Here is a 60,768-nt window from a genome sequence, read left to right on the forward strand (position 1 = left end):
ATGACTGAGTAGTTTCTAAATTCTGAATTGATTCATCAAATGAAGATACTCAGAATTGTCAAAAATTTTGTATTGCAATTTGGCAGACTTTATAAATGTCTCTAACTACTTACAAGTACATAAAAAAGCAATTTTACAGGGATAAGTATGTCTCTTGAGAATGTTCTCTAAAACAGGAACTAATGTGGTCCTGTTGAGATTTGTAGTGTGTAAGAGTAGAATGTATAAGGGGAAAGGTGCCTGAAGCAGCTTACTGAAGCTTTAAAAGACTGTCGGCCTCCTGTTTTAATGCAATTCATGTATTGGTGTTTGTCATGTTAGATAATTTTTAATGATGCAGGGTATGCCATTTTAATTGCTAATTTATTTTAAAATTCAAGAAGCATCTTGAAAACTTGAGTGTTTAGTTCTTTTGCTTTTTACATATAAATTTTTCTGGAGGGATTTTATTTTCTCAGCTGTCCAGCTCAAAGCATTTAAAAACAAGTCTTCCTCTGAAGTGTCAGTGGTAATCTTTCCAGTAGATAACAGTGTTCATAGCTCTTGTATGATCTTTTGGATATTCCACATTTCTGCAAGTTAGTACTTTGTTCATCTGTGATCTTTGACTTTCAGGTTTTAAATAATTTATTTGGTTTGTTTCACTTCCAAAATATACAAAGTTTTAAAATCCTTGCCTTATACAGCTCTCTCAGAACACTGCTACCTAGTGTCAGGTATGTAGCCATTTGCTTGATGGATTGATCCTCAAGGCACATGCTCTCAAAACTCAGCTTCACTATAGAATCTTCCAGGTAAAGTTTTCTACCTCTTAAGCCTTCTAAAGATCAGGGATGCGAAGTTACCATTTGTTATGTATTCTGTCATACGATGTAAAGAAGCATACTGTTGTGAAGTTTTGTTATCTTGATCTTACTTATTAAATATCTCAGACAACCATTGGTGTATTTTAAAGCACTTACATCTTTCCATGATTCTTCTTAGCAAATGTTTTAAAATCAAAGTCAACCCTTACTCAGCCTTTTACATGGTAATGGTGACCATGTCAAATTAAGGACTGTTAAAGTGAACAATTTAGAAAGTTCCTTTAAGGACAGTTGAACAATTCACAAAGTATGCTTCAATCATCAGATGACATTCTTTCTGGGTTGAGACAGGGTCTCCCTATGTGTTTCTTGCTGGCCTGGAATTCTCTATATAAACCAGGCTCCTCCAACTCAAAGTGATCCTCCTGCCTCTGCCTTTTGAGTGTTGAGATTGCAAGTGGGGGCCACCATACCTGGCCAGATGACTTGAGTACCCTTTGTGCACATAGCCAGCCAGGCAATGGTGTTATTATAGTCATATAAATTGAAATCTTTTAATTTTCTTTTTTTAACGGAGCCTTAAAGATAGTTTTAGTGAGCTTAGGATGCTGAGCATTCGTCATTCATGACATATAAATGACTGTCACAAAAGTCTCTTTGTACCTGTCATCTGATTCAGATTGTTTTAAATCTTTTATTTCCTTTAAAAATGTTTAATTTAAAGCTGTACATTAGAAATGTAACAATGGGTTATGCATGATATTTATAAAGGTTGCCTTCCTTTACCACTTGAGCATCCAAATTCAGTATTCTAAAATGTTGGATCCAGAAGTTTGTTCATACAACAAGTATTTATTGAATAACTTATAATGTGTCAGGAATGTTCTGTTTTTTGAAAATAAATTCCTGTCACTTTAAAATTGAGTCTATATGATGTACAGAGGATTCGTTTAGTGAGTGTAAAAAAGCAGAGTGAGCACTGGTGTCCTAAAGTCACAACCTTGTTCTAGTGCTCTTTGTGTGTCCTGGTTAGTATTTATTTAGGGGACCATTTCTTATTTTATTTTATCTTCTGCTTGATTTGTTCGGTTGCCAGGTAGAGACGTGATAGTAAAATGGCTTTCAGAAAGACATTTTAGTCATTTGCTGACATGAGAACTGGTTTTAGAGTAGTGTTTTTATTGTGAACCATTCCAGGGGAAGCATTATATGCAGATTACTTGTTAATTTCTGTGCATTCCAAATACAAGCTGTTAAGCCTCATAGCATTGAAAAGTTTTGTTTTATATTTTTCCTGTATTTATTAAGCTCTTGAAATTATTGTGAAACTCATTTTTAGAATTTTGAAAAATCTATGAATTTAGTTGCAGCAAAGCTAAAAGAAACTTTGTCCTAATGGAACCCTTTGTGTTCAGTTTTTGCCTGTCCTACGAGAATTTTTTTTAACTAAAATGATACTAGTTACATTAGTGGTAAAATAAAAATTATGCTTTGCCCCCACTTCTTCAGTGTTCCCCCACTCTTTTTTGGATTAACAATTCAGTGTGTTTTTAATAAAGATACCCTAATCACAGCAGTAGTCCAAATTAATGTCCCTGGGAATTTTGTGATATGACACCATATAAAGGCATTCGGATGTTAGCACATCTTCTGCTAGTGATTCATGGTTGATTCTTAAAGCTCTCCATGAATGTGAAGTCATAATCAAGTGATTACTGGCCAATCTAACCCCACTGTTAGGAATTAATACCATTAATGCCATTTGAATTCTCTGTTGAGTTCAAGTCTCGGAAAAATCAGAATTCCAAATTAACATTGTTTCCCTACCCAGGTATGCCCCTAACTGTGCCTGCCTAACTTACTTGTCTGTCTAGCTTCTTCCCTTCAAACTGTCCTAGTTGAATTTTCTGTCTTTGAAAAATGTACAGTAGGATGTATGTGAAATCAAGCAACAATGATCCGTACATGCATGTTATATATTAAAAAATCAGGTGGCCTTCTTAAATTTACATATATTAAAAATTACACTTTTCATGTGTTGAAACATCATTTGCAGCACTTTAAAAATTAGAGAATAAAAGTTTACAAAGCTCTCGAAGATCTTGAGGGCAATGAAGATAGAACCCTGAGCTGCTAGCCAACCGCTCTCATGCGCTGTTGCCATCAGTATTCGCTGTATCTTATGACACAGTCTAATTTCACTCACTGTTAGGAGCATGGCCTATGCCCTAACGTAAGGAATGTTACTTCTGTAATGTGATTGTTATAGAGCAGAGTCATCAAACCTTTCATTCATTCTAAGCAAGCTTATTTTGGAGAAATAGATTTTTGAGTAAGATATGCAAGCAGTGTTTGTAAACCTAAGGAAACACTTTATTTGAATAAACTAGTTTGTTTCTCATAGTGCTAAGCGTCAAACCAGGGCTTTTTGCTGCTAGGGTAAGTACTTATTGATCAGCATGCCTGCCCAGGATGTTTTCTTCATATGTATCGTAATGTGTCAGCACATCCAACTCAAGAAATGTAAGACTGCCTTAGTTGTGGGAAAGGTTTGGTATTTTTGTTGTTTTGTTTTGTTTTTCTTTCTTCAAAAATTAGCTAACATTTTGTTTACAGTGCTTTGACTATTTTATTTGGAAAACAAAGTATTATGTTTACTGAATTATGAGGTGTTTGTGTCTTACTTCATTTGATATAAGAGAGGGTGTTAGCCTTTCCATGGCATTTGAAAGTGAAAAAGATGAGTACTACTAAAGAAGAAATGTGTAAGGCTGTGAATACAAGCAGCGTTCATGGTACACTTTTCACTTTTGTTTTGAAATACAAGAACCTGTATATAGGAGTTTAAGTTTAGTGAATGTATGATTTGGTTAAGTTATAGGTGAGGAGGCTGAGAATTTCTACCGAAATGATGTGGCTTGGATCCAAAATGCGAATAGAATGTTTAGTTGAGTGTAAACCATCCCTAACTTAAAGGACAAGGTTGCCCCTTCATATCTATGCCATTCCAGGTGCCACAGGAAATGCATTTGTACCAAATTGTTTTCTTTAAGAATGCATAATAAGTACATATAGCTTGTCAAAGGGATAAGAATGAAAATAGTCTCATTGAGGCAGAGTTCCTTAAATAAGAAAAAAATGACCAATAAATACTGAAATACTGAGCTCAGAACATAATTTCAAAGGTATAAAAGGGGACCAAATAGAAAGAGTTGTTTTCTTGGCATATGAAAATGTGTTTTTAGTGTTGCTTTCAAAATGTTCTCTTGTTGTTTGCCAGCAAGTTCCAAGGTCGATGCACTGCTGCTCTCTGGGAGATGTCTAACTTCATTTTATATAACTCATGATTTTGCCTTTGTTATTAAGATGCATTCGTTTTATTTATGATATGTGATTTTCAATATCTAAATGTATGAAGTGACTTGTTTTAAAGGAATAAATGAAGTGAAAACATTGTTGTGCAATCATATTTTGGGATCAGGGCAAAGGGCCAGTAAAGAATACTACACTCAAGTTACATATTACCAACTGACCACAGCATGGATTTGTGTGACTGATTCCCACGCCCTTCCAGTAGTTAAGCATTTCTCTTTACTGATGTCAGAAAGCACTCAGAATTTCCCTTCACTGACTAAATACCTTTCTAAATCTCCTGAAGTTTAATCCAATAACCTTTGCTGACGGATTGTTTAAGTGGAAAGGTTGGGTGTTCCTGGTTCTAGTAGAGGAGGATCTGGATGGATTTAGATGTGTTTGAAGATGGTGGCTTCTCTGACACTGGATACTGTTTAAGTGCCAGCAGTTAAACATTAGAAACATGGAGTTGTTAGAATTGGCCAGAGTTTTCTAATTGTCTTAAGTCCATACATACCCAGCACACATGACACTAACAAGCGTAGAAAGAGATGGATGCTTTAATATTTTTAAAAACTCAAGTCCTGTGTTATGTTTCCTGCATTATGAGTGGTATAAGAAGTCAGTTTGTCTCTGCCATCTTGGAAAATATTTTAATATTATCTATAAAATAATTACAAAACAACTTTTTCTTTTCCAATGGTATTACGGTATCACACGCACACACAGAGAATTGGAGTTTTTTTCCACTTACTCTGTTAAAGTTTGGGAAAGAGAATCTTAGATATGGTAGAGGCTGCAAAGCAGGACATCCATTTGTGTCAAATGTATACTTTTCGAGTTGGTAATGATTTTACGTCTCCAAGCCTGAAATCCAGCAATTAAAAACAGGAGAATCCACAAATACGGCTCAATTGAAATTGTGTTCTGATCTGTGCCTTTTTGTCTATTGCAGAGGCAACACAGGTTGCAGAGAGTAACTAAATGTGACAGTAACTATCAAACGAGTCCCCGCTCCGATCAGAGTGTAGTGCACTGGGGTGCCAACCTACACTGGGTATATATAGTCCTTGTTCAGTTCAGCCGTCAAAAGTACCTTTCAGCTGTTTGTCATCTCTGCTATCCAGTCTGGAATGGAGAGATTTCTCCGGAAGAAATGTGGCCCCAGATGTTAGGCATACCACACCATGCCCACCCTTTCCCTGCTCCAGACCTAGTAATTTACCAAATTCAAAATTTTTATTGTCTTTTTTGCTCATTATTGCAACAGAAGACTTGTCTGGATTTCCTGGTTCAACATTTCTAGAAATGAATGTCTGTGACATTTACCTTTCTTGTGATTATCAAACAGACTACCACCATGAAATTTACGGGGGGAGGGGGGATAACTCGGAAGTGCAGACAAAGGAGGAGGAATGCTGAAGCAGGTAACTTGAACATTTCTGTTGGTGCCCTTCCTCCTGGCAGGTACTGTACTGAAATATCCACCTAAATTGTAGGCCGAACTGGAGAGTTAATAGAGTTCCATCTTTTGTTTTATGACTGAAATTACTTCCTACTGAGGCTAGGAAGTTAGTGTTCCTTATGGTCTTTATTGATTACTTCTCCTAGAGCATGACTATTACAGGAGAAACTGATCAAGTTCTTAAACCTCCAAACAATGGGATAGACTGAAGTCTGACCTCATGCAAAGGTGGCCCTCCCACTACATTCATTTAATTTCAGAACATCCGGTTTGGGGACTCGTTTGTATGGGATTAGTTTTGTTTTGTTCTTCAGTAGAGTCTCAGTAATCTAGGTAGGCTCCAGTTTGAGATCAGGATTGAGACGTTCCTCCAGATATTTTCCAAGTGCCAAGATTATAGGCATGCATGCACTGTGGTGCCCACCTCCAGTTTTGTTTTTCTTACTCTAAAAGTGAAAAATGAGAAAGACTTTTTACTTTGTCTAGGAGAAGATAAACTATTTCAGGTAAGCTGTTAGTCCTTTCCTAAGATGTACTTGTAGGGTGTGCTGTCACCTATCTCACAGTGACAAAACTACAGATCCCTTCAATGAGCAGTTTTTTGAATGGTGCCATTGTGTCAGGAACTGCCCTGGATGTTGTGTGCACTGAGAGAAAGAATGCATACACTGCAGTAAAGAAGTTAGAACGATATGGGTCCCATGAAGAGAACAGTGGGGGTGGGGAGGAAAGCAGCAAGTTAAAATTGGTGAGTCTGGGAGAGCCTTTTAGGAAAAAATGGCATGCAAGTATTGGAGAAAGCCAGGGTGGGGAGGTGGGAGGGAGGGGGTGTGTGGGGTAGGGGAGCATCCACATAGAAGCAGGGGAAGTGGGGATGAGATAGGGGATTTCTGGAGGGGAAACCTGGAAAGGGGATAACATTTGAAATATCCAATTTTTAAAAAAATGGCATGTAGAATAAAGGCTAAACTGTGGAGGAATTAGTCCTTTAAAGAATAAGAAGAGCATCCCAACCAGCAAAGGCGGCATCTGTAAACTCAGTACTATGGGAAGTATCTTCTCAACCAGTCTGGTCTAGTACAAATGAGGGAAGAGAAAAATTTAGAAGTGGGCAGGGGCCCAGGTTTGTGCTATCTTTGACTACTTTAAGCCCTTATTATGTATGGACTTATATGTATGCAGATGTGTACATATGCATTTATCTTAAATTTATTCTGTGTATCCTGAGCCAATTTTTGTATTAGAATGTTCTCAGCTCCAAGTAAAATGTTGGGCAAGTAACAAGCATCTACATATAAATAGATGAATATGAATAAATAAAATCAGAGTAGACGGAACTAGACATTGACCTTGATGTTTGTTGTAGAGTCAGTGAAAAGACATAAAAGCATTCCAATGAGTTCTCAGATCTTTGTCTCAAAGGAATTTTATTAGCTTTTACTGGGAAGTCCAAGAGTTTTTGATATGACTAGAACCAGAGCTTCAAATAAAGTCTTTGACTCTTAAAAACATATCATCATTGTTGTGTAAATTTCTAAATCCTAGAAACAGAAAAGGGCCTAAAATTTAGAATCAGAAATACTTTGGAGGCTTTTCAACAGCAGTATTTGAAGCTAAAAGATGGTGACTTAAAACTCAACCAAACACAAGGATAAAAATAAAGGTATTTCAGACACAGGATTTTAAGCATTTGTCCTTAGGAAATTAGTAGAGACTACTCTGCCAAAAGAAGAGAGCTAACACAAGAAGGAAGGTCTATGCTCCAGATAACCCAACATAAAGGCGATTTGGCCCAGTTATTGTTGAAGATACCAAAATGAGAGCCATTGAGCAACTCACGGAACAGTCGGCCCACCTGCGACAGGTCTGAAGTCTAGGGGAAATTTTCCTTCAGAACGAAGTTGACAGAAAACACGAGGTATATGTTGGTGTAGTGAGGGGGATTTACATAATGGGTGTGAGTGAAGGGTGCAGAGATACATAGAAAAAGAGGAGTGATGACATTCTACCAAATAGCCCAACTGTCAACATTTGTATAATAGGAAATGGGGGACTTTAAGAGTACTTAGCAATTAAATAGTGTCAAAAACTAAAGTAGTTTAGTGTATGGCTTGGTCTCCTTTATATTTGGCTTCAGGCTCATATACTTTGATGAAAGCTCGGTTTATACAATTACTCTCTTGAAGCTGTTGCTAACTACACTTTGTTGAAGATCAGCAACTTCATCCCCCAGCCTCTACTTGATGTGTGAAACGTTTCTGTCTGCCAGTATCTTAGAGGTCTCCATACTTAGAGCCTCAGCACATATTAACGTGAAGAGAGAGGGCACCGTTTCCCGAGAGTAAAGCCAACATGTTTCCTTTCGGAGAAAGTGTGATGTGTGTCGAGCAAGAAGAGTTTGGATGGAGGACCACAGCTGTTTTACAGTCTGACGTTCAACTTTGTAAGGTACCCTAAGGAGCCAGTGTTGGTTATTTTAATTTAGAGTGGGTGTGGATGTGCTTTCAGGCACACCTGCCCATGTGGGTCACCTAACTGACAGCCTCACTCACTGACTGAGGAAGGAAATGGTAAACTAGCCTTTAACTTGAAGGTGTTAACCACACCACAGCAGTGTACCACCAGGAATGAGGACTGAAAACAGAGGAGGCATGGAAGCTGATCTGTAATTGGTTTTCAGAATCCAATCATCAAACAGCTCACTTCCAGCTATCAGCAAGACTTCTCCCCCAAAAACGGACCTACCTTGGCCATCAAGCCTTATTCCTGACTTGGGAAGCCTTCCTTGTCTATAGTCCAGGCCACCTTCGTAATTCAAAGGCTCATATTTTTCCAAAGTGAAGCAAAGCATACCATGCTCAATTGAAGGGAAACCAAGGAAATGGAGGGCAGGAAATAGAATAGTGGTTTATTTCAACCAGAATATATATGTGCTTTGAGGAATGGGGAGAGGAGCCAGGGCTTATGTTTAGCCTCTGCTATAATGCTGAAGTTTTATAACTGAGTGGTAGACAACAGAGTGCTGAACTTAAGTAGCTGAAACATTTCCCAAGGAAAGTGTTAAAGAATTATTTAACATAAGTCACTTACCTGGGAAAAGATAGAGGAAATTTCTGATTATTCTAATTTTATTAAAAGTTGAGAAGTTGTTCAGTCTTTTTAGAGATTCATTGAAGTTTTGCGTCTATTTTAAGTAAATGTTTAAATCACTCACCTATATAAACCTGGATCAAATCCAGTGACCCCAGCCAAGGGTATGGCCCCAGTTGCAGTGGATTGATGTGGAGATCTCCTCCCTGTTTTCTTAGTATTATGACATCACATATATTTAGATGATGTATTAGTAACAGAGATCGTAGTCCTGAAGACCCCAGTCATCTGTGATCCACAAGATGCTGACTGGATAGTGAGTTGCCTCCAGCTTTCTCAGATTTCCCTCCTCATCTTGACCCCAGGATAATGTAATTATTTTCCTTCCACCTATGATCACACAGAAAATATGGGAACTATGTACCTTCCTATGAAACATAAACAGCCACAAGCCGGAAATGAAATAAGGAATGAAGCAAACTATTAGGATTAATTATGCAAGCTGTGAACTTGAATGCTTCCCACTGGGGAATTTTTTTTCCAAATTGCAGGCCGACTGATGCATGGCAGTTGTGATGATTGACATCAATTGTCACTTTGACGGTATAGGGAAGGAATAGTTATGGTCCTCCTCAGTCTGAAGTGAACTCAAGGGTCTAATGCATCCACAAATGAGCAGGAGGCACTAGGCCCGCTCTCCCATAGCTGGCCACTGGTGCCTACTTGTCTCAGAACTCTGAGAGTCGAAAGATGGCATACAGCTATGTGACGATGGCTGAGCACACCAACAGACAATGAGGCATTCTCATGCCCCAGGATGCTCATTTGATAAGGCTTTGCATCCTGACCCCGTATATGAGGATTTGAGAAGTGATGGAAGAAATCAAAGACTTATTTCACTCTGGGGTACTGGCCTATAAGAAAAAGATGTCCTGAGTTTCTCAACATTAGGGACTTTAAAAACCAGCTTGCTGCCAAAATGCCATGCTGGCTATTCTTAGTGTCTCTACAGTAGTGTACTTAAAACTTGCATTTCAGCAATTGTGAAAGTGTTACTACAAAGTGATGGACTTTCTTCTTGAATCAGAATCTAGAAACATGTCTCTGGGCATGCCTGAGGCTTTATCTAGATTAGGTTAATGGAGTTGAGCCCCCTCCCCCCCACACAAATACTAAATGCCAGGAGGACAATCCCTTGGATGGGGCCCTGGATGACTGACTAAAAAAGAAGTAAGTTGGCACTAGCCACCTCTGCTTCCTGACTAGGCATACAGTGTGACCAGCTGGCCAGAACATCTACCACCAGGACGTCTGATCATGATGTGCCATTAATTAAAAGCCCAAACAACTCCTTTCTCCCTTCCATTGCTTTCACCAGAGCATCTAATCACAGAATCCGGAACAGTGACTAACGAAGCAAGCTAGGAGTGGACAATCTGAATTAAAATATCTGCTCGACTACTCACTTGGGTCATACCAATGCCATTTATGCTCCCTGTGAAGAGGATAGCAAGAATGGCAGTGCTTCGAAGTTAGAGCAAAAGTTAAATAAGACATAGAAATGCTTAACGGAGTGCCCAGCATACAGCGCTCGCTTAACCTGAGCAATTCTTGCATGAGGTTTTGTTTTCGTTTTGTTTGGGGTGGGGGTTGTTTTGTTTTGTTGGCTTTTTTTTTTTTTTCCTAATTTGTTTTTACTACTGGCATGTGAACTATCTTTAAAAGTTGATAGTTTCTGGGAACAGCCTATATTCAGGGAAATTGCAGAACTGCTGTCTGGCAAGTGGCCTCTGTACCTGGAGGGCGATTTCTTCCTGGAAGCAGGAGGTTCCTTGACCTACTCTTCTCCACAAGCACGCCAGACATTTCCCCACAAAAGAAATGCTTGCTAGACTGGTTGGTAGCTGACTTTATTTTTATTTAGTATTGATTGCCGCCTTCTCTACGTGGCCAACAGGGACCAGAGACCCAAATGACCGAGTTCAAATGCTCTCTCCCTTCTGGCTGATGTAGCTTTTTTTTAAATCCAGAAATGGACCACCTGTAAGAGGGAGAGAAGTTAGTTTTTATTTCCTCAGAAACAAAAAGGCAGGACAGTAGTCATCAAGCTCTGGGGACTGAGTGACTACTACATCTCTAACCTTGAGATCCCTGAACCTCTTCTGGATATGAAATTGTCAATGACTGAGCTGGTTACAAAATTAGCCACCAGAATGTTAGCATGGAGAATACGTTCATCTACAAGTGAAGGAACGCTAGTCTAAACAAGAAATCCTGTTCTCGGCGGACTCATAGAAATGCATAATGCCCACCCGGACTGGCGCGTTTCTTTCAAGGAGGAAAATCAAGTTCCATTGACCTGCCTCCACCCTGCCAAATTCTTTACTCTCCCCCACCCCCACCCCCCACACAAACTCTTAGCTCAAACCAGCTCCAGCCGTCTACTACGCCTACCCTTTCTTTTTAGCAGTTCATTGGCTCCAAGCCAAGGGGGGGAGGCGGGGGCAGGAGGTAATTGGCCAAGACAAAGAAGCACCTCCCTGCTCTTTCCCCTCCTGAGTCCTCCCTGACTGAACAGCTGGAATGAGGAGTAGGGAGGGAAGCCAGGATTGGCTTAGAGTCAGCAGCAGGGTGTGTCCACACAGCACGGATGAAGCATTTACCTGTCTAGGTAAGTCAGGAGGAGGTCAGAAGAAGAAACTAGTAGGAGACGCCACCTGAGAGGCAAGCTGTCTCCATCTCTGCCCTCTGGAACAGAAGGGCGTAAGTTACTTTCGCGTCTTCAGACCCCAGCCCAGATAAGGTAAGTCAATCACTAATCAACTTGCTTATTCTGCAGAAAAGGGAAAGATTTAAAGGGAAGACAAAGCTACAGGGCTGCGCTGGGGAGTGCCGCAAGAATGCCTGTCCCTTTACACTGGACCCAGAGGGTTTTCATCTCTTGCTGCTCAAGTCTCTCAGTCCACCTGGGATTTTCCAGAACTGGAATATTTTTTAATGGAGGACTAGGGAATATCTTCTTCCATTTCTTTATACATTTCTTATACTTACATAATCATATTGTACAAATAGAAGCCAGAGCTAGGCATGGTGGTATCTACCCGCAGTCATAGTACTCAGAAGGCTGAGGCTAGAGGATGGAAAGTTTGAAGCCAGGCTTCCAGGCAGTACAGCAAGTTCCAGGCTAGCCTGCCCTACCTGGAAAGACCAGTCTCAAAAAAAAAACTAACTAAATAAATAAATAAATCACCTTTGCCTAGAATTTGGAATTTTCCATCTGAGCACTAAGACGAAGTAATGATTTTGAAAGGGAGTGACTGGATAATTGGGGTGCAGGGAGTCAAACGATGGGGAGGGCCATGCAGGTGAGCCAGGTCCCCAGGCTTTCCATTACATTTGTAAAAGGAAATTCTCCATGGCTCAGTGTCTATCTTTATTTAAATAAGGGGTGCAGTGTGCGCGCTAGATGATAATGCTGTACTCTGTGACTGAGTCAGGCCTGCATTTTATCTTTGGAAATACAGATATTCTAACTCCGGTCAAGTTTACTTAGTAGGGTCTACTAGTTAAATCAATGACTTTACCTGTTAATGGATGTAGACCCTAAGAAGCGAAGTTACTTGGCCATGCTGGGCCTCACCCACATTTTATTTCATCTCAACATACCAAGCCGGGACTCAGGCCAGAGTGACGTGGCAGAGTCCTTGGGAGAAAGGCTCGGATGGAGATTCTGCTCTGTGCTTCTTCAGATGTCCCTGAGAACTAAAGAGTGTAGCTGGAGCCCCTGCCTAAAGAAGCTGCCACAGAAGTGCAGTTGGGAGCAAAGTAAGCTCACTCTCACTAGCATGGGAGTTAGCACACAGCAGCTAACTTTACCTCTGGCCTTCTGCAGAGAAGGGGGAACAGGAAAAGACCTTAGCACGTACCCCTAGGTACCTCTAGATGAATACATCGAGCTTCAGGTCCTGAATGCCGGAGCTTTAAATGTTCTCTCCTCTCCTCCAGAGAGCCAGCCCACTTGACTTGTTATCAGAGCAGAGAGCCGGCCCACTTGACTTGTTATCAGAGATGGCAAACTTGGCGATGCAGGCCACACCCGCAACGTTCAACAAGGCTCTGCTGTACAGAGGGTATTTCTACCGAGTCCCTCCCACAGAAGCCCCGGTAGAAGAGAGACACAGATCTTAGTCTTTTGGAGCTTTTGGTAGGTTTTCTGGGTGTTCTCTAGCCAGGGTTCATTCTGAGTCAGCAGAAAGCAGAGCCCTTCACCTAAGAGCAGCTTTCCTCCATGACTCCTGGGATGAGTCCTTAGGACATCAGAGGGCGTGCTCATAGGAGAGGATGGTGAGGAGGTCTGATTCACATGGCCTAGAATGGCACTCCGGCCCTCTCCCCACCCTCTGCTCCAGATGCCAGCCCTCTGTGTGCCATTTATTTACTCTCTCGAAAAGCTTGGCTAGTCTCTGAGATGTAGTTAATGTTTAATGTGTCTGTGGATAGGTGGCCCTGACTATAGGCTGTGGACCTTTCTTAGCTTGTTTCCTTTTGCCCTCAAGTCTCCAAAAGAGGTCAAAGGTGAAAAGATATGAAAGCCTCACCTTGACTGTTCTGCTTGTTTCCCAGGTTTCTTATCTGGCAGAAATACCTAGGGTTTCGATTGCTGCCCCGATACAGCGCAAAGGTTTCAAGGTTATAAATTTGGTCGAAGGACACAACAAGTCTAGGTTAGGCTGAGCCAGGGGCAGAGAGTGAGAAGGTGGTGAGAGAAGAAAGATGTTTTCTGCTCAGACTCTTTGAATTAGAAAACTAGGTGTGGAAATGCAGCTGAGCGCACACTCATCCCGAGACTGCATGGTGCCCACAGCATCGTCTGCAACTGCATCTGGTGCTATGTCTTTGCTCATGCGTCTCTTGTCAGAATAACCTGCCAACCTGGAAATACAAAGCTGAAACAGACTTTAAGGCATGATGTAGGAGGCAAGAGGACCAGGACTCTTAGTAGCTAAGTGGCCAGTGATCCTCTCCTCGGTATGCTGGCATCTAGTCAATGTCTCGAGGTGACTTTTGTAGGTGTGGGTCATTCCTACTTAGGAATTTGGGGAAATCGCCAGTTTTCTCAGATGTGAACTAAAGACAGTACAACCAGATTATCTCGAAGATCTGATTAGCAAATCTGAGAGCCCGTTGTAGCGATAGCAGGCAGATAGCGTGAAGCGGATATATGCCCACTGTCCGGATAGCTTCCGTTGCATCTGGCTTAGTAATGAGAGTTGAGTGGCTTTCCCAGGAGGAACAAGAAGCCAGCAGCCCACAGTACAGCCCAAGGCACACATGAAGGAACAGAGGTAGTGATTTTCCCCTGAAAGTAAGAGGCAGCACCTCACCCGTTGAGGAAATGTCACATTAATTGTAGTGAGTCACCTTCAAGATGTATTACTCCAGTTGTACATGGAATGTTGAAGCCAAAAATAGTGCCTTGAATCCACAATGACTCCTGGAAAATATTTTCTTCTTATGCAGTGTTATGCTCCCGGTGCCTATTAGGTGCACACAAAAGCTCGTCTAAACAAGCATTCCCCAGATTCTTCTTAGTCACTGACTTTACAGGGAATGGAGTGGGATGAAAAGGCTTAGCGTGGTAGGGCGAAGCCATGAAGAAGTCTCCAAGTAGCTCACCCAGTAGTCCGATGATTGGCTCTCTCAGGAAGCGTCCTGACAACTCCACGCATATATGCAATTCATTCTGCTGGTTTTCCCCACATCCTCATTGTCTCCTGTTACCTTTTCCTCCCTTCCACCTGTCCCTTTCCCAGATTCCTGACCTGGGACTTTGTAGTGTGGTCCACCTAGTTTATTCATCTTTGTGACCAGTGGTGAGGTACACTGTAGGTACACTGAAGTCTCACACCCCCTTTTCCTGAATCTATCCCTAGGAAGTAGTTCAGCAGTTGGGGGAGGGCTCCCTAAGTCCCTCCTCCATCCTTGCTTGGCTATTGGTGGGTGTTTCTTGTGAAGACCCTGTACTGTCTTGAGAAGCTGAGGGCTCAAGATTACAATGGGTGTGCCATGCCTAGACTGTGACATCACAGCTCTCCCTACCCCACCACCCCTTCCAGCTCTTTCTGTCTTCCTACCTGCTCTTCTGCTGTTCCCTAAGCCTCGTCGAGGGCAGTATGACTGTTTAGAACTCAGCTGTTACCTGTGTGCAGACAGTTGCTTAGACAGCAGTCGTGAGTGGCCTCATCCTTGCAGAGAAATGGGTTAGTACTCTGAACCTCTGAAATTCGTGGCTGGGCTGAGTGGTGTCAGTCTGGGGGCTTCTTGGGTTTCTGTTTCTTTGTGTTGTGGAAACTGAGGAACTGACCTCTTGCAGACATCCTAGAGCTACCTCACCCATGTTAATTATCCCTCGGGCTTCATTGTTGTCCCTTCCCTCCTGGGCCCCTCCTTATCTCATGAGAGGCTCTGAACCCTATGCTCTGACTCAGGACCCTTGCTTTTTCTACACCCCACCCCCTTCCTGCTCATCCTCCCCTGCTTTATTTAATGGTCTCTCCTAAGCAAGAGAGGACGCTGTGAGGCCTTACCTTTGCCAGCATGGCCAGGCTGGAAGACACAATCACCTAACCTAGCCCGAACCTGACATTGGCACTGGAATGTGTACCCTGGCATCTGAGCCCCAAGTCCCCAGATCCTAATATTGTCCCAGGACAGTTTACCCTCTACTAGGGAAGTAGCAGAAATAATTAAAAACACAGTCTAGTGTTAACAGGCAGAATATGGATTTGGATCACATAAAATCTGTCTTTCCCCCCGTGTTTCTGTCGCTCCTGATAGTGAAGTTTGCACATGATTCTTTTAAACTTTCATTCTTGACCTGCTCAGCTCTAGTAGACGATTTCCCACAACCACATGTGAAAAGCCCTGGGAAGTTCAGCAGCAGCAATGAGACTGTTTTGGTTGGTTGGTTGGTTTTGTTGCTATTACTGCTTCTGAAATGAACTTGAAATATCACACATGCTCACACGCTCACACCAAAGGAGCTGGGGCTGAGAGGAATTAAACTAGACATTTCTCTTGTTCATCTGATACAGTCTGGGGAACTTCACTGTGAACGTAAGCAAAGTCAGAACGCAAGTGTTACACGAGGGAAACGGGACGGCTCTTAGCTGCAGGTGCCACGCTCATATGGGCCAGGGCAGAAAGATGACCTTAGCCTTCCTGGTGGCATATCGTGTCTATGACATCATTAACAAGGCTGCAATAGACATTATTGGGCGCATCCCTCACAGTGTTCTACACAGGCTTCGCCCTGTTCTGTAGTCTCATCATAACTTTAAGAAGTATGTTACTAAGGGCCTGGACCACCCCTCCCCACATCTAGACAGAAACCCTTCTCTTCAAGACCCTTCTATCTTGCGCCCTGTGCTCGGGTTTCATTTGGTGTGAGATGGATCTTGTCTGATTTTTATAAGAACCGTAGTGGTTACCTATTAAATTCACTTGGTGATTATCTGCTACCAGTGGAGCTTTCTGTGCTAACTGGCATTAACTTTATTTTACAAGTAATTTGCCTCAAATCAAATACCTAAGTGGCACAACTGGGATTTGAACCCGGAACCCAAGCTCTCAACCTTTTAATATGTATTGGGTGGGGGAAGGAAAATATGAGTTCAAGTCCTTGCTTCATAATGGGAGGAAGCAACTAAGAGAAAGAATAGAGCCTCTTGTCTGACTTGCCTGTCCTCTGCTCCCTGAATCCACCATTCTGCATGTGTCCCTCCATGTAGGCTGGGGGTGGAGTTCAGACATGGCTGGTCCACGGCCCCCTTCCAGCTAGCTGCTTCCTTGGTATCTTGTCATCATAGAACCCCAGGGCCTGAACAGAGCTTTGCAGAAGCCTCTGCTCACACGTGGCATTGATGTTCTCTTTTCAGGCCCAGCTTGGGACATTCTTCACTTCCATTCACTTCCCCTCTGGGAGCCCCTTTCACCACCCCTGCGCCTTGCTTCAGGCGATGCCCAAGAGGGAGCTTTGGCCAGCAGGGCTGTGCTCAGAACCTGTGACCCACATCGGCAGCTGTGGCGGCGTGATGAGCACCACCTCCACCCACTCTGGATCTGTATGTACTCTCCCTCTTGCAGTCTGTCTGACTCTGCATACCCGCCCCGCCCCGCCCTGCCCCGCCCCGCCCCGCCCCGCCCTGCCCGGCTGGGCCACCCACTGTCACTCAGCGCACCTTCTCTTTCATCTCTTCATGGGGGAGTGAATCTCTGGATTCCTGCCTCTGAGTCACCTCTGCTTCTGTAGAGAACTGGGTGGGACAGTCTCAGAGAGCAATCGGATCAATACCCACCTGCCCGCATTTTCATGAGATCAAACAAAGAGTTTAGGCAGAGAAAAGGAGCAGGCACTTAATCCCAGCCCTTGGGAGGCAGAGGCAGGTGGATCTCAGTGAGCTTGAAACTAGTCTGGTCTACCAATCAAGTTCCAGTATAGCCAGAGTTACATGGTGAGACCTGTCTTGGCAAGGGGCGTGGGTGGGGTGGGGGGATGGGAGGCTTCAGTGCAATGAATAATAGCATGGCTTCAGTTTCCCACAAAAATCAAAGAGAAGAGAGTAGATGGGAGCCCTTATGGAAGCAAACGCATCCAGATCCCCTACTTAGAAGCCATACTACCTTAACATAGCACCAATATCTCTAGCTTCAGTCTCTCCAGTCTCGGACTTGTCTGTTTGTGGTTTGAGACAGGGTCTCACTATGTCGCTCTGGCTAGCCCGGCACTCACTCAACCAGGCTGGCCTTGAACCCACAGAGGTCCACCTGCCTCCAATTCCCAAGTGCTGACATTAAAGGTGTGTACCACCACATGGAACTAGTTTTAAAACAGGGAAAATATTAACACCCAAGGACGATGGTTCTCGAGGGAGTAATAAGATGTACGTAATGTCTGACCTTTGCTGACCAAGAGATGATCCTAATATGGAGGTTATTTACAGGAGCATGGATGAGCCTCAGGCATCACCACACAGCCACCAGCATGGGTTGCAGCTCAAAACCTGTTCCTTGTAGCTCCTGGACCACCTTGCAGATAGTCCTCCAAAGAGTCAGTCTCCCTCTCTCTGTTTTCTCCCCCTCTCCCTCTTTTTCTCTGTGTCTCTGTCTCTCTCAATCTTTGTCTCTCCTGTCCCCACCCCATCTGTCTACTGCCTACAGAACCTTGGGGAGGGGCTATGTGGATCTTGTGACTTTCTGAGATCCCTGAGAAATCTAAGTTTTGTCAGCTGAGTCTTAGAAGCTTCTCCCTTAGAAGGGAGTGTCTGGGGTTAAAGGACCACAGCTAAGAAACATTAAAGAGGATCTAGAAAATTAGGCTGCTGCGATTACCTAGTGTGTCCATCCCCATTGCCTTCTGAAGTAAGAGAAAGGAGGAAAGAAACTATTCTTACTGAGTATGCCGACACACAGGGCGACACCATATTATCAGCCAGACTGGGCTGTACAGTGAAACCTAAACAGAGTTCATGAGATGGCTCAGTAGATAAACATGGAGTTCTCAGAATCCACGGAACACGAGGAGGAAACTGACTCTCCAGTGTTTCTTTCTGATCTCTACACATACAGTAGCATGCACATGCCTAGAAGCACGCACACACAAAGTAATAAAGATTTTTAAATTGTAAAAGAAATAAATAAAGCCTCTATGTAGAAAACAAATGGCCCTGTCTGAACAGAGTAAGAAATCTCCAAAATGGATGCTTAACTGTTTGTGAGGGCATGTAAGAAGCTACTCTTTTTCTGGGCATGAGTTTAGGCTCTGGGTCCTGTAAGGTCGGAGTGAAGGAGGAAATATGCCTCATCTCCCTTTGCCGTTCATCATCCTTACACACTGTCAGCCTGAATGAAGAGCTTGAACTTGACTCTTTTGTGTCCTGAAAAGTATTTGAGGGTGCAGACTGTGACTGGAGGATAGAGCTGGGGGGCTGGAGAGACAGTGCTTGCCCTGCATACACAAAGGCCTGGGTTAGATCCTTGACACACACAAAACCTAGTTAAATACCAGATGGAGGGAAGTGAATCAGAAATTCAAGGTCACCCTTGGCTACTGAGCAAGTTCAAGGCCAGCCTAGGCTACATGAGATTTTTGTCTGGGGGGAAAAGAAGGGAGGAGCAAGAAAGGAAAAGAAAATGTAGGGTTTATAAAAAGGTTTCTACCGTATGTTAATTAATATAGTTGATGAGCTGTTTGTTTTGGAGACAGAGTCATCCTGGTACTCTGTAGTGTGCCCACCACTCCTGGATGCCTACACAATGAGTCTTGATATACAAAGATGGAGGATGAAGGTCAATGCATGCACATATAAGTCCAAAGTGCTTACCGCATATGCACACCTTCCCTTCGACATGCGAGGTTGGGGACCCAGAGACACCATCTTCTTTCTGACTGGAAGACACCAGTATGAATAGCCACACTCACTGGATCGTCTATGAGGGAGATATCCAGAGGGCCATGGTGAAGATCACTAGATGGCAAGAGCTGTCTGGGGGACTGTCCCTCATTATGCAGACCCAGGTTTCAGGCAAATGACTTTAGGGGAAGCCCGACTGGAAGGCTTGCTTCATAACCTCTTCCCAACTCCCCAGGATAGTTTAGGACAGTTTGGCAACCTTTGCCAGCAACCTCAGGGAGTCTGGAAGAGTCACAGTTCTGAAGTATCACAGACATTATGATGGGGAGTGGAAATGCCTCAGGAAAGCTCAGGCCAAATGCCATATATCCCCGTGGCTCCTTGGCGTATACCTAGCTGGTGTTGGCACTGGCCTGCCTGCTAGGTGGTAATCCAGAGAAGGCAGAAGTGTTTTGAAAAATTAAAGGAGATACCAGATACCAGTCAGGTTTTAGCCACGCTGCTGCCCTTACTGTTTAGAGTTAGATGGTAGACAGACTTCTTGAAATACTAAGGTCACATGGAACTGCAGTGAAAACCTGGGGTTGCTTCTGGTCTGTGCCCCTCAATAGTCTACCTACTCAGGACTGAGCAACAGAAAAGTGTCCCTGCCCTCTGCCTGCCCAGCCTTCAGAACTGAGTTTCAGTGGGCTTTAGCCTGCCAGCCCTCCTTGGTACCTACCCTGGCAGGAAGCAGCTTCAGTGGTTGGCGGAGCTTTGCCACTTTCTCACCCCCTGAAACAGGGTAGGTCTCAGAAGCCCTATCCCCATCCCCAAGCTCATCGCTCCTTCTCCCCACAGAGTGACAGCAGCTACGACTTCCTGTCTGCTGAAGAGAAGGAGTGTCTGCTCTTCCTGAAGGAGACCATTGACTCGCTAGAGGTTGAGGCTGACAGTGGGCTCTCCACAGACGAGTCAGAGCCAGGCACTAGTCTTCAGAGTGTCTGGGCACTACCCACCACCACACAACAGGCTCCCCAGGGTAAGAGACCGTGGAGGGAAGCAACACTCAGAAGACCAGAGTCTCCTGAGCACTTCCCACCTTGCTTGTCAAGGGCAAGTTCCCAGGCAGAAAAGGGAGCCCTGTACTCTTTTAGCCAAACTAAAGCTAGAGAAGAAGAGGCTTCCTGAGAAACCAGCTTCTTGTGTCTTCCTATGAAGTAACAGAGGCCTAGCAAGGGAAGGGGTTTACCTAGCTCCCTCCCTGTCAGGGAAGAACTCAAAAAGAGATAGGATACCTCATGTAGGGAGGAGTCAGAGAGGCCTAAGCTGTTGGCTCAGGAGTCAGCATAGAAAGCTAGTCTGGGTGAACCAGAGAACAAGACTGGGAGATAAGAGAGGAGCGTTCCAGCAGTATGTGGCACCTTCAGGCTCCTGTTAAAAGACAGGAGAGACCAGGTGGAGCCCCAATTTAGTAAAAGAGGATGGGATGGCGCACAACTCTGAGGGAATGTGTTCCAGGGCAAACAGAAAGCAATTACTGTGGACCATCACACTGGTATTGCTTATTAATTCAGTAAATACTTATCAACACGACCTTGGACCCTCCATTTCAACAGAGTAGAAAAGGAAACTTCATTGTGCCCACTGAACCTCACATACCTGCCAAGCTCACTAGCAGGATGTCATGTCAGCAGATGGCACTAGCTATCCCAGAAACATCCAGGCTCTCCTAGGAATCAAAAGTAGAAGGCCAAAGCACATCAAGTTTAGATAAAGTCTTCCCATGGGCTCTGTTACCTGGGAGCCATGATAGCTATAAAGAACATCTTAAAGTCTTTCCCTGACTTTGGTGCAGAAATAGAAGGATGGGAGAGCCTAAGTCAAGGATTTGAAGCAACTCAGAAGTGATGTCTTCCAACCGTTAGGAAAAAGTCAATTCCCAGTCAAAACAAACCTGCCATTCTTTATCTATTAGTAGATGTGACCTCCAGAAAACAGCTGCCCTGTTAAAAGCAGATCAAATAGAATAAACAAACAAATAGATGTTGGGGAAGACAGTTGGGGAGGTGTGTGCTTTCTGCCTTAGAGCATTCTCAATCTGTTTATTCCTTCCTCCTGTTCTCCCTAATCCCCACAGGAAAGCCAGAGGCCATAGACATTCAGCAGGTGCCAGTGGCCCAGCCCTCCATTCCTCCTGAGTCTCACAGCCTTGGCCTCAGGTCGGGTTCCTGCAGCCTTCCCAGAAACCTCCATCTTGGCAGAAGCCAGAATCTCAGGAAAAGTGCCACCCAGACTAACAGCATTTCTGAAGCATCTGAGGTGTTCTTGGAGAAGCCTGAGAAAGGGCACACCAGCCAGGGCACTAAGACTGTCCAGCCACCAGCCCCATCCCAGGAGGGTACCCTGGACCTGAACAGAGTTCTCATACCCCCACCAGAAGCTTTCCAGGACATTAGACCAAAGAAACGTGAGGGAGAGAGCCCAACTAAAAAGCCAGGAGAACAGACACATACACCACAGACCCACACTGTGAACAGCAGGCCACACTCCCAAAAGAAAGAGGAAACGTCTTCTGAAACCATGTCCCATAAAAACACTGAGAAAGGCTGGACAGAGGGGCCACAGCAACCACAGCAGCCTCCTGCCCAGTCATCTCAGAACATGAAAGCCGAAGAACCTTCCCTACCATCAGGGGTCAAGCCAAACATCCAACAGGCTCTCCTCACAGCCGCAAAGCCCCGTAGGCTGCCACCTAATATCGTCCTGAAGAGCAGCCGAAGCAGTTTCCACAGCCATCCTCAGAACTGGCTGTCAAATCACCCTGAAGGTACAGACTCTAGCCCTGTCTCTTCTTTGCAAGAACAAAGGAAAGCCCGCAGAGAAGCTCTGGAAAAGCTAGGGCTGCCCCAGGATCAAGATGACCCCAGTCTGCTAGTAAATAAACATACCAGTACCATCAAAGTCAAGGAGGCTCCATTACAGACCCCTTCCCAGGCCCGGACTCCTGCTCAGCCAGCATCTCCATCTCCTGCTCCAGCAGCAGGGAAAGCGTCCCCGAGGAAGGCTGTCACTCCAATGGACTCTCTAAGCAAGAGTTGGAATCCCACACAGGAAACCCCTCCGGGAAAGGTTACAGCTGCCAAATCTATGCCCATTCCTATCCCTAAGGCCTCAAAGGAAAACAGTTCCCTGGCACAGCCCAAGCCTGACCCACGGCTGACCCTCCAGGAAAGTAGTATCCCTGGCCTGAGACAGATGAACTTCAAGTCCAATACTCTGGAGCGATCAGGCGTGGGGCTGAGCAGCTATCTCTCGGCAGCTGAGAAAGACCCCAGCTGCCAAACCAGCACATCTCTAGGAAAGAGCCCCTTGGACAAGGTTTCACCCAGTTCCTTTCGTAATTCCCGGCCCCGGCCTGCCTCCTTGGGTATGGGAAAGGATTTCGCAGGAATCCAGGGGAGCAAGCTGGTTGGCCTGGAGCAGGGCCAGTGCTGCCAGCTTCCATCCTTCAAAGGACAGAGTCACGACAAGCTTCCTCGCCCCCCCTGTGTCAGTGTCAAGATATCCCCGAAGGGCCTTCCGGATGGGCACAGGAGGGAGGCTCTGAAGAAGCTGGGACTGCTGAAGGAGTAGCATGGCGTGGGCGGAACCCGTGCCAACCTATTGGAAGAGACTGGCTCTGTCTAGAGCCTTTGCAGCCTCACAGCTCAGGGCTGGCTTCCTTCCTGTCTGAGATGAAGAAGGAAGAGGTTCGAGGCCAACCCTATGTCGGTCCTCAGGCAGTTGTGCTATTGAGTACGTGCATAGATCATTCTGAAGGTTGGTCTCACAGGAAGGGAGAGAGAGGGGGCTTATATAACATTGACACTATTTATATAACACAAGGAGTCACTGTTCACAGCTCTGTTTTTGGTTGAGATTTTACAAGTGCAAACTTCAGCCTGTCCCAGAACTGAGTGGAGCAAAGTGGCCAAACCTGAGAAGCAAAGTCAAAGGACACAAAGGAGGTAGAATCAACTTCAAAAGACAATTACACTGAGCACGTAACAGCGGTCACTTGAAATACGGGCTGAGTTTCTGCGGTAGACAGAGACTGGCTTGTATTTGCTGTGTGCTTCTCTCAGGACCTTCTAGACCTGTCATGGGGTCAAGGATCCGGTTCAGTATCTTCACCCACTGCCTTCCCCCGTCATGTCTTACCGGCTAGGACATATGCCTGTCTCTAGATCTCAAAGCTCTGGTATCAGGAAGGCCACTCCCTGGTCTAAGAAGGCTGAGTATATGGCCACACACTTCTTCATTTCTACCTGGAAGAATTCTTGTTGTGGGCTCGATGAACACAATAATAAACTACACCATCGCCCATGATGCTGGAGTCCCTGTTCTTCCTGCTTTCTGTCTCCCTGGCAGGGCAGGTGGACACTGAGCCAGAAGCCCAGCCCAGTGGCTTTAGAAATAGTCATTTTCAAACTTCTGCCTGCTGTTCAGGTTTCCTGGGGGCTGCAGAGGTGGCTCTGTGGTTGAGAGCTCTCTCAGAGGATCCAATTTCAGTTCTGAGCACCTACTCACAACTGCCTATAACTCCAGTTCCAAATCTAGAGCATCTAGCACTCTCTTCTGGTCTCCAAGGACTTCTGAATTTACACACACACACACACACACACACACACAAACCACACATACATACACACACATAACTAAAATTTTTTTTACTGTTTTTTTAAAAAGGTTTTCTCGGTTCTGATGATGGAAACCTAACATACACCGACTATTAGAACCTAGGGAGATCTTAGAAAAGCTAAAAACACATACACAGACTATTTGAACCTGGGGAGATCTTCAAGCTCCCTGATACCGCCAGAAAAGGAGGGGCTACATCAGACTCATTCTGCGTTTAGTATCGGCTAAAGCTGAAACCAGGACTAGGTTTACACACACACACAATACAGTTCACATAATACAGTTGTCAGGCCAGTCAGGTTGCTACTCCGTCTTGCCACCACTGTGTCCTTAGTCAATGTTCTTGTACTCAGCACTTGAGACATCCATTGTCACTCTCAGAGACCCTTCAGAATTCTAAAGCATCTTCCAAAGCACCAAGTGAACTATCGGGAGTAATGTGTGATGCTGTTAGTTTTTTCTTTAACAAAGGTGTATATCATAACTCTTAGTAACTCAGAACAATTCTTCTGCCAAATTCCCCAACAAGTTGTATATGTCTTGAGTAACTTGGGTAAGTCTTGTGGCCTTAATGACGAGACATGGCCAGACATGACTCTAATTTCCTTTCAGTAGTATCTGCTATGGTAACTGTGAGCCAATGGTAATGGAGATGCCCAAAAGGAGCTGGTAAGCAACTGCTGTGTAAAGATGCCCTTTAGGTCCTCCAATCACCTTTGCTCTCTGTCCTTAGGGACCCATTGCCATCAAAGATCAAAACTCCTGACAACAATGGGATGGTTAGGATTAAGGGCTACTCATGACTACACCCCATCATGGTATGTGGGGTGTGGGTGTGGCAGTTTCTGTGTACACGTTTTACACACCCCCACATACTCACACACCCAAATGTCTGCTACCTGTTTCCCAGCCCAGGTGAAAACCTGATCTCTCAGAGCTGGTGGGGACTTTCACGCTGGCCATGCTCTATCAACACAGGCTCTCAAAACACAGAAGGCCAATTCTAGGTGCCTGGCTTGGCTTGCTCAGCTGATATTTTCCATGTGTGTTTCAGAAGGTTGGTTCTCTGTTCATTACACAATTAAGAGAGAACCCTGAGTTAAACCTCAGTTGGTACTAAGGCTTCATGGGAGTCTAGGAACAACACAAGGGTAACATTATGTTGGCCATAAGTGTCACCAGCTACATCTCCATCCATGAGAGAGGAAAGATCTCAGTCGTTCAAGCCACTTACAGCCTGCACCTGCCTGTCTGTATCTTCACCACGGTGTCTTGCTCACTCCCCCAGTCCCTAAAGGGCATCTTTACACAGCAGTGAGGATGACTCCTTTCCGGTTTAGCTGAAGATTCCTGCTTGCCCGTGTGCTTGTTCTTCCGAGGATGATCTGCTTTGAAGACCTGAGGAGAGCAGGAAGCAAATGTTCACCACACCAGCATGAAGATCTGAGTTCAGTGTCCTCCATACACATGAGACAAATACAAAATGGTGGGATCCTCCACGTGCGTGCACATTCATTCATTCATCCATTCATTCATGTTCTCTATTGGCACACACACACACACACACACGGAAAAAAAAGAGGATCTTCTTAAGGATTCAAGAATATCAATCTGCACTTGTTCCTCTTCATTTTAAAGAGGGGAAGAAAGGACCAGCGAGGACATTCATCTCCCCAAAAGTAATGCCACATCCAATTGATCTGATGGTCTATCTTCTTGTACCCAGATAGGATTCCCTTTGTTTATCTTGCAGTGGTAGAGTGCAAATGGGAAGAGCTTCTGTTGCTTGCCAAGAGATTTTGTGCAAAGGATTGAAAAACCATGTATGATTTTAAAAGCCTGATTGTTCTACTTTCCCTTGGGTCTTAGATGTCTGTGATATCCCACGAAAGTCTTGCTTCTGCTGCGTGCAAGTCATCTTCCAAATATAGAGAGGTACTTAGCACGAGCCTGGCACAGTGGGATATGTGCCCGTAGATGTGTGGATAGCTGCCTCCCTGAGACACCACTTATGTGCTCCCCTAGGAGCACTAAGGTATTCCAGAGCGTCGCAGCAGGCCTACATGCCATCTTATGCTGAAGTCCAGGCAGGCCCAGTCACCTCTGTGCTTTCTCACAGCAGGAGCATGGTTTGGAGAGAACCAATCTATGTTCTATGAGTGGGTATCAGTGCGAACACTGGTGTGTGTTTTGTGGGAGGAGGGGCAGGTTAAAGAGAGAGAGAGAGCAGGCTCTCTGACTCGTGTGCTGAATCTGACCTGAAAATGAAGAATAAAGAAATGTGGGCTGGAACAAGGTGTCCTCCCCTTTCCGTGGTTTCCATGGTTGTCAGTGTGGGCAGAAGAGTATGCCATCTGAATGTGAAGTTTCAGTCTCAGAGCCAGGATGGACAGGAGAGATCCTGCCCATCTCCACCAGATTCTATGCAAAATTGCAAAGATGATGCTTCTCTGAAATTTTTATCTTGTGGGTGACTATGGGGAGCACCCACCCATGCTCAAATTTAGTATTTGTTGTTGATGAATCGGGCAATCTGGGAGTGTCACTTCTAACTCTTAAAAGTTTTCAGTAAAGAAATAGGGTAAACTTTAATTTGTGGGGATTAATAAAGGATATTCAACATGAAGAGAACAGCCACAGGCTCCCTGTAGCAACTCAGGAAATTACAGATTTAGATCTAAATTTCTCTTTCTCATGGAGGCTATGCAAAGGTGGAAGCCAAGTTCTCGGGAAACTAAATTCTTCTAAGGAAACTTGAAGTCCAGAGAAGTCCAGTCCTGGCTCACCCTCCAGGCCGTACAACTTCACCCACATTTTTTTTTCCTGGAGTTAGAAAAGGAGAGGATCCACCTGAACCTGATGTTTATGTCTTGTTGAGACTAAACCTGACACTTCCTGCTTCTGAATATTCAAAACCAACTTCCTTGATTGTCAATCTTACACTGTCAGGGACCAGATTGTTAGCTTCTTTGTGTTCCTACTAACTTACGCACCAGGAAGGAGCTGTGCCCAAATCAAGAGATAAAAGCTAAAAATGTTTCAAGATTCCTTAAATACTTTTTGAAACTAAGATTGGCATCTCTCTTGCATAAATCAGCTTTTAGTTTGGAAGAGTCAAGAGGGGCATGTGATGGGCTCTCTTACCCTTCCTGGTGTCAGGATCCTAGGGATTGCAGGAGCCGTCATCATCATCATAGTCATCACTGGCACTGAGCCACACATGAGCATGCTGGACTGTCATTCTCTTGCCTATTCCCTAGCAGGATCTTCATTCTTTTTGACCATCTGCCAAGAGTGGAGAGTTCAAATAGTCTGAAATATGATGACATCCTAGGAAAGCCCTGGACCAGTGAATTTCAGTCTTGCCCATAAACCGGGGCAGGAGATACAGACTAGGTCCATTACAGCCGTGATGTGTTTGTCAGCTTTTCTGCATCACTAATCTGCCTCCAGTCGCTTTCTACCCAGGAACCAGGAGGATGTTTGTCTCATTGCACTAATTTTCACTGTAATAAAGGGCACCTGAGAAGATACGCTCATGTTTGTATATAAGTCTATGCAAAAGACAGTACAAGAACAAACTAAAACCCTGGCAGGACTGACCAACTACAGAAGTCAGGCAGGGAAGCCATGGAAATGGGGCAGGGGTGGAAACAGAGAGAAGGGACTATTCTGGTATGCCTTTGAACACAGTTCAAACCTAAAAGCCTTGGTGACATTTATCACAGCCATCAAATAGCAAACGAGAAAGGAAACCAGCACCCATAGTTTAGAGAGAGAGGGAATCCAAAGGGGACTGACTACAAATAGAAGACATTAGTGTAACAGCACTAGGACTCATATCAAGGAACTGGGGAAAGACAGGAAACTAAAATAAGAAGCTGGGCTGTGGAAAAGGCTCAGTGGGCAAAAACACTTACTCTGCAAACATGAAGGTCTGAGTTCAAATCTCCAATACCCAAATAAGAAACCCAGGCACAGTTGCATGTGTCTGTAGCCCACAGCATTGGTCGGTGCAGAAAACAGGTGACTCCAAGGAACCTGATGGCCAACAAACGAGCTTCTAATTCAGCAAAAGATCCAGGCTCAGGCAATAAGGTGGAAAGTATGAGCATGTGAACACACACGCACACACACAGAGCACATTTATGAGTGTACAACACACATACATATGTACACATGAGCATACCACCATATTTTGATTATGCTTTTTCTTTTCAAAAGAGGCAGATGCTATTTCAGAAGTGTGTAGGTTAAAGAAATTTAAAGCTCACTATGTGTATTAGAGCAATAAGTAAGTGACTATGTTATGAATAAAAAAGACAAATGTACTATTGCTGGGGAAGGGAGCAATACATTCTAAAAGACTAGAATGAGCCCTGTGAGCTGGTTTGGAATTGGAGGAATACATTAACATGTGGGTAGATGGGAGACAGAAAGCCAGACCTAAGACAGAAAGACAGAGAGATGATAGATATTATAGACAATGACATGGGTATGCATTTACTTGGACATCTTTCCTATCTCTCCCTGAAATAATTCTGGAACAAAAGGATCCCTGTAACTGTGAGCATATGTAACACCCAAACTGTGAGTTCTCAACACCATTCCCTACCAAAAGAAGAGAAGCCTTTGGAGAGTTCTGAACGAGCACATTAAGAAGATAAAATAGGCTACCAAGAAGCAAAGAACAGCAGTGACAGTGGCATGCTGGAAGACTGTCAGCATAACACAAAGTTCTCTTAGCTAAACACGAAAATGTTAAGCAACAAAGAAATGGGAAATATGAATTATGCTCCTTGGAATAAAAATAAACACCAATGATCCCATGCTGGTATAAATAGCTAGATTAATTAATACTAAATCCTGAAAGGGAGACATGCCACAATTCTTATAAATAAAGGCAAGATGATTGTCAGCAATAAAAGCACCATTCAGAAAACAGAGGGATTATCAGTGTATAGTAGAACTCACAGAGGAAATACAAAGAGATATTGGCACATCTCAACATAGGTCTCTACAAAACAGCAGAACATCTTAAAGGCCCAGCATAGTGTGCACTCCTTTAATCTTAGCACTTTGAAGGCAGAACCAGGCAGAATTCTATCAGACCTTCAAAGAACTAATACCAATGGTTTTCAAACTATTTCACAAAATAGAAACAGATGGAACACTATCCAGTTCATTCTATGAAGCCACAATTATGTTTATAGCTAAACCGCATCAAGACCCAACAAAGAAAGAGAACTCCACACCAATTTTCCTTATAAACATTGATGCAAAATTACTTAATAAATTTTCACAAATCAAATCCAAAACACCTCAAAATGATCATCCATCATGATCAAGTAGGCTTCATCCCAGGTATGCAGGGATGGTTCAATATATGAAAATGCATCAACACAATCCACTATATAAACAAACTCAAAAAAGTCACATGATCATCTCATAAGAGGCTAAGAAAGCATTTGACAAAATTCAACACCCCTTCATGTTAAAAGTCTTGGAAAGAACAGGAATTCAAGGCCCATACCTAAACATAGTAAAAGCAATATACTGCAAACCAGTAACCAACATCAAACTAAATGGTGAGAAACTTGAAGCAATCCCTCTAAAATCAGGGACTACACAAGGCTTGCCTACTCTCCCCCTACCTATTCAATATGGTACTCGAAGTCCTGGCTTGAGCAATTTTAGACAACAAAAAAAGGTCAGAGGTATACAAATAGGAAATGAAGAAGTCAAAATATCACTATTTGCAGATGATATGATAGTATATTTAAGTGTCCCCAAAAAATTCTACCAGAGAACTCCAAATCATGATAAACAACTTCAGAAAAGTGGCTGGATATAAAATTAACTTGAGCAAATCAGGAGCCTTCCTCTTCTCAAAGGATAAACAGGCTGAGAATGAAATTAGGGAAATGACACCCTTCACAATAGTCACAAATAATATACAATACCTTGGTGTGACTCTAACCAAGCAAATGAAAGATCTGTATGACAAAAACTTCAAGTCTCTGAAGAAAGAAATTGATGAAAATCTCAGAAGATGAAAAGATTTCCCATGCTTAGAGATTAGCCGAATGAATATAATAAAAATGGTCATCTTGCCAGAAGCAATCTACAGGTTCAACTCAATCTCCATCAAGATTCTAACTCAATTCTCATGGAATTAGAAACAGAAATTTGCAAATTCATTTGGAATAACAAAAAAGCCCAGGATAGTGAAAGCTATTCTTAACAATAAAAGAATTTCTGGGGGAATCACTATCCCTGACCTCAAGCTGAATTACAGAGCAATAATGGCAAAAAGTGTATGGTATTGGTACAGAGACAGGAAAGTAGATCAATGGAATAGAATTGAAGACCCAGAAATAAATCCACACATCTATGATCACTTGATCTTTGACAAAAGAGCTTAAACCATACAATGGAAAAAATTGCATTTTCAACAAACGGTGCTGGTCCAACTGATAGTCAGTATGTAGAAGAATGCAAATTGATTCATTCTTATCACCTTGTACAAAGCTCAAGTCTAAGTTGACCAAGGACCTCCATATAAAACCAGACACACTGAATCTAATAGAAGAGAAAGTGGAGAAGAACCTTGAACACATGAGCAATGGGAAAATTTTCCTGAACAGAACACCAATGGCTTATGCTCTGAAATCAAGAATAGACAAATGGGGCCTCATAAAATTGCAAAGCTTCTGTAACACAAAGGACACTGTCATTAGGACAAAATGACAACCATCAGACTGGGAAAAAGATCTACATCAATAAAGGGCTAATATGCAATATATACAAAAAATTCAAGAAGTTAGACTCCAGACAACCAAATAACCCTATTAAAAATGGGTAACAGAGCTAAACAAAGAATTTTTAATTGAGGAATGCTGAGTGACTGAGAAAACACCTAAAGAAATATTCGACATCCTTTTTCATCAGGGAAACTCAAATCAAAACAATCCTGATATTCTACCTTACATCAGTCACAATAGCTAAGATCAAAAATTCAGGTGATATCAGATGCTAGCAAGGATGTGGAGAAAGAGGAACACTCCTCCATTGTTTGTGACATTGAAAGCTGGTACAACAGCTCTGGAAATCAGTATGAAGGTGCCTCAGAAAATTGGACATAGTACTACCTGAGAACCCAGCTATACCACTCCTGGGCATATACCCAAAAGATGCTCCAACATATAACAAGGATACATGCTTCACTATGTTCATAGCAGCCTTATTTATAATAGCCAGAAGCTGAAAAAAACCCACATATCCTTCAACAGAGGAATTAATATAGAAAGTGTGGTACATTTACACAATGAAGTACTACTCAGTTATTAAAAACAATAACTTTATAAAATTCTTAGGCAAATGGATGGAACTAGAAAATATCATCCTGAGTGATGTAACCCAGTTACAAAAAACACACATGGTATGCATTCACTGATAAGTCAATAATAACCCAAAAACTCAGATTACCCAAGATACAATTCACAGACCACATGAAGCTCAATAATAAAGAAGAGCAAAGTGCAGATGCTTCAGTCCTTCTTAGAAGGAGGAACAAAAATAGTCACAGGAGGAAATATGAAGACAAAGTTTGAAGCAGAAACTGAAGCAAAAGCCATCCAGAGACTGCCCCACCTAGAGATACAGCCTATATACAGACAGCAAGCCCAGATAATATTTCTGATGCCAAGAAGTGCATGCTGACAGGAGCCTGATATAGCTGTCTCCAGAGAGGCTCTGCCAGAGCCTGACAAATACAAAGGCAAATGCTCACAGTCAGCCATTGGACTGAGAATGGGGTCCCCAATGGAGGAGTTAGAGAAAGGATTGAAGGAGATGAAGGGGTTTGCAATCCCATCAGAACAACAAACCAGAGCTCCCAGGGTTTAAACCACTTTCCAAAGAGTGCACATGGAGGGACCCATGGCTCCAGGTGCATATGTAGCAGAGGATGGCCTTGTTGGGCATCAATGGGAGGAGAGGCCCTTGGTCCTGCCAAGGCTCAATGCCCCATTATAGGGGAATGTCAGGGCAGGGAGGTGGTAGGGGGTGCGGGGCACTCTCATAGAAGCAAACAGAGGGGTGATGTGATAGGGGGTTTATGGAGGGGATATCAGGAAAGGGGAGAACATTTGAAACATAAATAAAATATATCCAATAAAAGCAACGTGACAAAAAAAGAAAAAAGAAAAAGAAAGACTTAAGAAATCATCTCACATTGGAAGAGTCATAATGCGTAAAGGCAATATGTGATTGTGGATTGAATTCTGCACTGGCAAAGGACAGTCTAACTTGCTAAAAGAGCCTTGTAAGACATTGATATTTGGGAAAGATGAGTGAGTGAAGAACTGAGTGAAAACCACGTGAGAACCTATGTTTTTGAAAGTTTTGCATACCTCGAATATCAATATTTAATATTTTTCAACCTCTTGTAAATTTGATATTATTGCAGAATAGTTTTAAATTTTCAAGATAGAGAGCTGAAACAGCCGTGACCGACTTCCCCACTATTTTTAGGATACAAACCAACGTATTTTTTTTCTAAATTATGTCCATCGTTTTGTGTTCTGCACATGCTGTAGGACACACAGAGCAGTGAGCACACTTTAGGGATGGAACTCAGGTCATCAGACTTGTCACCAACTACCGCAACCCACTGAGCCATCTCACAAACCCCAGACTAAGAAATCTTAAACACAGACTCCCACCTGTGTAAGCTTCAGCATAACCTGCCTTTTTCCTTCCGAGTTGTACTCATCTTTCTAGTTTACAGAACTGTATGCTTCCTCGAAAAACATTTGCCCACAAATATTTTGCTAATATCAATGCCACTGTGAGACAGGGCACCATAGGATGGGCAAGCAGTGCTGCGCTGCATACCGTCCAAAGTGCTCAGCACTCTGCGTGAAGTAAGCACTTAGCGACATCTGTTGAATAACGCATGACTAAATAGGGTGCAGTGTGCTACAAAAACTCATCATTCCTAACATTCAAACAAAGGGCGGGGCACTTTTGGTTCTCCAAGTCTTTGGTGCATCTATTTAATTTTTGTTTGTTTGGGACAGAGTCTCACTCTAACCCAGGCTGACCTTAAACTTGCAATCCTCCTGTATCCTGCATCAACCTCTTTACTGGGATTGCAGGTGTATGCTACCATGCTCCTAGTGTGTATATGTGTGTGTGTGTGTGTGTGTGTGTGTGTGTGTGTGTCAAGCCAGTCTTGACACACGAATGTATAGATATTGTCTCAACCCAGGGCCTTGGGTTCCTGGGGGAGGTCCTAACCAGAGATGTGAAAAGCAGCTCTGTAGGCCCAGGCTCAGAGTCTTGGGAGGAAGCGGGGCATAGTTCAAGAGGATAGACTGAGCTGTATCTTTAGAATTTTAATGAGAAAGTCCATGTGATAAAGCTTAGTCCCTTTCCTGGTGTATTGGGAAGATGAGCACTTAAATAGGTAGTTTAGGGTCTTTTAGCCACTGAGAGGTTGGTATTGAAGTTGGCTGTGGGTCCCAAGACCCATTACTCTGTATCATTCCCTTATCATGAGAGAGGTGATTTTGATCCCCACTATTACCATCCAATACCCCCACAAAAGGCCTGGAAGAAAATAGCCCAGTTGCTGGAGCCTCTAAAGCTATTAACTCAAGCAACTCTTTTCTCTTTATAGATAGACTATTTCAGTTATTTGTTATGGTAACAAATGTGGATGTTACTGATATTTGTAGATAAGGAAACTTAGGGATAAAGAGACTAAAGGACTTACTTCTACAGTGGTAACTAGCAAACTACCTGGTCTTGATTTCTATCTTTTAAACAATACCCTTAAAATGATGGGTTCTCCATCATCTTCCCAGCAGGCAAATATTGCCCAACTCAATGTATGTGGTCTGGTATAAAAGACCTCTCCAAAGACCATTCTTGCGGTTACTCTCCCTGTAACATCAGATGAATATACATGTTGACTGTGTCTGGAAATGCCACCTCCATTCTTAGCTTAGCCCATGAGGCTGTATGGAAGAATTTGGAACCAGAGCAGGCCTTGGCCAACTCAGGAGTGGGAGAGAATGACCTGGGTGGGAGTGACCATCAGCTGTATGGGTTTACTGGGCCTAGCGCACTCAGGGTTTAGTTCATGAGTCTCAGGGCTAGTTTAGAAAGAGCAAGACTTCTTGCTGTCTCCCAGTTGGAACTCCCTATCAGGAGCCCTCAAAGAGCTCATGAAAGAATAGAAAAGGCAGCTGCAGCGGTGTGGTGTGAGCATTCTACCAACTGATGCATCCCCCCAGAACTCCAGACCGGAATTTATTTAAACCAGTAAAGACAGGGCTGAGGGCAACAATTCTTAATGTGCTTACGATACTAACTAGTCTCTATATCTATAAAGATAAAGGAGAAAGAGGACTTCAAAATGACACCCAGATTGTGGATAAAAATGCTATAGGGATTATACCTGGCAGGTGGCAGTCCACCTGGGATGTGTCGGATGCAAAACTGTTGTACAGCTACTGGATGGTGTGGCCCCAGGACCACATGGGCAGAAGACATTCTAGCAACAACCACCAAGCTAGGAGATAGGTGACAGTGACCAAGGGCGACATTGTCAAAGGGGGAGTAGTATTCTGGTTGTGTCTCAGCTACTGACACCTGAAGGTGGTTAAAGAAAGAGAATTCGGTGCTGGAATGAATCTTGAACAAACTCCGCCAGACACTGAGCAAGGAACTGTGTTCCCCTCAGGTATGCTGAAATCCCCCGCCTCCGTGTTCAAAGTCCAGCTTTTCCCCATCACGGCTCTTGCCTAACTCAGTCTCCCACTATCACCTGCATCCTGATGACCAGGACAAAGGCAGCATCTAAAGATAAAACAGCCTGGTCTAGACAAACAACTCCGGGAGGGAGAACCAGGGAGCTGACACACAGCTCCCTGAACCAAAGGGTTAACTTCCCACTCTCCAACCCCCCCATATAAAGTCCAAGTGTCCCCTTCCCTGTCACAGACACCCCTTTTCCTGCTGTGTCTACCCCTCGCTGTTTGAAGTGGACAGCTCCATCCGCTGGGTCTTTTTCTGCCTCTGTCTCTCTAGGCTGCTTCTGAAACCTAACATTTGTGTTTCCAATTTTGACATAGTCACCGGTGTGCTTAGTCTTCTTCATATTAAAAAATTAGCAGCAGACAACCTGGGTATGCCGGCAAATGACTATAATCCCAGGTACTTGAGAAAAGATGTAAGAGGGTCATAAGTCAAGGCCTTTCTGGGCTATAGGGTGAATTCAAGATCAACCTGAGCACCTTTGTGAGACACTATCTCATAAACTTAAAGGGTTGCGGATGGAGCTCAGGAGCAATGTACTTGTTCTGTAGCATGTGTGAGGGCCTGGGTTCAGCAACACACACACACACACACACACACACACACACACGCACACGCACGCGCACGCGCACGCGCACACGCGCACACGCACACACACACACACACACACACACACACACACACACACACACACCAAACCAAGCAAAAGAAAAAGAAAAAAGAAAAAAAAAACCCTTAACTTAGCATCACTTTCTCAAAGGCATGATTGTCCACTAGAACTTTCCTTAAAGATAAAACGCACTGCAGCTGCTCTGCCCCGTTGAGTACCCACTAGCTCCATGGAGCTACAAAGATCTAAACTGTTGAGTGGCTAGTTCATCTCACTGAGGGATTAAACTTTTAAGATGGTTTCATTTTAACTAATCAAAACTAAAGTTGTTAAAGTTTGTGTGTGCGCTCATACCTGTGTCGTGTTCACATGACTGCAGGTACCCAAAAAGGACAGAAAAGCACCGAAGTCACACAGTTGTGAGCCTCCTGATGTGGATTCTTAGAACTGAATTAGTGTCCTCTGTAAGAGTTAAAAAGTGTTCCTAATTACCCTTGCACCCCAACCTCTAAATTCAAGTTTCCTGTGGGTGTGCAGTGTGGGCCAACAGGCTCTGGTCAGACTGCTGCACTCTACTTGGAAATGCTTCGAGAAGGAGTCACAATGTCTTCCTGCCCACCTCAACACCACACATTTTTCCTTCTTAAAAGACACATATGTACCTAAGACCCTAAAAATGAGTGTCTGAGTCACTAATGATGTTCTTGATGGTTCTGGTCCATTGTGGTTTCGGTTTAGTGGTTGTTTCTTCTCGAAGTAGTCTTCCTTGACACAGTTGGCAACTCTCCTGTCAGCTGGTCATCTTGAATTCCAAAGATGTACCCTCATGCTGTTCTTTAAGTACGTCAAGTTTGAACCAGCTCAGGAACTCTGTTCCAGCAACCTTTCTGTGGCAATTCTCTTTCCTTTTCTTATAGTGGCTCCTTGCCGCTCTTCAGGGCTCTGGTCACACTTCAAACCTGCAGAGAGTCTCTGCCGGGTCCTCTAAAGGTGACCCTGATCTTTGCTGTCATTGCACTGCCCGTGTGGCACTCGCTACCTTCCTATCTCGCCTTGTTTATTGATGTTTTATTTACTTCCTCTTTCTACAAACCTAATACAAACACTATGAAAACAAAGGACTTTGTATACCTTGCAGAAGGATTCTTGGCACAGGACAAGTATTCAGCAAATATTTGTTTAATGACTAGGTGAAGGAACATTCTAAAAGAGGATGTGGCCAGTACTGAAACTGCTGTAGACACATGAAATACAGTTAAACCATTTGGGGCTGGCAGAGAAGGAGGTGGGGTACGAAATCTCTAATAATCTATGTACAAGCTGCTTCAGTGGAAGTTAATTTGGTTTGTTTGGGCCTTTTTGTTTTGTTTTGTTTACAGTTTACTTTTATTTTATGTGTATCGGTGTTTTGCCTATCTGTATGTCTGTGTGAGCATGTCAGATCATCTTGGAGTTGTGAGCTGCCATGTGGGTGCTGGGACTTGAACCTGGGGCCTTCTGGAAGATTATTCAGTGCTCTTAACCACTGGGCTATTATTATCTCTCCAACCCCTGGTTTGTTTATTTCGAGGCCAGGTGTATAGCCTGGGCAAGCATAAAACCCACACTCCTCTTGACCTTGGCCCCCAAGCACTAGGATGGCGTGTGTACTCTACCATGCTCAGCTCTGTGGAGAGGTGAACGTGTTGGAAACATGCTAACCAAGGGTCCAGGAGGAGACACAGTCTGGTAATGAAGAATGGGATGTTGGGAAAGGTCGGCACTCCAGGTCTGAGAGAGAAAGAGCCAGTGAACAGAAAAGGGAATACGGTCAGGAACGAGCAGGGAATGAAGGTGCTGCCTCCTCTCCTTCTTGTGGGTTGCATTTTTCCCTCTAGCTTGAAAAGCCCTGTGAGCTGCTGAAAATAAAGACAAGGCAAAGAGAAGTCAGGTGTGACAACAGCTCTGGTATCTAAGCATAGAAGGTTTAGGGAGAAGGGTCACAAGTTCAAGTCCAGCCTGGGCTACAAAATGAAGTTAATATGAGCCTGGGCAATTTAGTGAGACCCTGTCTCAAAATAATAAACAATCAGAAATGAAGGAAGAGGGGAAGAGGGTGGAGAAAGGAAGGAAGGAAGGAGATTAATTTAGTGGTAGAGTACTTGATTGGCATCTGCAAAGTTCTAGGTTTAATCCTCAGTAACACACACATACACACGGAGAGGGGAAGGAGAGAGAGAGGGAGAGAAGGAGAGAGAATGGGAGGGAAGGAGGGAGAGGAAGAGGGGGGGGTGGAATCTTGCTACCAAGCCTGAGTTTTCCATGGAAGAAGGTGAGAGCTAACTTCCACAGGTTGACCGTCCGTCTGCCTCTGACACAAATCAATAACAAAGTCATAAATAAAGCTCAGGGTCTTAGAACAATCATGGTGAAAAGGAATGAGAACTACTTAGTCTGGAACAATGACAAGGAAAGGTATGAAAACAGTAAGGTGATCTTTGTATTCTTCAAGGCAAGTGCTGTGTGGATGTTCTATAGTCACCACAGCGCGTCTCCGGCAGAAGACAAGCGATCTAAACAGCTGTCAGATTATCTTCAAATGTTGACGTGAATCTGCTGTTCTCCTTCTGTATTTCCAGAATATGTCAGACGACCCTCCAGCCTCCTGTCAGTGCTTACAGGAAAAGTGTGTGAAAACACAACGTGCGTGCTTGCAGGGTCGTCAGGCATGCTATTAGGTTTACATGGTGGCAAAGATCTACTTCGGAAATGGCCTGGAACGAGTACACTGCCTCTGCCCCCGACTGTCGCCCCAGATGTGGGAAGCTGGACGTTACCTGGGGCTGAGGTGAAAGCGGCTGAGCTACACACTGAGGCTGAATTGGAGTTTCGTGTGTAGTGACAATCAAGGGTGCAGAGGAAGATCAGAATAGAAGTCCGCTATGGAGTTCTTTGGGCTAACGGGTCCTGCCTGTTAGAACCAGTCTGACGGGCAAGACCGTAGGCCCCACAGGCTGAGCTTCTTCCCAAGAGTTCAGTTCTCAGGAATGAGAACCAAGGGGTACCGTGGGGAAGGCAGGTGACCTACTAGACTCAGAACTCTCCCCCACTTCCTGAAATGGGAGTTTGGAGGACTCCTGCTAAGCACATTTCCATGGAGACGACTTATGGAAGGGGTGGCTACTTGAGCTGATTTAACTAGCAATGCTGCTGCTGCGCATGTGCAGTCTCCCGACACAGGCAGCCTTGGGACGGGACTCTTCCTTCTTTCCTACAGCTTCTTCCTTTCGCTGATGTAATTTGTCCTCCACACAGGTCTTTCAAACACTGTCGTTGGCAGAGGTGTGGCAAGAATCAGCGCAGAGCAAACATTTAAAGAACTGGGTGTACTGCATTCTGGGTACAAGTGCAAAGAGGGGAGGTCTAGGGCGAAGTTTGGCTGCCAGAGAGCATTCCGATGTGGGACACAGAGTCCCCAGTGGGTACATCTGACCTGAGGGGTGACGAAGAGAGGGCAGGCGGGGCAGATAAAAGGAAGGTGAGTAAGAGCAAAGATACTGAGCTCCGTTCTCTTGGTGGGTAAAAGGGAAACTATTGTGGAAAGAAAAGGTATTCAGCTCCTCACATGTGGGCTTCACATGTCCCTGGGGCTCCCCTCACATCTAGATTCCTGTTAGGTTCTGAGGCCAGAAACGGAAGTATAGACTCCGGTTGGACTCCTGGAGGACAGGGTCCCAGCAGGAAATGACCATGGACCAGCATTCCGCAGACAACAGAAGACCTTTAGAGAGGAACCTCGGCACACAAACTCATCCTCTCTACAAATAAGCATTGACTATGCTTAGAAAAACAAGGCCAGGAGGCAATGGTAAAGAGGTCCTTGTCCTCTAACAGAATGTGCTTGTACAATGGGGGTGCCACTTGGACTCTGGCCTCTTTAACCATCTGTTAATCTCTGCCGACAAGGCTTCGCACTAATGGCAATATTTTATCTGGGAGCTTGAGCCACACCACACCACACCACACCACATACACACTTACATTATACCACTTCACAAACCATACACACACCATATCCCCCACACACCACACATACTACATACGCTACATACAAATCACACATCACAATATATTGCATATACCATACATACACATACAAACACCCCACACACATATACAAATATACATGTACACTACACACATCACAATATACTGCATACCACATACACACACATACAAACACCCCACACACATGCACACATCGCACTGCACATGCATCATACTATACCATATAGCATACAAATACCACATCCTAAACCACACATACACAACACACAAATCATACACCCCACAGACTACACACACCACACACACACATACACACAGCACACATCTGCACTGAGACCTTCCCTAGATGAGTCCCTGAACCAGCATCCTAACTATCCATTTTTCTCTGAACCACACTTCCTGGGTGAGTCTGTTATTTAAGCTCATAACCTCTCTAAGCAGGAAGGTAGGAAGGACCCAAGAGGACAGCAGTGATAAACGCAACACTCTGCAGAAAATGGGGTGAGGAGGCCTGCATGAACGACTGTAACAGAAGCAGATGAAGGAATCTTAGGGGGTTCTTGGGCCAGTAGGGCCAGTTCTCCTGAATGTCCTAGTCCATGAGAGCTTTGAAATCCCCACTCCAAGCTCTCTCTCTCTCTCTCTCTCTCTCACACACACACACACACACACACACACACCACAAATGAAGTGATCTGAGAGCACAGAAATGTTTTCTCTGCCCCTTGGGTGTCCCCATTGGCCACTCATTGGCCCAGTGCTTTCTGGCACGCAGTTGCTCTCCTTTCTGGAAACTGAGGCACCAGGACTCAACCACAAGCCATCCCGGCAGCCGATGGAAGAAGAGCAATGAGATCTGAGCACTGGGGTGGTGGGGGAGACAATTCTGGTGACAAACAAGGATTCTTGCTCTTCTCTTCCTCCACTGAGGAAAGATGAGGATAAAGACGGCTCTCAGAGGGCTGGGGCAGAGGTGGGTGCTTCTCCCAGAACACATGAAGAAGGTGAGCAGCTTCCAGCCTCCAATTCTGTCGAGCTATAGATGAGGAGAGGCCATGGCAAGCAGTGTACAGGAGGACGGAGTCTGATGGAGCGAAGGCAGGGAGGAGTACATAGATTGGATGGGCTGACATGCCCAACCTAGAGAGAAGAGAAGGCCTTGTATTTCCTAAGAGAAAAATTGCCTTATCAAAAACCCAGGAAAGTCAGAAGTCCACTGTGGCCAGCTTCATGGGTTGCTGCCCACAACTAATCAAACACCCAAGGCATAGTGGAGCAAGCAGTGAGTCATATGGCAAAACCTGGTTCATCACTGGGCCTGCTTTGGGGTACCCTCACTCCATGCCTGGTCTCTACCTTTCCATCCTCTGGGGACCTCTGCTTTCTGAAACCAGAGTTCATGCCACATCATCAGGATTTGCCTGAGCCAAATCTGGGATTATTTCCAGAGAATTTTTGCAGAAAATTAGAAAAAAAAGTAGTAGCTTCCCAAGCAAGAAAATGCAAGATCCATGAAGCAAAAGAATCTTCCAGCCCCAGATTTCTCAGCCACACTGTGACAGACTGGCTTGACTGTCAGGCGTCCTGGCCACCAGAACCTGGTCATTATTAGCTACTAACTAATTAGAAATGTCACAGTCAGAAGGAGGAGTGACTGGCACAAGTACAGGGCGGTGGATCAGCAAGTGTGTACATCAAATCCCAAGTGAGCAAGCAAGGGCCGTCTCCCCTCTGAGTCAGTCCTGATCCAGCTGCCTGCCACCATCCTACTCTTGGACAGTGGTCATCTTTTCCTCTAGCCCAGCATTCCTCTGTAATCAAACAAGCCTGGTCAGTCTTCCTGGGGTCTGGAAGGCAGGGAAGATGGGGATTTCATTGACTTTACACATGTGAAAATGAAAAATGGCCCCAGGCAGTGGCCCACAGTGATGCTTCCAGGATCAGAGTCCAGCTCACTACCCAGGGACTTAGCTTTGGAGTAAGCACTCAAGTTAGATCCCAAGACTTTCTAGACTCAAAGCCACCACACTGCTGCCCTGCTGCTGCGGTCTCCTGCTAACTGTGTCCCTAGTCCAGTGACCTTATCTAAGGAGGGTTGGCAGGACCTGGTTGTGGAACAGGAACAAAAGCATTAGTAGAGATTCCTGTCTAGAAAAATGACTGTGAACACTTCAGTCTAAACCCTCTAAACTCCAATTTCTTCATGTGCTAAACAGGAATAATATCTTTTAAAGGACTGATTGGTTGATTGATTGATTGATTGATTGATTGATTGATGCACATCAGTGTTTTGTTTGCATATATGTCTGTGAAGGAATCAAATCCTCTGGAACTAGAGTTATAGACAGTGGTGAGCTGCCAGGTGTGTGCTGGGAACTAAACCCAGGTCCTCTGGAAGAGCAGCCAGTGCTTGCTCTGGGAATCTCTCTCCTCAGAGATTTCCAGTTACACTTCCTGTCTATGCCAACTTGTGCAGCACGAAACCATGCCTTATGCTTTCTTGGGTCATTAGCTCTTATCCCCTTTCCCAAATGGTCCTTAAGGCAAACCAAAGCCTCTTGCTTTCCTCAGTTCCCTGGTAGGTCAGGAGAACTGGGTGGGAAGACAGAATTTGGCTTGAAGTTACACCTCTAAACCTGAAACCAAATCCTTGCTCCACCATCTACTATGAGTTAGAGGACATCATCTTTCTCAGCTACAAAGATCCATTCAACTGTATCAGAATATTGCTTTGTCCTTTAAGTGGAACATTTGCTAAACACATACTATTTGCCAGGCCTGTGTTTTCAAAATGTAGGAGCTCATCTAGTCTTCAAAATCTCATTGTAAAGTGTGGGTGTGGTACAGGTGGAGAAAGAGTATAAAGGCCAGAGTTGGCAGATCACTACAGTGTAACAAAATTTTCTGGATGCAACAGAGCAGATGCACATAACAACTCACAGCAGTTGTGACCTCATCTATAGGACCTGGACAAGCTAAGCCAGACAACATCGCAAATGGAGGAGAGAAGGAAGATAGTTATCAAAGGTAGTTATCAAACCCTAGCACTGGCTAAGTAGTTATTGGTAATTAATAGTTGATAGCAAGGTAAACTGTGTTTTTCTTTGAGGGTTCTTCAGTGGATAGCCATACACCCAGCATTAATTGAACTCAATGGCTTTAAAAAATATCGACATAAGGCTAAATGGGTGGGAAAGGGGGTGAATCTGAAAGAAGTTAGAGGAAGGGGATACACATGACCAAAAAACAAAGTGTGAAATTCAAAGAATGTATATATTACACACACGTGCACACACACATACACACAAACACAAAGAGAGAGAGAGAGAGAGAGAGAGAGGAGAAGGAAGAGGAGGAGAAGAAGAGGAAGAAGACTGAACTCTAGCCCTGGAATGCCAAACTCTAGCATGAAGTATGTAGACGTTAAACAAGTTAATTAAGAACTTAAATGAGGATACAGCATGTTGAACACAAAGAGGCACCTGGTAGGTCTTTGCTAACTCACATATACACAGCGGTAGAGATGTTACAATGAGTAGAATTACAATGACCTTTGACCTTCGTGGAGCATTCATTCCAGTGCACTGTGGGATTGGCACCAGGTACATGGCAGCTGCTTCTTACACTTGTGACAAATCAGTAGAGGTATAGTGTGGAACACGGGGAGTGCACATGAGATACAGCGTAGAGAGCTCCGAGAAAAGACCCGGGGACCATACATCCCACTTGGGGACCGGAATAATACAAATGGAAATGGTGTAGAGAAGGCCGGGAGGTAGGAGAGCTCCTCTAGGCAGTGGGAACAGCAGGTACAAAGGTCTGAGTCAGGGAAACACAGGGCCCTTGCCAAGAACTTCAGTCTGGCTTGCCTAATAATCAGGAGATGGAACAAAGTAAGGCTGACTGTGGGTCTTGTTGGTCCTGCCTAGAGTTTGGATGTGATGTACAGTGGGAGCCTATGGCCGGATAAGTGCCATGCAAGTATGCTATTTTGGAAGCTTACTTTGGCCGCTGGGCTACCGATATATGAAAGAGCGAGGGCAGATTCAAGAGAAGAGAATGGAGCTAAAGAGAACAGGAGTCTGAAACATGCCCAACAAAGGTTCTACAGTGTCCTGGGACCCAGTATCAGGGAACTGTGCCCCGAGAGCAGAAGCAGCCTCTAGGCTTGAGCACAATTCCTCCATGTGCTGCCCCAGTGCCTCCTGTCTGACCCACTAGCTTCCCTCTGGTGGGACAGCTACGTACAGTGGGGCAGAACATGGAATGCCCACCCCTTTGAAATATAGGCTAAGTCACAAACTGGTTTGAACTTGTCCAGAGGCTGTGTCAAGGCAAAGACCCACCCTACCTAGCTCAAAGTGGCCTCACCACATTCCAGTGCCCACACTCACCCTTAGGAGGTTAGAAGCCCATCTCCACCCTCTCTGCCCAGACAGTTGGCAGCAGCCTGACTTCCACTTACATAACCTAGTCCAGGGCATGGCTTCATTCCCTTGTGAGGGCTGGGTGGCTTCTGGAGGAGGTGTTAATAGGTAGGTCTCGGTTCCAGCTGTGAACATAAAAACCAGTTTCCAGTTCTACTGGTCCGTGCATCAGGACTTGTGAGCATGTCCACAGCACAGACACCCAGAGTCAGATGGCTCAACTTTCAGCGCCCAGTGTTCTCTTGTGGTGTGAAGAACTGAAGTGACCCTATGCTGGATGAAGGAACCTTACTGTAGGCAAGGCACACGGCTTCTCTGAATGTTTTTTAACTGTGAGATGGGGAGATGCCCATCCCAGACATGGACAATTCATAAGAGAGAAGGAAGATGGAAGATAGAAGTGTTCTTATCTGCCTTAACAATAATTTCTGTCTAATGATGTGTGATTCATTTATTGGCATCGAAGCACTGGGGGCTCACTCCTTGACAAGAACTCACAATATAGAGCACATAGCTCCCGCTGATAATGCATCCTCCTGGCCCAAACCCTAAGGCAGACAGGCAGAGGCTCAGTTCTTAGCTATGCTGCTTAGCTTAGGGACATTGCATGCTTGGACGGGAGAGCACCACCCTCTTTCAGCTGAGACGTAATTATTCTAAAGTTTCATGTGACAGGAACAGCAGGTATTTCTGAGGGAAGTGGGAAGGCATAATTGTCACCCAGGAAATGGCAGTTGCAACAGTCCAAACAGTATTAAAAACCAATGTCTAAAATTAAAAAGATTCTTGGAAGGATTTGGTACCCAGAAACCTAAAAAAAAAAAAAAAAAAAAAAAAAGTCAAGGCAAGTCAGAAGACTAAGTAGTTACATTTACCTTCTGGAAGGTGTCCTGTTTACTGTTGTATTATTACCATTGTCTGTGTTTGTGATGTGTGTGTGACACGCACATACACTTTTGCCAAGGCATGTATGTAGAGGCCAGAGGACAATTTTCAAGAAGCAATTCTCTCTTCACACCTTATCTGTGCTGTGGTGTATACTCCAGGCAAGCAAGCTTCTGACTATTTCTCCCGTTTTTGCTTCCGATTTCTCGATAAAAAAGCTGGGATTAGTGATGTAAGCCAATGCATCCAGAAGGTTCCAGACAGTGAACTCATGTGTCATATCTGGGTGGCAAGCATGTTCGCCTACTGAGCCATCTCCCTGACTCTATTTTTTTTTTACTATGATTATTGTTAGGATTTGGTTGGTTGGTTGGTTGATTGATTGATTGACTGATTGATTTGAGACAGGATCTTGAACTTAATGATCCTCCTGCCTTAGTCTTCAGAGTCCTGGAATCATAGGGCTTTTTCACTATCCTGGCTTCCACCAAGGTTTTTATTAAGGTGCTCTGTATGTTTAGAAAGTCAAATTTAAGCCAAAGAAAAAATCTATGAAAATCTATGAGAGTTCACATATATACATGATAGCCTAAATAGCAGAGACCACTAGGCACACACACACCCACACACCCACACACACATGTATGTAGTCTAACATAATTAGATTTGTTGATTGACTCCACACAGTGAGAAAAGGTATTCAGCTGGATGACTAAAGAAACTCAAGAGGAAAAGCCTCTTGGGAAAGGTTGGAGATCCTGCTTTGGGACTGTGAGGGGCATCTCAGGGAAGTGGGATCAGAGCTGTAAGGACAATTGTATGTTGTTATGGTCAAGGCAGATAAGCAATTTCTGTCCCCAATGATACTCCCATCATTGGAACAGAGTTGGCACACAGGTATTGTGGGGAGCCAGACCAACCCAAAACGTTCTCATAGGCTCTGATGAATAGACAAAGGGAACATTAGTCCTGTGCTCTTGTCCAAGATCAGAACTAGCAAGGCTGGTCTGGGGCTAGAACCAGTGCCTGGAAGAACTCAAGGTTTAGGTATCTGGGGATCTAACCTTCCCCCCTGGGTTGGGGTTATCAGATCTTAGGCAACTGTGTCTGATGTATCCCATAGGGGGTTTGTTTGTTTGTTTTTTACAACATTGTCTGACTTACCTTGATCATTTCCCCCATTGCAAATAGTATATTAGATGTTACCCTTTTAAATAAGCTTGCTTGGCATAAGAAAAAGCTTGCTCAAGACCCTAATGTTTATTTTCTTTATCTTCTCTCTTTTCTAGTTTTCTCAACCCCTAGCACCTCCCCATCAGGACCCTGTCACTGAAGGAGAGACTGGGACAGGTCAGGGTATCAAAAGAAAAGAAAAAAAAAAGCAGACATCACTCAAAAAGTGGACTGCCCTGGGGACACATTGCTCCAGCTCACTTTACAGCTGTGTCCTTCCAACTAGTGAACCTACTTCATCCTGAGCCGGTCAGCTCCTCTGTATGGTGTGCGTTTTGCACCCTCTGACCCTCTGACCTACCGCCACTGTTGACAGGGCCTCCAGGGGGCTGATCTGTGGATCTCCTGGATTCAGAAGGGCTGTCATCACATCCTGGTTCTGCTGCTTCCTTGTCTCTGAGATCTAGGGCAAGCTACTTACCAGTCCTGTTTCTCCATTTCCTCATCTGCAAAACCAAAAAAATACAAGAGTACTCGGTCCGAAATGTGGCTGTAAAAAAATAAACAAAAGTTCTAGAATTGTATGTAGCATGGAGCCAGATTTCAGTAAACATTATTTCTCTTTTGTTATCATTTTCATTTGAAAAGTAACCCAGCTTACCGTTTAAAGTGACAAACATATCATACAGATATCTACAGATAGAAATAAACAGAGATAAAGATATATAGAGATGATATAGATATACTCAAACAATAAAGAGACCAGGGAAACAGTTGTCAGCATACAGATGACATCAACAAAAAAAAAAAAAAAAAAAGAAAAAAGAAAGCAAGAAAGAAAGAAAGAAAGAAAGAAAGTTTTAGGAACAGAAGCTAGTAGAGAGCACGAGCAGAGAAAGAAAGGGAATTTAGGGGAAATGAGGGGTTAGGGTCAGAAGTTACACCATAAGTGATATTGAAGGTCTCTCTGTATATACCGAGGGGGTGGGAGAGAAGGGGAGGGAAGGGGAGGGAGAGTGAGTGAGTTTAAGCTCACTTTAAGGAATCGTGTATTATCAAAATAGCATGACAAATGCTTGTATATTGACCACCAAGCTTAAGAAAGAGAATACAAACCTGTAAATCCAAGTACTGGGGAGACTGGGGAAGAACAATTGTGAGTTCAAGGCTAGCCTAGGCAACTTAGTGAGACACTGTCTCACAGTTTTATAAAACTTAAAGAAGGGCTGTGCAGCTCAGTGATAGAGCTCTTACCTAGCATGTGAGAGACCCCAAGTTCAACCCTGGGGAGAGAGAGGTGGAGACAGAGAGAGGAGGGGTGGAGAGGGAGAGGGTGAAGGAGAGGGAGAGGGAGAGGGAGAGGGAGAGGGAGAGAGAGAAAGAGAGAGAGAGAGAGAGAGAGAGAGAGAGAGAGAGAGAGAGACTTCCCTTATCACATCTCTCACTCTTGCTAAGGTAACCACTATCCCAAACTGTGTTTATTATTCCCTTGGTTTTAAAAAATATCCATTGTTGTTATAAATAATCCTTAGACTGCTCTGAAGAATTTTATCTTCATGTAAACAAAGTAATTTCATATATTCTCCCATACCGCTTTTTATTGTCACATATAAAGTAACGCATTCCATTGTGGCATTTCCATATGTGCAGGTTTACTTTCTCAGTCCCACCCACTTCCTTCTCTGTCCTGATAGCCCAGCCTCCTTTTCCTTTCATATGGCCCCCACGCAGCTCACAGATCACACACATGAAGGAAGTGTACAATACTTGCCTTTGTGAGATTTCCCATTTCACTTAACATAACGTATCAGATCCAACTATTCTGTAGACTGGCTTGTTTGTGTCTCTCTGGCTGGCTTATGCTAGTTTTGAATTGACTGTAGCTTAAGCTGTCTTCACAGTTATTATCTTCCTGCACCAGCCTCCTAAGTGCTAGAATTACACATGGGTACCACCATGTCCAACCCCATAAACCTTCGTGCAAGAGGCATAATTCATTATTCTTTTGGGATGAATAAAACTCTATTTTGGCCACGTTTTTTTCTATCCATTGATGATGGGCAGCTGAGCTGATCCTACACTGTGACTATCTTCAACAATGCTGTAGTAGATGTCACCGTGAGATACCACCATAGTCACCTGACTTTGACTCCTTCGTGTTTATACTCAGTAGCATAGCTGGTTCATTTGATAGAACTACTTTTATTTATATTTTGGTGGACCCTCCATACTGGCTTCTAAATTACACTACAGGAGAGGCTCATCCCTCACCATCCTCACCAGCATTTTTCATTTCTTTGCTGACTTGTTTTATATTCAGTTGATTTTTATTGTGTGTAGGTGTCAATTGGTGCACATATCACGGTGTGTTTGTAGAGGTCAAAGGACAAAACCGTGGGGTAAGTTGTTTCCTTCTATCTTTACACGGGTTCCAGATATTGAACTCAGGTCTTTGGGCTTGTATAGCAAGAGCCTTTACCTGCTGAGCCATCTGGCCAGCCTGTTTGTTTCTTTTAATGATGGGCATTCTGGCAGGGTCACATGAAATCTCAAAGTCCTTTCGATTTCCATAGGATCAAAGAGTTTAAACCACTTTTATGTATTTATTCATCGCGTGTACATCTTCATTTAAATGATGTCTATTCAACTCATCTGACCACTTATTAATGGACTTATTTGATCTTTTGGTGCTTGGTTTTATTTTATTTTGTTTTGTGTTATCGTTCATTATGGATATTGATCTGTCGGATGGGTATGTGGGAAAGCTTTTTCTCCTGTTCTGTTGACTGCATCACCCCTCACTCCCCCAGCATTGTACTTGTCTTGGGGGTGCTGCTGTTTGTCTTCTTTCTTCCTCTGGTTTTGTCACCTTTGCAGTGTCAGGGACAGAACCTTAGCCCCCATCCATGCTCCAAAAATGTGTCATCACTGAGCCACACCCTCCGTCCTCTTTTCCTTTATATTTATGGGTTGAACTGAACTCAAACTTGTGATTCTCCTGCCTCAGCTTCTCAAGTAGTTGAGGGTTCAGGACTGCACTATCAATCCAAGCTACATTTATTTATTTATTTTTAATTTTTTTATTAGGATGTATTTAATGTATATGAGCATCCTGTCGCTGACATACGAGAAGAGAGCATCATATCCAGTCACAGATGATTGTGGGCCACCACATGGTTGCTGGGAATTGAAATCATGACCTGTAGAAGAGCAGACAGTAGTCTTACCCACTGAGCCATCTCTGCAACCCACCAGCTACATTGAATTTTAAGTACAAGTTTTACTAGTACATCCACAACAAAAGAGTCACTCCTTAGAAGTGTATAACACAATGTACACTTTTTTATATATTTAAAAAGGGTCTTTTTAAAAGATTTATTTATTTACTATACACTGTACACTGTTGCTATCTTCAGACACACCAGAAGAGGGCATCAGATCTCATTACAGATGGTTGTGAGCCACCATGTGTTGCTGGGATTTGAACTCAGGACCTCTGGAAGAGCAGTCAGTGCTTTTAACCTCTGAGCCATCTCTCCAGCCCTTAAAAGGGGTTTTCATCGATTATTGAATTCCAGAATACTTTCACTTCTCAAATAGAGTTAAGCAATGCTATTCCTGTGTCCCCCAGTCCCTCTCAGCCTGTCCCATAGCCACCATCTGTCTTCTGTCCCTGGAAGTATGCCTCTATCCATTCATGTAAGTGGATCTGACAAAACATGTCTGGCTTCTTTGACTTCACCTGTTTTCAACACCAAGCCTGTGCCAGTTCTTCATTCCTGAGGCTGAGTGTCATTCAGCATGTGGGTGTACACTTTTGTTTATCCATCTGCAGCTACCAGACAATTGAGTTGTTTCCGTTTTTAAGTGATTACAGACAATGCTGCTGTAAATAGTTATGGACAATTTCCTTTTTAAAAAGATTTATTTATTTTATGTATGTTAGTACACTGTAGCTGTCTTCAGACACACCAGAAGAGGGCATCGGATCTCATTACAGATGGTTATGAGCCACCATGTGGTTGCTGGGAATTGAACCCAGGACTTCTGGAGGAGCAGTCAGTGCTCTTAACTGCTGAATCATCTCTTCTGGACAATTTCTTACACAAAGATTCATGTTTTGCTTCTGGTTAGTCTTACTGGGTCGTATGGAGAATCTACATTTAGCTTTCTGTCAACCTGCTAGACTGGTTTCCAAAATAACTGCACCATTTCACACTCCCAAACAGAAAACCAAGAGAACTCCCAGCGTGTTTTTAAATTCATTCCTTTGGGTGTCTAGGACTGCTGGTAATCCATTTTTTATGTATACTGTATTTTATAAAAAGCATTCTATATTTGATAGACATTGATGGGTTAGTTTCAATCTTTCTGTTACACACACTGTTTCTACATTCTTCTACAGGTTCAGAGTATAGTCAGCCCTCTTACCTACAATGACTACATCAACTAACTATAGACTGAAAATAAGTTTAATTTATTTGTTTGAAAAATTACACACATGCACAAAATCTACCCATCCATCCATCTAATCTATCCATCCATTCATATACAATATACAATATATAATGTATGTATTATTATATAATATGTAATATAACATATATGCATACTATATATTGTATGTGGATGGATAAATAAACAGATATGATGTGTAATGTAATGTATATATGCATACTATATATTATTGTGTAGATAATTAGATGATAGATGGATAGATAAATGGATGGATGGATAGATAGATAGACAGATAGACAGACAGATAAATGGATAGACAGACAGTTAGATAGAACAAATTCACCTGCAACTTTCTCTCCTCCAAATCTTTGCCTATCCTAAATACCAATACTCTCTCCCAATTTTATAGCTTTTGCATTTTGTTTTGAAACCACAGAATCCACAGAGTGCTGCTTGTAAGTGAGCAGGTCCAGAGCCATCTACTGGAGAATGAATAGCCTCTCAGGTGCTGCATCCCAAATATAAACTGACTCTCCCTCTTCCATCAGCAACCAATTGCCAACAGCTCCTCAGCTAGGGGCCAGGCTTTATGACCCTCTCCCTAAGCCACACTGGAATTTCAGTGGCTCGATATTGCCCAGTGTTGTCCATGCAGTCACGGCTACTGTGGGATCACATGTGCATCTTTCCTGTTGAGTCTGGAAAATAGAATCACTGTAATAATCCACTCCTTCTGAGTCTTACAGTCTTTCCATGTTCCCTCTTCTGAAACTATCCCGGAGCCTTTAGAGGAGGGATATGGTATAGATAAAAGGAATATGTCCCATTTAGCTATGACCATTCCATGGTCTCTTACTCCTCACATTCTGACCATTGTACACCTCTGTGTTAATCACCACATACTGTAGAAAGAAGCTGCTCTGGTGGAGGTTGAGTGATACATTAATCTATGTAAGAAATAATGATAGGTCATTAGAAGTCAGTTTAGTATGATATTTATTTAGCAGAAAAATAGTAGTATGTTCTCCTATAGGGTCTATGATCTGTCCAGACACAGGCTCTTGACCCAATAATTATAGCACGTATGGGTTTTATCTGGTAGATAATGGGTTACTATTGCCACAGTGGATATATCTTGCCCGGTCAATAGTCACAATAGCTCTGAGTTCACAGCTGGGTAAGACTGTTGATATCTTTTCTCCCCTGGTCTCATGCACAGTACCCTCTGGCAAGATTAAAGTCAGCCAGGGTAGATGAAGTTTCTAGGTTGGTACCAACATGATTTCTCCATGGTCTGTGACTCAAGTATGTGGTGACTTCAGCAAAAGGGATATAAAACGAAGTTCTGGTGGATAACTAAGGTCAATGGCAATAACCTGAAATGTTTGGGGGCACTATAGTAACCCACAACCAATAATTCAAAAACAAATGACTCATAACCTTACTTTTTTATATTTGAATGGCCCATGATATCTTGGAGAAGCACTATTCCCTATAACACCAACCTGTTATAGGGTAATTCCATTTAAACTCTTCCTATATATGCATACATTTTATTTATATAAAGATATATTATATACGATATAATATATAAAATCTATTTATATACTATATAAAACTTACTATATATGTATATATTCTTAAATATGCATATACATGTACATATTTTTAGGAAACTTCTACAGTAATAGGTTTCCCTATTGCTTTTTTAGAGGTGGTTAAAGTTAGTTTTCCTTCCCTATCCACCCTCCCCTGCTGTGCCTTCTGATTAGCCATTGTATTCATCCCTTCCTGCTGTTATTTCCCTATTTCCCCTTCACACTACCTGAGTATCTCCCCTCCCATCAAAGCCCACTCGTGGCCCCTTATTAGTTTCCTACCATTTAAGCACACACAGAGAGTCAAGCAAACTTCTGCATATGACAGAAAACAGTGGAATTTGTCTTTCTGGATCTAGTTTCCCTCACTTAATGCTGATTTCCAGTGCTACCTTTAGCTGAAATTTTCATCGTTTCATTTTTCTTTTTAATTTCATTTTCTTAACAACTTAATAACATCCCATTGTGTAAACACACCATGTTTTTTTTAACCTATGTATGAGTTGATGAATTCCCAGGCTGCTTCCATTTCATGGTTATTGTGAATCAAGCAGCAGTAACCATAAATGAGACAGTACCTCTGTTGTAAGAGATAGGGCCCATTGGGTATGTTCCCAGTATTGGTATAGTTTTATCTTGTAAATCATCTATCTCTAGTCTTTGAGGAAGATGCACACTGATTTCCATAGTGGCTGTATCTCTTCACACTCTCCCCAACAGTGACAAGTGTTCAGCTTCCCCACTCCCCACCAAGCATGCACTCTCATTTATTTAGATTATGGTAAGATAAAATCTCCAAGCACTTTTAATTTGCATTCTCCTGATGGCTAAGTTTATCGAATATTAAAAGAGTTTTACTTACTGTTTCATTTTATGTGTATGAGCATTTTGGCTGCAGGGATGTGTATTAACTGTATGATTATATCTAGTGGCAGAGGAAGTCAGAAGAGGGTGTTGAATCCACTGGAACTGGAATTACAGATATTTATGAGCCACCGTGTGGATGCTAAGGACTGAACATGGGTCCTCTGCAAGAACTTATGCCTTAACTACTGAACCATCTCTCCAGCCTATTGAACATTTAAAAAGCATTTCTCACCCATTTGTTTCTTCTTTTAAGAAACCTGTTTAGTTCCATGCTCTTTTTAAATTGGATTGTTTATTTTCTTGATGTTTAGTTTTCTGAGTTCTTTGGTCCAATAGAAAATTCTTTCCTGTTCTTTCGGCTGCTTCTTCATTCCAGTGATGATTTCTTTGATACACAGAAACATATTAGTTTCATGAGGTCGTATTTATCAGTTGTTGGTCTTAATGACTTAACCACTGGGGTCTCCTAATTTACTCTGCTACTCTGTGTTTCTTTATTGGTGAATTAAAACCAATAACAATCAAAGTTATTACCTAGAGTTTTATACTAATTCCTGTCAATTTGTTGTGGTGGAAGTGTTTTATTAAGCCTCATTTGATTAATTGTTCTGGAATTTATTTACTCTCTGTGACTTCTTAGAGATATTCACTTTTTTTCCTAAGACTGAAATATTTCTTCCAATACCTTTTGTGTAACCGACTGAGTGGTCGTAAATTCCTTTAATCTGTTTTTATCAGGGAAAGCCAATCTTTCACCGTTGTTTGTGAGTGATAGTTTTGCTAGGTATAGTAACATGGGCTGGTATCCATGATCTTCTTTTATAAGTTGCAAAACATTTGTTCAAGCTGTTCTGGCTTTCAGAGTCCCCGTTGAAAAGACACCTGTTAAAAAATGTGTTAACCCCTAAAGTTCTAAAAAGCAAAATTAAATATGCCATGGATCAAGCACCACACTGAATTTATATGAGTGAAGAAATGTTGAGGCATACTCTGTGGTGCTCTCTCACTACTCACAGAACTTCTGCCTGCCTATAGAACTCATTGATTGTTTGAATACTGTTTGCCTGTGTGCCTTGTGTAGTTAGGCTGAGTCAGTATTGAGCATGTACAGTGTTTGTCTTATTATTTCTCCCTCAAATATTACAAAGAAGCAACCTAATGCACTGGATTGAGTATTGTAAGTAACCTATAGATCATATAATGTAAACAGGGGAGCTCATATATTATATGTAAATACTATGCCATGTAGAAAGGACCTGAGCATCTACAGGTTTTGGTATCTGAGTCCCTAGGGAGTGGTGTGTAGAGCCTGTCCTTCACAGACATTGTAGGGTGACTGTACATGCCCAGAGGTGAAATTGCTGATTTATTATTCCACTTCACTGTTATTACAAAAGCTTAAGCTAAAACTTCCCAAAACTTCATTCTAATAACTACCTCTTTTTTCAGTGTCTACGAGATACAGTTTATTGTAACATATTCACCTCAGGTAACGTTTATTTGTTTACTTGTCCGCCATGCTTTGGAGCCATTTATGTTTCTCTTGAATGGAGAGTAAAACCTTTTCTGGCAGTCTTGCTCTGTTTCTAATTTTTCTGACTAGCTTGTAGTAAGCTTTCCTGTGATTTTTAATTTTTTTCAAACTTTATTTTTAAGGATGGTTCTTAAATGCTTTAACTTCCCTTTTATCCCACCATCCACCAGAGGTAGTAGGAAAGAAAGGATACAGGAAGTTGTGGGGTGGACCTGTTTAGGAAGCTTCTTTGGAGCAATTCCTGTCTATATTGTCATATGAAATCATGTGATCTATGAAATCAGCAGTTCGGTTCACAGGTCAGCAGCGGCAGCTTGGTCCACTCACAAACACCTCACAGATTCACCAGCAGTCCAGTTCTGCCGAGTTGGGATAGCAAACACCAATCAGCAATGGTAACACTACCCTGCAGAGACAGCCAGGCCTCAGCCTAGGTTCTAGTCAGCAGGAGGGACCAGGAGGAACACCAGGAGAGGAGCTGTGCCTCTCTCAAGGAAGCAAAGATCAGCAAAGACATGAGACCCACAAGCGTTGCACAGCTAGGTCTATAAGCAAGCCAAGCTCAGCCTCCATCACTGTGGTCAAGTCCTATTTACACCCTCCAGACATCACGTGTCCTCCACATGTCTTGCCTCAACAAGTGTGTCTGTCTCAGTTGACATCACTCAGCCAATCAGCCCAAGCAAGAAACTGGAACACCACCAGAAGCTTTTTGGTGAGTTTCTCTATGGAGTCCCCAACAAATGAAGCTCAGCTACACAATGTAAGACAGAGCAATACATGCATCGTGTTAGCAAAGAATTCTTCATTGTGTGTCCTTTCACGTGTTTGCTTTAGCAAAATGCCCTTTCCCCCATGCCTGCTTCACGAGTCTGCCTCAGCCTTTCACCTGTGTCCACTTCGGAAAAACGCTCAGTCCATAGTACACTAGTGGGAAAAGAACATGTATCATCTTTCTGTTCAGCGAGAGCTTCTTTAATAGTTCTCTCCCAGATGTCTTTTCTGCGTAAAAGCCTTACACATTTCTTGTTAAAGTCATTTTTACATTTGAGTACTTTACTATTTTCTTAATGAGTGTAGTGAACGTGTAGCTTAAACCTCTACCTTAATCTCTACTCTGTTCTTGACAATAGAGTGTCAATATGATGCCAGGAATGGCAAAAAACAAACAAACAAACAAAAACAAAAACCTAGTGCTCAACTGAGGTGGGAAGACTGCTGCACATTCAAGGGCAGCCTTGGAGACACATTATGCAAGACCAAAGCCGGCCTGAGCTACATAGTACATGCTAGACCAAGGCCAGCCTGAACTACATGGTATGTGCTAGACCAAGGCCAGCCTGAACTACATGGTATGTGCTAGACCAAGGCCAGCCTGAACTACATGGTATGTGCTAGACCAAGGCCAGCCTGAACTACAAGGCAAGGCTTGCTCTCAACAAAAACAAACGTCAAGCACACAGGCTCCCATGCTGGTGGCACCCTGAGTTTGTTCCTGTTGTTTTAGGGAGTTTTAATATTGTTTCATTTGGTTAGGCGGGTATATAGTACACCTTTGTGCCAGCTCAGTATGATAAGAAAAGAATATAATAGTTTCAAAATATAAAATGTTGAGGGGGAGGGTGGCGAGCTGGTCCGGAGCTTAAGAGCACTCACTTATTGCTCTTGAAGAGGGTGTGGGACCCTAAAGAAACAGAAATGGTTGAAGTCAGACTCAGAGACTTTCCAGTCATCCCAAGGCTGTGAGATCCCGCCTGCGCCTGACAAATAAAAACAATGGCCTGTAGTAAATCTCAGAAAAACCACAGAATATACTGACTGATAGCCACCTGGCCCTCTAGAAAGCCCTAGATGGGGTCCTGACATGTCATAATTAGCTCATGCTCTAATCACCCGATTCTGAGAAACAAAACAAGAAAGAAAACCCACAGAATTTGCTGGCTGACAGCCACAAGATCTCATGGAAAAGACTCAATATACATCATCATCAGCCTAAACCCCCTCATCCAATGAATTCAAAGGTCACTGTAACCCACCAATGCGACGTCACCACCCCATGCTGTTACTGAAGTCTGCCCGCTGTAAAGTATAAAAGATGTGTGCTTTTTGAGTTCGGTGTTGACTTTCCCTTTGAGGATGAGCAACACCATGTACATGGAATTAAACCTCTTGCCATTGCAGCCGTCTGTTGTCTAATTGTGTTCTGTGGGCCGAGTTCCTGAGCTAAGACGCCTCGGGGTCTTACAGCAAGGACTCAGGTTCGATTCCCAGCACCCACATGACAGTTCACAACTGTTTATAATTTTAATCCCAGAAGGTCTGACATCCTCTTTCAGCCCCCAAAGACACCAGCTAGCAAATGGTGCACACCCACACATACAGGCAAAACACTCACACATATAAAATAATACATAACTAAATCTTTAAAAATTAAAAAAAAAGAAACTGTTGCTATTTGTCATGATATGATATGAATCCCACCAGGGAACCACCAAGTAATATAACAATTTACATATCCATTTAGACCATTGAGAATTTATAGTAAAGCAACCAATGTAAATGAAAGATACGAATGTTAGTTTTATCTTTAATATCACAGTTTTAATTTATTTTTATATAAATAACAAGCAGAATATAATTTTATTTTTATTTATAAAGATAAAAAAACCTAGAATTAACTAAAAGAAGTGTGTTAAGATTTAATATTGGAAAAACTATCGGGGAAGACCTATGGAAACAAAAAGTATTTGTGACAGAGTAAAGGATATCAGTTTTCTCACTATGCCCACTCTTTTTTTAACCCATAGAATGAAAGAAATTCTAACTAAATATGCACAGAAGCCTTTACAGTGCACACTTGGGATCAGTGAATCAATACAGATATTCAGGAAAACCATTTATATTAGTAAAAGCAACTTATTAACTACTAAGAGACTGATTAAGCAATGTATAGTTTGGGCCTATGGGAGAATGCTTCCTAACTGAGGAGACAGTAAAGAAATGGATAAACAAGTCAGTCCAGTGACAGCATGAAGCATGGTTGACAGTCTTTTTGCAGTAAGCTTTTGATTTAATAAACTTTTTAGACCAAAATGAATGCTATAAATTTAATCAAGTTTTAAATTTTAAATTATTTTATTCCCCCCTCTCTCTTGTGGTGTGTGTGTGTGTGTGTGTGTGTGTGTGTGTGTGTGTGTGTGTGTGTGTGTGTGTGTGTGTGTGTGTGTGTGTGTGTGTGTGTGTGTGTGTAGCAGAAGTGTGGGAGTTGGTTCTCTGTGGGACTTTGTTGCCCCAGGCTGGGTTGCCTGAGGCCCCACACGGAGATCTCTGGTCAGGTACGGAAGGAAGTCCCTTCCACCTCTGCTGCTGGGTCAGGCTAGGCACAAGGGTTCAGGCAAAAGGGTAAGCCTCAGGCAGGGAAGGGGGGAAACTGGTTTCGCAGCTTCTGCTAGGCTGCTGCCAAGAGTTGCGCGTGCGGGGCGGGGGCGGGGGGGGGGGGCAGGTTGTTGGGAGTAGGCTAAGCTGATGGGAGACTGGCGGTGAGGTGCAGAACTTCGAGAGAGGAAATCTCTTTCCAAATGTCGATGTTAACAGCTCTTACGACAGAAACTGATTCTTGCACGACTTTACTTTTGAACAGCACCCCCCCCCCCATATATATTACAGTTTTGGGGATGGTTCAGCTCTGACAACAGGTGCTTCCTATTGGCTTGGCCTGAGGGCTTGGGAAAACCTTGTTTACATATTTGGGGCTGGTCCTGCTTCTGACCTGAGTGTGGTCATTCACTGTGGAGGAAAATCTTGGGGCATGGCTGATCAAGGGTCTATGTCATGTCCTCACCTGCGGAGGAGGGACTTGGGGCATGACTTACACCATTTGGGGGGGGGGAGAGCAGGGGGGAGGGAGAGGCGGAGGGGGGGAGTTGTGGTGTGGGTTTCGTGAAGGGGCCTGGTTTTTTAGGAAACTAGGAAGCATCTGCCCTCTCACCTAAAGTTCCAGGGGCTTCACTTATCTTGATGGAGAACCAGGGTATCCTTCCCGGCCTAACTGTCCCACAGTTCTCTCTCATGTATTCCTGAGAATAGATGGGATTCAGGTTGTCAAGTGTTTGTGACAAGAAGTTTAGATCCTGATCCACTTGCCAACCTTCAAGTACGTTTCAGTGTAGAGATAGTAAGTATCTATTATTGGAAGCAAAAGCAAACATAAACAAACTGAACATTTAAGCTCTCCTTCAACTTTCTACAAATATATTGCTCCTTTCCGTAGACTGGAGAGACAAAAAAAGGTCAACGGATCCTTTTTGTATTTAAACCTATATTTTCCAAAAGCTCACACTTCCTGGCTTTGAGGATAAACTTCCTGGTTTTATAATTCTGTGCTTCCTTATGACAGAGAAGCCAGGAGATGAGAAGCAGACGGCAGCATCTCCACCATCACGGCTCATGATAGGAAGCAAGACTCCATCTGAAAGGAAAAGGAAAACCACATCCTTTGTCTTCAACTTATCAGACTAAGGGTCACACTATTCCTGCTTTTGCTTTTGAAAACAAACACTTCAGTTTCTAGAACAGAACCTTAAATCTCATTTGAACATTGCACTCATTTTAACAGAATGCTTTTGAGGTGACATGGTTGTTGATTTTATTTCGAGATCCCCCAGCCTCAGTTTCCCAGCGTAGGAAGGAGTGATGTATACCACCGTGCCTGGCTCCTGTCACAATGCTTTGTGAAACGTAGCATGATTACAACGCAGAAACAGAAAGTTAAATTTTACTTCAAGTGCAATGCCCTCATTGAGTAAAAATAGTGATCAGAGGCTAGAACAAAGAAGTAGGCTTCAGGCAAGTGTATGACTTTGCCTAGGATAGGGAAGCAGGCTCAGATAATCCTGGTCATCCTTAGAAACCGGGATTGTGGGGTTTTGTTTGTTGCCTGGCTTGTTCCCTGTTTGTTTGTGTTCATTGTCTTGTTCCCTTAACCTAGAACTGACCTTGTTATTACAAGCATGTAATTAAAGTGGTATAAAAGGAAACTGGAAGAATTAAACCCACCTTTCAGCCTCACAACTGGCTGGGAAGGTAATGGGAGGGTGATCATTTAAGTAATGGCATAAAAACCTCGTAAAATTAGAGCCTATTTTTCAGCTGCTCTTCAGCTCTTTTCAATCTGTAAAATGTACTGTGCAACATTCAATAGGGGCTAGAGACAGCTGCCGCGGGCCCCAGCTTTGATCTCCCGTGCCGCCGCGAGAAAGCTGGAGACAACAGATGACAGTTCCGAGCGTTTGGTGATGCCGTCGGGGTGGCTATGTGGATTCTTCCGGCATAATGTGAATAAGTGACAGTCACACGACATTGGGGCTGAAGAATCTTAAGGGACCGACTGAAAATAACTATGAAGGGCTGGAGATGGCCCAGTGGTTAAGAGCACCGGATGCTCTTTCAGAGGACCCAGGTCTCATTCCCAGAATCCACATAATCGTTCATGACCATCTGTAACTTCAGTGCCAGGGGATCCAACTCCCTCTTCTGCCTTTTGTCAGCACTAGGAACACATCTGCCATTTAAAAAGTAATAATGAAAAAGTTAAATTTAAAACAAAACAAAACAAAAAAACCAAAAAGCAATCATTTAGAAGACCTGAGTTCAGTTCCCAGCGTCCACATGGCAGTTTCCAGCTGTCCCATCTGAGACACATTCTCTATACAGGTCCCAGGTTGCCAAGGGCCTGCTGACCAGATTACATGTTACAGCCTGAAAAGCCTCTTCTGTTCACCAGGCAGAGCTGCCAAATCCTTTCTCCCAGCTGGGTGCCCCCTAGTGGCCACACAAGTTACTTAGCTGGCAGCTCACCTTACACGGTGATGAAGTAGAAATCAGGTAAACCTCCATAACTCAATGAAACACAGCCCCCCCAAACCAAAAATAGAATTTTTAAAATTCAATGCAAAACAAACAAAAATAACTCCATAAAAATAGAACCTTTAAAAAATTTTGCCACGGGGAGAAAAATTATCAGAGTACCAAATGTACACATAATGCTATTTCATCCATCCTGAGAACCAGACAGAAACTCACATCGACTTTGAAGGCAGACTGGAAGCGGCCGTGCCTGTAGGAGCAATGGCACAGTCTTTGTGTCAATTTGTAACTCAACACCCTCTTGTTTCTTCTCTTGCCGATAGAACACCCCATACAAGGCAATCTTTAGCTCACTGTTCTAGTCACTGGAGGGAGGTCAAGGCAGCTGGTCACATCCCATTTAGAGTGACAAGAGAAGTCGTGCATGCACTCTTTGTACGCAGCTCTCTCTACTCTCATTCTGTCCAAGGCCCCAAACAATGGCGCTGCCCACAGTGAGCCTGGGTCCTCACAGATCGGTTACACAGCCCACACGATCTAGACAGCCCCTCACTGAGACTGTCTTCCTAGGTGATTCAAGGCTGGGTCAAGCTGACAAAGTAACAGTCACAAACATAAATGCCATGATTTTTGGGTCCATTTACTTTATGGATGTTTTCTCGTGCATTAACGTGAGCTATAGTCTCAA

The 60,768-nt window shown here is 43.5% G+C and overlaps 1 protein-coding gene across 1 annotated transcript; it reads left to right on the forward strand.

Moving 5' to 3' along the window:
- Positions 1–16,733: 16,733 nt before the first annotated feature.
- LOC308421970 (specifically androgen-regulated gene protein) lies at positions 16,734–22,742 on the forward strand (the record flags this gene model as incomplete). The annotated part of the gene is made up of 3 exons (XM_080918470.1): positions 16,734–16,838; positions 19,968–20,148; positions 21,247–22,742. 3 exons carry the CDS (start codon positions 16,734–16,736, stop codon positions 22,740–22,742), a joined length of 1,782 nt encoding a protein of 593 aa, XP_080774596.1.
- Between the last annotated feature and the right edge of the window lie 38,026 nt (positions 22,743–60,768).

The sequence above is a fragment of the Micromys minutus genome, assembly GCF_963924665.1.
Source record: "Micromys minutus genome assembly, chromosome: 6".
Classification (NCBI taxonomy): Eukaryota; Metazoa; Chordata; class Mammalia; order Rodentia; family Muridae; genus Micromys; species Micromys minutus.